The 72,089-nt window shown below is 41.9% G+C and overlaps 1 protein-coding gene across 2 annotated transcripts; it reads right to left on the reverse strand.

The window, feature by feature from the left end:
• Positions 1-3,263: 3,263 nt before the first annotated feature.
• BDNF (brain derived neurotrophic factor) lies at positions 3,264-39,662 on the reverse strand. Of its 2 annotated transcripts, none has more exons than XM_087855360.1 (2): positions 39,373-39,662; positions 3,264-4,532 (listed from the first exon to the last, which is right to left on the reverse strand). In XM_087855360.1, exon 2 carries the CDS (start codon positions 4,509-4,511, stop codon positions 3,768-3,770), a length of 744 nt encoding a protein of 247 aa, XP_087711486.1. In that variant the 5' UTR covers positions 4,512-4,532; positions 39,373-39,662; the 3' UTR covers positions 3,264-3,767. The 2 variants fall into 2 exon arrangements, with proteins under 2 accessions (XP_087711486.1, XP_045664547.2); XM_045808591.2 differs by lacking the exon at positions 39,373-39,662 and adding an exon at positions 38,259-38,560.
• Between the last annotated feature and the right edge of the window lie 32,427 nt (positions 39,663-72,089).

Consider the following 72,089-nt stretch of genomic DNA (forward strand, 5'->3'; position numbering starts at 1 on the left):
TGGGTTGTCAGTGTTCAAATGGGGAGTCTGAAAGAGTAGGAACAGATGCTTTTTTTCCTTAATGGCTCTTTCTCTAATTTAAAATCCTTCCATTTATTTCCCTAAGATTTAGTGATAACTTTAAACACTTTAACTAAATTACCCAGCGGCTTGGCAGCCATCACAGAGGCAAATCTTTTTAGAAATCCTAGCAATCTGTTAGATCATGGGTACTATGATATAAAATCTGCATGCTTCACATACAAAAATTAAATCAGTGCAATGGATACAAATGCATAATGCAAATGGCACCATTTCCAAACTGAGGGTACATGACCTGCTTCTAAATATTGAATTTCTATGTTTTCTTTCAGTCATTGACTTTCTAAATTTGGGCCAATTTATTCTCATTATTCCTAAGTAAACCTACTTTGATTTTTTTTTTTAACAGTTATTTTATAATCAAATAGAGCCAGCCAGCCCTGCTTCATGGATCCTGATGTTGCTAGGATACATGGTTTGTACTTGATGAAAGTATATCACTTCAAAGGAGAAAACTTTCAAGTGTCCTAGAATATGACACTCCCGTCTTCCACTGTGGAAGACAGGCCCAATCCTAGAGCTTCTTGGAAGCTCACAGACTGCAGGATTGGCCTCCCCTGCTTTGAAATAAGCATCCTCTCTGGGGGGGCTGTGCAATTGCTAAAACTAGTCAGGTTGGTCTTAAAGCAAGGAACACACGTATTTATAATAAAACACGTTTTCATGTTTGGTTTTACAGTGAAGAGAAAAAACCCAGAACCCCCAGATTTTATGTACTTTGAAAATATATTTAAAAACATTAAAAATTCTATATTTAAAACATATATTATATGTTAATTAGTACACTTAAATAGAACTTGTATTTACATAGGCTTCTGATGCGGTTAAGTTTTAATGCCAATTTTTTTCAATAACATAATTATATAAATATACTAAAATACAATAAATATTTTTTTTTGTTTTACATGGTGAATAATATCTTTACCATAGAGAAAACAAGGCCACAGACATTTACTTACATTTTCAATGGCAATCACCATAAAAAAGCAACAGGCCTGCTGGCATGCATGAAAACACTTCTGCCACAAAGAGACCACAGCAAGACTTTAAAAAAAAAAACAACAAAACAGAACTGAACAGAACAAAAATGAACAGCAACAGAGAAAGATTTTAACAAAATAAATCTTAGGTCAACATAAGCCACCAAGCATGTGACTGTGATGTATCCTATTGGGTAAGAGAGCCAGTGACCACGCAATTGCTCAGTGTCTCCTGTTCAACCACATAACAGATCTGGCCTTTGCAGGACTTTGAGATTGTGACGGGGACTTCCTGTTTTATAGTTTTGTCCCTCCGAAGCAAGCTGCAAAAAGTTAACATACAGCAGATATTCGTTACATGTCAAAAATAATTACAAAGACAGTATTTTCACACAGCACAAAACAAACCTCTACTAAAGTCTTCCCTTTTTTAAAGATAGGTGTTCAGATGGTATCGAAAAGGATAGGCTCGGCTTGTTCTAAATGAAAGACTGAACAAATAGAAATTATTTGCTGATGGTATCTTCATTCCCTGGGTCATGGTGGACGTCCTCTTTTGCCGACCCCTCGCCCTACTAAGATGCAGAAACTTCTGGAGGCTTTCTGCTATTCAAGGACACTGGTCTAGGGCATTTTCAGATTTGGAGAGTGGGCTGAATGGGTGAGTGGGTTTAGCACTAATTCTCACTGGGATCCATTTCTCCCAGGACCACTAGTCCAGACTCCCAACTTAACTTCTCCAAACCCAAGATGGCAGAGGTGAGGCAGGGACCCTCTCCATGAACAGACAGGATGGGCAGGAGGTTGCTGAGGGCTTCACTGTGGAGAAACACTTTGTCAGCTCTGTCCTGGCCTCTTCCATCGAGCAAGGCATCTTTTCGAGCCTTGGGTGTCCTAGATGTGCAGACACCTTCTCGAAGTCTTGTCTCTGGACAAGATTTTCTGTCAGTAGCCTTGGTCATCTGACCTGAGTTTTGGGGCCTTTTCCTGTCCCTTCCCCCTTACCAAAAGTTCTCAGAAGACAAAACCCTGGTTTCCTCAAGTCTAAGTTCAAAGCAGTAAGTGTTCATGCCGCAAGCATCTTCTCTCTCGTTGCATCAGTCTCAGGATCACAATGCCACATTTGGTTCTGAACCTGCTCCAGGCTAATCCAGCTTTAGGACAAATTACCCAGGGGTGGAGAGCGTAAGTCAGCTTGAGTGGGGTCCTCCAGCGAGAACCTCTTAGCACAGTTAGATAATGTAGGCACTTAAAGCACGAGGTCCAAGCAACTTGATGCAGTCATTCCAGAGCCACCTCTGAAAGGTCCTTCAGAGGCCTCCCTTCTGGAATGTCTCAAGTACCATTCCCCACCCCCACCTAGACCTCAGGATGGCCACTCAGAAATTCCTCCTGCACCACCCGGAAATGACATGTCAGCTCCACACAGCCTCCATATGGCTGCTCAGTCTCATTTCACTGGCGGTGTGGACTCCTACTCTGATCTAGGCATTTCTGGGTCCTACAGAACTCCACCTTTTGCTTGCAAGACAATTTTTAAGCCTTACCATGATTTTGTGAAGCCTTATAATGATTGACCCCATGTTTACCCCTCATAAAAAACACAAAACTTCGTTTTTGTGTTTTGTTTTTCTCTTCTTAAAAAAAAAAAGAAAAAGAAAAAAAAAGAAAAGAAATCACTGTTCTCCATGCTTATATGAGGGCCACAATGACAAAACTGGTTCACTCGTTCACAGCAGTGGTAAATTATTCCAGAGCGCGCAACTGATTTTTCTTCCTTTAAGAGAAAACAAAACAAAGAGGGGACCAAAGGGGGAGGGAGGGAAAGAATGTGTTCTAAGAAAATGTAGGTCTTTCCAACAAAAGGAGCCTCTCCTGACCAAGGCCCAACGGGCGAGTGAAGCCTAGGAGGTGCATCATGGGAAGTGGGGTGACCACTTTGTTCAGTTGCCTTAATTTTTATTCATTTTCCAGTCATCTGATTGATAATGCAAACATCTTTACAACATACAAATAAATCTCTTATCAACCAGAATATATATTGAAGGAATTCTTTCCCCATCCCTACTCCCTATGGGAACTAAAGAAAACAAAACAAAAACAAAACAAAACAACAAAACAAACAAAAAAAAGAACACAAAACAAACAAAAATATACCCCTCCCATCCCCCATTCCCTAAGCCAGTAAAGCGATGACAACAGCACCTTGACATTGTTTTAATTCCAACGCTATCAGAAGTTAAAAGCAGTAAAACAGATAATAGTACTAACAAGAACGAAGATACTTACTGTCTAAAACGTAAACGGAATGTTTTGGTTCAAATTTTTGTTGGTTTTTTTTTTTTTTTTTTTTGTCTGTTTTCTGAAAGAGGACAGTTTATTATCAATTCACAATTAAAGCAGCATGCAATTTATTATTATTATTTTTTTAAACTTTTTTACGTTTTCAATTCTTGGCAACGGCAACAAACCACAACATTATCGAGGAATGTAATGCAGACTTTTTAGAGTTGTGCGCAAGATGACTGTTTCCCTTCTGGTCATGGATAGGTCCAATAAATAGATTGTAGAACCACTGTACTGTATAAACTTCATTTATACATGCAGTTCATAAAATTATTTTTCTTAACTGAATAATTTACCCTGTTATGTATATATACAAATAGATAATTTTTGTCTCAATATAATCTATACAACATAAATCCACTATCTTCCCCTTTTAATGGTCAGTGTACATACACAGGAAGTGTCTATCCTTATGAATCGCCAGCCAATTCTCTTTTTGCTATCCATGGTAAGGGCCCGCACGTACGACTGGGTAGTTCGGCACTGGGAGTTCCAATGCCTTTTGTCTATGCCCCTGCAGCCCTCCTTTGTGTAACCCATGGGATTGCACTTGGTCTCATAGAAGTACTGCTTCAGTTGGCCTTTCGATACAGGGACTTTTTCAAGGACCGTGACCGTCCCGCCCGACATGTCCACTGCAGTCTTTTTATCCGCCGCTGTCACCCACTCGCTAATGCTGTCGCACACGCTCAGCTCCCCACGGCGGGCGGGGTCAGAGTGGCGCCGGACCCTCATAGACATGTTTGCAGCATCCAGGTAATTTTTGTATTCCTCAAGCAGAAAGAGAAGAGGAGGCTCCAAAGGCACTTGACTACTGAGCATCACCCTGGAAGTATACAAGTCCGCGTCCTTATTGTTCTCCTCACTGGGCCGGACTTTCTGGTCCTCGTCCAGCAGCTCTTCTATCACGTGTTCAAAAGTGTCAGCCAAGGAAGTCAGGCCTCTCGAACCTGTCTTGGGCCCATTCACGCTCTCCAGAGTCCCATGGGTCCGCACACCTGGGTAGGCCAAGCTGCCTTGTCCTCGGACGTTTGCTTCCTTCATGGGGGCAGCCTTCATGCAACCGAAGTATGAAATAACCATAGTAAGGAAAAGGATGGTCATCACTCTTCTCACCTGGTGGAACTGTAGGGAGAAAGCAGAAAGAGGACACAGGACTTGTTAGGGCTTTCTTCTGCAGGGATGCAGTGTGGCCATGTGATTGTAATTCCAGGCCATTCTGCAGGGTCAAGGATTTTATGTACTGGTGATAAACTCCAGCTGCAAGCAGACATAAGTTAATGTCAGGAGTGTGCTCTATGTGGTTTAATATAAACCAGAGACGTGCTGTGTTTGCCCCAAGACTTGGCATTGAAACCCGAGGTTACACGGCTTCTAGGCAAGTGAAAAAAATGGTGGCTTCAACTTCTCCTCCTTCCTCCCACTTTAGCAGCTTTGTAAATTTAATTTTTAATGATCTCTGCTCAGGCCGTCACAAGAAACACAAAATCAGAAATGTTACTAAGCAACAACTTCAAGTGTAATAGTAATTTTTTTTTCAAGTTAGCAACATGGTCCTATTGCGGGAACGTGTGACAGGAACACTAGTGGCCTAAGGGGTCTGCGGGGGCCTTTCTGGTGGTGTGATATCTAGGCATGAAGAGCACCATAAAAAAGAAATCAGGGAGCTGTAAAGAGCCTTTACACTGACTTTTGCCCCCCCTCCTGTAGAGAGGATCTATTAGAACGAAGCAGCAAGATAATCCCACCAAGCCATCCTGCTTTACAGGTAAGGAAATCAAAGGCCACTGACGGACTTGCTTCCTGTCCCGAAGAAAGTTTATATTAGAACTCGGGGCTCCCAACTCCAGCTCCAGTGCTTTTCTACTACACCTGGGTGGTCATAACTGAAAATGTTTTGCTTATTTCCAAACACAAATCATTTTCTACGCATTGATTTTAATGGCCTGTCTGTGCCTGGGGCGGCTATCATGAAAACAATGTGTCTGCTTAAGAGAGAACTGGAAAAGTCAGCATTAAAAAGGCACTGAAGTCAATTTCAAATGCCTCCCAGATGCGATCCACGGTTATCTCCACCAACTCTCCAAGCCCCTCACCCACTGGCTTTCCTGGCTCACATGCGGCCCCGTCTAAGAAAGCTCGGCTCTGCTTTTATTGGCCATGTGGTCCAGTGGGTATGTGTATGACAGCGCTCCGAGTTTATCACACCTTTAAAAAACTGAGTGGCATGTTGCGCATTTTGGAATAGGCAGCTAGTGCTTCTTTCTGTGCTTTTGAAGTTTTCTGGGAAGTCCCTTAACAGCACACCACAAAATTAATCTTTTCCTGTTTGCCAGAGGGTTGCTATACTCTAAATTTGGCTCCATGTCTACAAGCAGGCTCTGGGAAGCCAATTAGAATGGGTGAACAAACAACAGTTAAACATACCTACAGACCGACCCAAGGTTACCGGCAGATGGTGAAGGACTTCCGAATCACTTACCTGAGGCACCGGGTCCCTTAGCAAGAGAGAGGAGCAGCCCTCAGCTCCCACACTCCTACCAGTCCTACTTCCCAGTCCTGGAGCAGGGACTTACAAAGAGACACACACGTGCCCTGGCTGTTAGGCTGTGCTAAGCAGCAGGAAAAAGGACGGTTTTTCTGTCCATGAAGTGTCACTAGACGGGAAGGCAACAACCTACCTCCCGTCAATAGGTCATACTGCAGGAATGGCTGAAAATGCTGGTGCGGAGACACTAATGATTCTGTCCTCCGCTTTTATAAGAGATCACGAAGAGACTATTACCATCCCCAAACACCCACAAATCTCCTAGTGGATTCACGCTCACTTTGCACAAATAGCAAGCACGCTCAGGACTGTCTGGAGTACACGAGGGTCTGAGGGTAGGAAGGGCACACTGGTCGGAATGAAACACAGATATCCATTCTGCTTACACCTGAACTTGCTGTGGAAGTTCTGGATTCTGCACCATCAAAGAAATGTATCCTCCAAGGAGCTTTCTGTTCCTGGCAGGTGGTATTTACCACTGAATGAAAATCCTTTCTCCTAATGTTCCTAGTTCAAATTAAAACAACCCAAGGGGCGCCTCCGATGGAGGCTGAGGAAAGAATGCAAATTTAGAATATTTTACTCCAGCCACCTCCATCACTCCGGGAGAGATCTGCTGTGATCAGTTATCTTTTAATACTATGACTTCATCAGATCTAAGATACTGGCACTATAAAACACACCATTTTGTGTACCACTAAGAAATTAAAAATGCAGCCAATTAAACTACCGCTTTCTTTATCACTCAGAACTGTTACTGTATACTTACTGAAGAGCTCTCTTAGACTTTAATATATGATGAAACACATTTGATCGTACAGAATTTTTCTGCATAGGTAACAAAAAAAACTAAGCAAAATAAATTGGTTAAGGTGCTGCGACTTCTTCCTACCTGCCCAAAAATAACAATGAAATGACATCAACTGTAGGACACAACCCATTCCAGAGATGTTAAAAATATGAATCAAGAAAATGCTCATTTAGAATTAATCAAATAGAGTAGGTCTCGTAAATATTTACTAAGTGCCCACGCAAACTACTTAAAATGGCCCAGGGTACTCAGGCATCTTCAACTACAGAGTTGGGCCATTGCTCTATTACCGCTACCAGAGCAATGAGGCTTTTAATGACACCTTTTCTACACTTGGCTTAAAGAAGTTTACTCTGCCTTTCACCGGTCTCATCTTTTTACTAATAACTTTTCAGTTACAAAAGTAGTCAGTTCTCTATATGTTTTTCTTAGCAGTTGTGTTAGTAAAGATTTCAGAGGAACAAATGGTATCTGAGTCAATATAACTTGGCTTTCAGAGTGAAGCCCAAACTGGGGGCACCCCTCAAAGCTGAACATCTGCACAGAGTCACTAATTAACTACCTGGTGCTGGAGTCCAGCTCCCATCGCCAGCCCTGCCCAGAGGGACACTTCTGGGACGCTCACTGCCTACTCACTCACAAGGCCTTGTAATGCCTCCAACGCCAATCTCAGCACTTTTTGTGGGGACCATGTTACTTCCTAACTTTTCTGTTTCTGACAGTGATTTCTTAATACTTTGGACCATCCAGGGTGAAGGCGAGAAATCTTGGAATCAAGTTTGACCATACATTTTAGGTATGGTCTTCAAATTCTATCAGCAAAGAAGTCCTGCCCGTTTTTCCTTTAAGACATTTTTCTTGTCCATTCCCTTTTTCCTCCGTCCCACTGCCACCATCTCGGCTCAGCTATCACCATCTCGTTCTGGGACTACAACGTCCCCCTGACATACCTCACATCCTTTCTGCTCCATTCAGCTATGACGACCACTGCCTGACTAACCACTCTTAGCTCATCATTCTCTTACAAAAACTTGCAATGGCATTTTTGTTCCACTAGATCCCATCTAATCTTTGTAATCTGGTATTCACACCCTTCAAAAGCTGGCCTCACCTTACTCACCTCTGCTCTGATCAGGCCAGAGTCCCTGGAGCCCCATATACATTATTGCCTGGAAGTGACTTGTTCCATTCCTGGCAAACTCTTTTCTCTCTAAGTCTTGTTTATCCTTCACGTCCCAGTTCAAGCATCAAATCATACATGCCACCTTCTCTAATGACTCTGGCACACACTGTCCTCCTTCTCTTCTAAAATTTGCATGTTATATCTCATCTAGCATTTCATTCCCTGCTCGCTTGTTAATTGTGGACAGTGTTTGCTAACCATGGCCAGTCTTCAGTTAGATGATAAGCTCTCTGAGGGAATGAATCATGTCTGACCCAATTAATGCTTAACACAGAGTAATGTAATAGCTCTCAGTAAAAACTGACTGATGAGTTTATTAAACCATGAGAAAAGACAGTTCTGACCTAATTTTCACGGGAAGCCTTTCCATTTGGAAAGCACCAGTGAACCCGCTGGAATTATTTGCTCAAGCACAGGCCATGCTAAACCCAAATTATGAGCTTGAAGGAATCTAATCGATGTCAGAGATCAGTCACGAGGGATCTCTTCGGCTTCTCTGCCAGGGCAAAGCTTTACTTGAATGATTTCTAAAAAGCAAATAACATGACACCATATGAACAGCCCCTATCATTTGCGTAGCTCTGTTTCTAACAGAACACTTTGGAAAAGCAGCCAGTGATAATAATAATTATAGCAAAACTTGGACCTTTTAGTCTTGTAACTGCCTTTTTTGCTGTCAACCTCTTCAGTGAGTGATTTTATATGCTGTCTCAGGAAATCCTAAAAGTAAGTAAAAGCTTCCCTGACAATTCCTAACATTTTAGCCCTTCGGATGAGTCTTTATTACGCCAAAGATGAGAGGCGGTGTAATACTGCTAAGTAGACGGTTGTTCTATGTATCTGTTTATACGTAATAAATTCACTGGTGCTGTCTAATTCTGCTCCAAGGCTTACAACAATCAACTCAACCACATCTATAAAATGCTAGGAAGGATTTCTGTTTTAGCCTCATTCTCAAAAAATTAAATATAGTACACAGGACTAAAAAGAAAATCGACAAAATAGAAGTAAAGTTTAGTTTTAAGCATGACTCACAAGTCTTAAACATTCAACCAGATGAATATCCATGACAGCACACTGTAGTGATAACTTACATTTGTCTAAAAGACTACAGAACATTCACAAGTATGATCTAATTTGATTGTTACAAGGAGATAAGGCAGGAATTATTATCCACAGTATACAGATGAGACAATTATGGTTCAGAGAGGTTCACAGGTTACCTCTTTGTCAGGGTTTTCACCATCGGGACATGCTGCTGGGTTTAGAGTATTTAATTGCACGGAGAAGAGAGGCTCTGCTACAAAGGGTGGTCGGAGAAGGAGCTTCTAAAATGTGGCCACAGTTCTCTGCAGGTGTGTGTATCCTGGAGCCCAACTTTCTGAAGGCAGCACCAATGAGATGCTACTTTGTAGTATTGGAGTAATTGTGACCCAGAAGACCCTTCGACTTTAAGGCTTGCTAATTTCAGTGGATGGAATTTCAGACAACACGGTCTTCCTCTAAAGGAAAGCTTTGCAAAAATTTAGGCATGCTAGAACATTTCTATGGCCAAAGCTAGTAAGGGAAAGCAAACAGTAATATGGGTAGGAGAAAAAACACAAAGTATTCCTTGTTGTCAATCCCTTAGGGTTTTTTTTTTTGTTTTTTGTTTTGTTTTTTTATGATATGTTAGTAGGAATTGTCCACGAGCACGTAATCAAAGAAAACAGTTTAAAGATACAGCTGCTCATCTTAGGCAGTCCTATAAGCAAGAAAGATATTGGTAATGTTGAAAAAATTATCAATTAATATTTAATTCTTCACATATATGATGCAAGCCTATTAAGAGACCACCTTAATGCAATCTTGCAAATCAATGTAAATAATCTTTAATTTGTATTCAGTTTCACTATATGCATATATTAGCCTTTGTTTGTTCCTTCAATGTATAAGGAATCTACCTTCAAATCTTACAGTCTAGGAGGGAAATAGGACATATATTTAAGTAACTGAAACAGAAAGGTAGAAACAACCCAGGAAAAGTAAAGAAAAAATTCTATAAAGACAAAGAGGTTACTTCTAGTTAGAGAATGAAGAATGCTTCGTGAAGAGTAAGGCAAAGGACAGAGAAGATTTAGATGTGTCCAGAAAAGATACCAATGGATGGATGGAGGCTTGGTTAAAGTCATGAGTACATTTCTGGAGAGAAGAGCTCTGGAAGGGAATAGTGAGAAATAACAGTGAGTGACTGTAAGATTCTGGAAGGCTCTCAGGGGGATGCTATTGAGTTTGGACCCTGCCTTACAGGCATGGAAGAGCCACTGAAGAGTTTCTGAGCAGGAAAATGCTTCCAGAAGCCCAGTTTATCACCAGGTATAGGAGGGCCTAAAAGAATGATAGAGTGGGAAAGACCAGTTAATTCACTGATTTTCCTCTTAGTGGCTGTTGAGGTTTAAAAATAAATAGTGAGGGCCATCTGGAGTGGCTCAGTTGGTTAAGCAGCCGACTCTTGCTTGATTTTGGCTCAGGTCATGATCTCAGGTTGTCATGAGATCAAGCCCGGTCCCCGGCTCCATGCTGCATGGACCCTGCTTAAGATTCTCCCTCTTTCTCTCCCTCTCCCTCTGCCCCTCCTCCTTCCCCAGCCCTGTGTGTGTGTGTGTGTGTGTGTGTGTGTGTGTGCACATGCTCTCAATCAATCAATCAATAGTGAGTAGTTACTTAAGTGTGAGACTGGAGTTAAGAGCTTGGGTATATCTTTTAACTTAATTTCTATTTTCTATTTATTTTTAGGCTGAAGTAAGTTGCAAAAGGAGAAGGGGTTAGAGAGAAGGGTGCAGAGATGAGTGTTAACCATGGGTTATGTCTGGGTTGGCTAAAAACACCATGGAGGGAGGTGGAGGGAAGGCGGGAATCAAAACTCTCATTCCAATTATAATTACACTGAACTTGGATTCCACCGCACAGCACTTTTAATTCAAAGATCTCCAAACACTTTGCAAATATTAACTAATTAAGACTCATAGGACCCTAGAGGTGCAGGTACTATAATTATCCCCCTTTCGTACAGGAGGAAAGAGGACCAGAGTTTTTAATCAACTCATCCACTCGCTGTGGTTCCCCTGATAGACCAAGGTCAGAACCTCAGATTCCAAAGGAAAACTAGGCCTGCAACTACAGAGACCAGTTTCTTTCATCCCTCTGCATTATTTTCCCATTAGGTAGATACTGCTTAGGCGAGAATAAAAACAAAAACAATAAAAAACAAAAAACCTGAAAACAAATAACTTCACATTCCTCAAAGAAAATAATTGGCAGTTGGAATCCATAAGTAAAATGGTGGTGGGGGCCTAATGATCGTGACAGATGCGCACCTACTTCCCTGAATGACCAATCAATTGAAATTAATAAATATTTCAGTAAATGAAATCTGATAATGCAGATATTCCAAAGCTTTGAAGGAAGTGCCTTTAAAAATGTCGCTTTTAGTAAAAATGTCATTTTAACCATAATGTATTTTTTGTTCATGGGTATCCAATTATGCTTTCTACACAACACAGCCCTTCACACCAGAGGCTTGGTATGGTACGTACCGTATTGTGACCCTTGCAGACGTTACTTAGACTCACTAAGAGTGCCAGAGAAATTGCTGGTTATTACAGACCAAGAATAATACATACATGCAATTATCATGTAAAAAAGTATATTGCCCTGAATTATTAATTTGATAGCTAAATTTACATACATCTTTGATAGAAAGCACAACAGCTCTGCTCCTTTATTAACACCTTCTACTCCGTACTCCATCCTTGAAAAAAGCAAAAATTTTTCTACTGGTCAGACGCCCAACTTACCCAGGAGTAAAGCTAGACCAGTCTCCATTAGGATGGAGATGGGTATTCTCCTTTGAATTACGATTTGTACAGTACCTTGTACAAAGTAGGTTCCCACATATGCTAAATGACTCTTTTCCCTTTGCAATGGTAATATTTGTATAGTATTTAGGGAGGTGAAATTAAAGTAAGAACAGTAAGTCTTAAAATGAGATGGAATGAATTTTGGATAAGGGATAGAACATGCCTGGCACAAGGACCAGGTCCGGGCAGAGAACACCCCACCTGCCATTCCAATCCCAGGCACAGCTGCCACCATCTGAAGGTCTTTAAGTGCCTCCAACACTACTGCCCCAAGAAACGTACTGTTTCACTGTAACCAAGGAAGAATCCCTGAAAGCCAGAGCCACCCACAGCTGGCAGTCCTATCCATGCCCTGCCCACTTCCTTCACCTCCTCTTCACAGAGTAATACCGCCCAAACAGTGCACATCTCTGTAACAAAGTGGAACATACACAAGTCACTTGCCTGTCGAGTGAATAGACAGCCTAAAAATTTTGCTTTTTAAAATACATTTTTAAACTGCTATTTTTAAAAAATATTTTCTTTATGTATTTATTTATTTTGAGAGAGAGAGTGAGTGAATGCTCATGTGCACAGGGGAAGGGGCAGAGGGGTAGGGAGAGAATCCCAAGCGGACTCGTGCTGAGTGTGGAGCCCAAAGCTGGCTCGATCTCACGACCATGACTGAGATCATGACCCGAGCTAGATGCTTAACCGAGCCACCCAGGAGCCCCTTAAACTACTACTTTTTAGATTACAAGAACAACATGGCAGTTAAAATTCAATTAAAAAGCTTAACCTCTTTAATTAGGATTCTGTTTTCTTTAGAATTTCAGGTGAGATTTGATTATAACAAACTGAAGTTTAGATTTAACAGTATTCTATTACTATTGTTCTTGACTTTTAAAGTTTCTTATTTTAAGTACAGTTAATTAACATACGGTGTTAAGTTAGTTTCAAGTGTGCAACAGAATGATTCAACAATTCCATACATCACCCTGTGCTCATAGTGCACTCCTTAATTCCCATCACCTATTTAACCTATCCCCCCATACCTCTCCCTTCTGGTAACCATCAGTTTGTTCTCTGTAATTAAGAGCCTGTTTCTTGATTTGTCGCTCTTTTTTTCCCCTTTGCTTATTTGTTTTGTTTCTTAAATTCCACATGAATGAAATCATACGGTATTTGTCATTCTCTGAACAACATTCTATTAAATTGCAAAAAACAATGCATTATTAAAGTCCCATACCTGGTAGACAGTAATGTTAATTGATATGATCTACCAGGTTCGATTAAGTTTCAATGACCTACTTTATAAGGACCTGAAAAAATTAAATGAAACCTTGCTTCTCAAAGTGAAATCCATGGGCCAGCAGCATTAGCATCACCTAGAAACTTATAAGAAATGAAGACTCTCGGGGCGCCTGGGTGGCTCACTTGGTTAACCGTCTCCCTTTGGCTCAGGTCACGATATCAGGGTCCTGGGATCAAGTCCCACACTGGGCTCTCTGTTCGGTGGGGAGTTTGCTTCTCCCACTCACTCTCCCTCTGTGCTTCCCACCCCTCTCTCGTGCGCACTCAAATAAATAAATAAAATAAAATTAAATTAAATTAAAAAAGAAGAATCTCACCTTCCCTTCCTCCATCCCATCCACCCTATCCACCAAAACAGAATCTGCACTTCAACAAGATTCATATACTTCAAGGTGATTCATATACTTGTTAAAGTTGAGAAACACTGGACTGTAAATGATAAAGAGAAAGGAAGCTACTTACGATAAGGAAATGAAAGGGTTAAGGTCAACTTAAGTATTGTACATTCTGAGCATGTCATGGGCTTACCTGCCATCTTTCCTCATTGGTTCAACTTGTTTTATTGGGACATTTATTATGTAGGAAAATATTTTTGCTTTTGTAATGTTATTAAATAAATCTGGTTCCCTTTATGTCACCTGGATTTTCCACTATTGTGTTTATACAATAAAGTGCAGGATACCTATAAATGTGATTGATTGAACAAGAATTTATATTGTACTACTGACCTAAATCTGGACTTCCACTCAATCATTAATTTTTATCTCAAAGCAACAAACCACCTGCAAGCGTAACTGGCCTCCCTGATCACTTACAAAGCCTAACATCATTCCCTCAATCAGAATCAGACTGGAAATGACACCAATGGCATTGGCGGGTGATAGACTTCCACACACACGAATATTCCTTTCAGCCAGATGTCTCTGATGGTGAAAAGAGACAGAGGCAGGGAAAACTGACTCACTCACTCAATGAAGATTTCTAAGCCTGCCCTAAAACTAACAGATCTCGCTAACTCCAACCACCTAACTCCTAAATAAAACAGCAGCAGTGGCAGCAACAACAAAACTCTAAAACATATCAGTGTATCAAGCATCCAAATCCCCTATCCGACCCAAATTTGTCTTTATCTCAGTAAAGTACCCAGCAGGCAACCCAGTTTCTCAGCTGGGTTTCAACAACTGGGATCATTTGCTTCAAGTCTGAAGGAGGCAACGTGGTAAAAAAAGTTACCTTTCTAAAGAAAAGTCTAAAAAGTTTTGAGTTACAGGGACATCTTCAGGGAGTTGATAGGGTAGTTTCATCAACAGAACTGGAGATTGCTTCACTGTTTAGGTTTTTTACAAAGAATTGCAAAGACAGCTAGTTCTCAAACACCGAGTCACCAAGTCACCAGTACGTACACAAATGACTCACACTGGGAACCCTGATAGTGTTGCTGTTAGATCACCTGCAAATGGGTGGGGCTGAGATGACACAGAACTGTCTTTTCCCAGGCGGAATCCTAAGAATTACTGGGTTCCACCTTGAGCGCCACGCAGTACAGATGTGAACACAGCTAAGGGGCTGCCTCCTCCAAATTACAAACACGGCGTTCCTACTACCGGAGGATGTTCTGAAAGCACAGCACAACCCTGTCTTCCAGGTTCTGGGATCCAGGAGTAAGCATGCTCTGTACTTTAAAAAAGTGCAAGGGTGATGTAACTGTGCCCCTTGTCCCTAAGGGGAGAACATACAGTAACTCTCTCAGGCCAGGAGATAAAAGGAATCCCCCTTTAAGAAAAGAAGTTTGCCAAATTGTGGAAACTGAGAACAAGCCAGAACCATTACAATTAAAAACAAAAACCAAAAACAAACAAAAGAGACTATTTCAGTCTCTTTGCTCAGAATTGGAAACTTCAAATCAACAGGTTGCTTGTAAGGTGTTGCTGGACACTCTGGAGGTCTTGCCATGAGATGCTTTGGGAATTTTGACAGCTGTGAGCCAACGCCCACGAGACACCGTCCCCACACAAACACACTCTTAATGGACCCCAGAGCTGTGGAACGGCACGCCCTTCCCAGGTTTTCCACAGATGGTGCTCCTGAAATTTTCCACAGCCAATGTATTCCTGTGGTTAATTAATTATCTGAGCAAATTCCATCACAGAATATCTGTTCATAATTAGAGCCATCTTAGGTCCAAACTGGAAGCCTTCAATGTCATCACTGCAGAAGGGATAAAATGAGAATGGGACAGATGATTGTCACCTGATGAAGAGACCTCCATCTAGATTAGACCCTATCCTCTGAACTACAACAGAGAACATTAATTTTTACAAAGCAAGAGGTGAAAAATAGGTGGGGGAAGAAACTGGACAGATACGGGTGCCCCGAGAACAAAAGAACAGCGTTCCTGTTAAAACCAGTATCAGGAAATCCTAAGGGAAAGATGAGATTAGCAAGAGAACGCCATTAGCCCTCTGTTGCTCACCTTTACGAGACCATTTTCAGGGATCAGTTTGTTAAATTCCACATGCTGCAGCCCTTCTTCTGGGATGCACAGTCATACCGTACAGAAGCGTGTGGGCAGATGCCAAGACGTGTGTGGACATGCAGCCCTTTCTGTAGAAACTCAATGTTCCGAGCGTTAACGAGGATTAATCTCCCGCACACGTGGAGAAAACTGGTGGTTCCACACATCCAGTTGTCCTCCGGGTTATTTTTGCATCTAACTCTATAATTTCTTTTAATTACTTATTGGAAAGCACAGGAAAGTGCTCATTATTTGTAGCTTAATGCAGGAGCAGATATAATGGAGTACGTGCCCCTGCCCACTGCCCTACCGCAGCCCCCAACTCTTCCATGTGTCCCTGTTCACATGAGTAGCACAAGCAAGTCAGTTTCTGGGCCCTGCGCATAATGAGCCATGTGGACCCCGTTCCAGAAACTGGCCATGTTCCAGAGCTACTATAAAATACAAGGAAAATATTAACATCTCAGATGACAAAAGATCCATATGGCTGGTCGGAAAATATCCACAGTGCTTAAGCCAATAGAACGTACCTATACAGAAACATTCGACTCTGTTTCACGAGCATCAGGACTGTGAGAACATCTGTTTGTCTCCATCCCTTTTCACTAAACATGGATTCCTACAGAATACAGGCAAACTCAAACACCAACATATTTAAGCAGTGGGATGAGGGATGTGTTTCTATCTACATAGTATTTATAAATAAACACAGTATGGGGGGTAGTGGTGTGTACGGGGGGAGAGGATTTTGGGAGAAGCTGTAGGCAGCTAGATAAATAAGTAATATCAAGCTTCTCTTTGTATTAAAAAATGATTAAAGGGGTGCCTGGGTGGCTCAGTCGTTAAGCATCTGCCTTCGGCTCGGGGTGTGGTCCCGGAGTCCTGGGATCGAGCCCCACATCAGGCTGCTCCGCTGGGAGCCTGCTTCTCCCTCTCCCACTCCCCCTGCTTGTGTTCCCTCTCTCGCTGGCTGTCTCTCTCTCTGTCAAATAAATAAATAAAATCTTAAGAAAAAAATTATTAAAAATAATAGCTAACATTAATGAGCAGCAAGGTAGATAACTGAGTTATCCAGCTAAGAAACTGAGGCTCGGAGAGGTTCAACAAATTGCCATTTCTTACAGCTAAGAAAACTGAGGCTCGGAGAGGTTCAACAAATTGCCTAAAGCCACAGGCCTGGCACATGGTAGAAATGGAATGTGAATCAGAGATGGCTTGCATGCTTCTTTCCACATGGGGTCCGATGTGGATGTGGTCTTATATGTTGAGAGAGGTCCACTTGGCAGACACAACCTGCAAACCCTATGAATCAATTTCTTATTTATTTAAGCAAAGCCCTCTATGATCAATCCCAATAAGCAGTTTATTTACACACTCATTTCACAAACGTTGACATCACTCTAATGTTTCCGCTTTACTATCTCTTCCCCTTATTGTAGCATTCCCTCAAGATACCAACCACACATGCAGACTTAACAAGGTATAGTGTCAACACGAGGCACGGAGGTCATTTGTTTGAAATGTCAGAACGTTTTCCCCTGAGAAGATCTCACTGGGGCTCGAACAGAACCACATGCGTTTTAGATCACTAACCACAACTGCCAAATACTCCTGTGTCAACTCCACTTGAGTAAGAATTATTTCAAACAAGACCCAAGCGCCAATGTGCCTTAAGGAAAAAAACCCCGAAAAACCAAAAACCAACTTGTGACATACAATCTTTCTTAATTCCCTCAAAATCTAGAGGCCTGGTTCCCTAGGCCACCCAACTTGTGACTCATGCCATGGTCCTGTTACTCAAGAACAGAGCTGAGGGGCTGAGATGAGAGTGGGGAAAAGGTATGGCAGGACAATCTCAAATTTATTCTCCAGGAGTCGTTCATACAACTAGTTACGACCCCAAAGACCGCAGAACAGATGATCCAACAGGGACAGAGCAGCAGACTCTCAGAGTGTGCTCCCAAGAGCAATCAAGGTGAAACAGCCAAAGGCACAAAGGTCATGGGATGGAGATCTCACATGGGTTCCCTGCCTCCAAACGGGTTCCCAGAGGCTCTTGGCATGAGCAGCAAAGGCAAAGTGGACCCAACAGGCACGCTGAGTGGATACAGAACACATACCTAAGATGACATCCTGAACGTGTGTGGCAGGTGGGATGCACGATGGCACAAAACACAGAATACCCTGCTTCTGGACACAGTCAGCCCCTGGATGATAGCAGCCTTCTAGAGAAGCAGCTGCAAAGAGCCTGAGAACAGAACTGGAAATGCCTGTTGGGAAAGCCTTCACGGGTATCAACAAAAGAAAATGTGCATTTGTCAGCGGTGTGTCAGCTCGCTTCTGGTAGTCCACCCTTATGCCCAGGAATTATTTTTTGTGTAGCCACACACAGTCATCACTGCAACTCCCCCACTGCAATGAGGCCATATAGAGGAAGAGGAGTGGCTTTCCCTTTTAAAGGGGCCCCCACAAAAATTCGATGAGAAAGAACGTTTGCTTGAATGGAATAACCATTCTGCCAGGCTCTTTTACCACACTTATCTATGCAGTAGAACTAAAGGCGGCCTTTTTTTTTTTTTTTTTTCCTAAACAGAGCACACTCTCTGCAGAGAAAAATAAGACTAAGAATCAAGCTCTCCAATGAGCACGATACAGTTATGTGCACATGACCTGGAATATCTGCTTTTTGAAATGTGGACATGTTAGCTAGGCTATAAATCCTGTGTTTTTACCAGACCCCCTATTTGTAGGATGCAGGAAACGGCCTGGTAACTTTAAGGGAAAAGGGTAACAATACTGTGTCATAGTTCAATGTCTACATTGTACTCCACCAGCTTTAATTTATCTTATAAAGTACTAATTATTCAATTACACATCTTCAGGAAAGTGCAAAATCATTCCTCAAAAGTGCATCCCCTTGGGTGTGAAAGTTCTAAGCTCAGAAAGACTTCATCTGTGCTTTGGGATATATCTTCTGAACTCGGTACTTAGAAATCAGGTTAACAGCTACAAAACGAGCACTGAAAGCCTGGTACGCGGTGCATTGTGGTGGAACAATTTCCTTTTCTGTTGCAATACACCCTGTTGTGGTCTTCAGATCTATTATTGCTAGTTAGGTGAATAATGAGTGCATGCTCAAATTTCCATTGCAGGAGCTCCTGCAAGTGGCAACTGGGTCCATTCCATGTGTGTCACCAGAGCTGGCATAAGCCCATGGCCATGGTGAAGCAGTATTTCCACTGGAATTGGTGTCTGCACCAAGTCTTGGACTGTGGAATATTCCCACTGCAAACTAGGGGCAAAGGGAGAGATGGAGACCTCACTTAGAAGTTCGTTCTCCATTTCTCATCTTTCAGATGGACACACACTCTTGCTGGTGAGGCTATAAAGAAACAGCCATTCTCATATATTGATGGTGGGAACACAAAGGGTTCGAGCCCTTTGTTTTTGTTTTTTAAAGACTTTATTTATTTAGTTGAGAGAGAGAGCGCGCGCACGCGAGCATGAGCAAGGGCAGTGGCTAAGGGAGAGGGAGAAGCAGGCTCCCCACTGAGCAGGGAGCCCAATGCAGGGCTCGATCCCAGGGTCCTAGAATCATGACCTGAGCCAAAGGCAGACACTTAACCGACTGAGCCACCCAGGCGCCCCAGGGTTGAAGACCCTTGCAGCCCTTAGGCAGTATCTATCAAAATTATAAATGAATTTTCCTGCTGACCCAGGAATTCCACTTCTGAGAATGTACCTGTACAGGTAGGTGCACAGGTACAAAATGATGTATACCCAACATTAGTAATTGCAACAGGCACATAGTAGCAAAAATACTAGCGACTGCCCAATTTCCAGTTACAGGAAAACAGATAAACTATACTGCATACATACAATAGAATCCACGCAACTGTAAAGAACAATTAGCTGCCCACATACTGAAATATAAAGCTCTCTGAAATATATTGGCAAGTAATAAAAGCAAGCTGCAGAACAGTATATGTAAGACATATTACCTTTTGTTCAAACAATGGGGGAAAATAGGGGTGCCTGGCTTGCTTAGTCAGAAGAGCATATGATTTGATCTCAGGGTCTTGAGTTTGAGCCCCATGTGGGGTGTAGAGATACTTAAATAAAACTTCTTTTAAAAGATGAGGGAAAATAGGGGCGCCTGGCTGGCTTAGTCGGTAGGGCATCCAACACTTGATCTCGGGGTCATGAGTTTGAGCTCCACGTTGCACGTAGAGGTTACTTAAAAAAAATGGCTTAAACAAATGGAGGGAACCTTAAAATAAATTCTTAAATGGGGGAAAATAATAATACATTCATATTTACTTATGTTTTTATAAAACACACTATGAAGGATTCATATGAAACTAATATTAATGATCAAACACCTATAGATGATATGTGCTGGATGGGGAAACTGAGGCGGGCAAGATGCTTCAATGCAGACTTTTTAATACTTGTTTGATTTTGAATCATGTAAGTAAATTAACTATCAAAAAATTAAATTGGAACTAACCAATTTTTTAAAAAACGTCTAACCTAGTGACCTCACTTTTGACACCAATGACTCTCCCACACTGCTCGGGTGCAATAGACACTCGAGGCATTTACGCCACTTCCTTTGCTATGTCCTAGCAGTGACTAAAATCAAGAAGTCTGTTGGATACCATCTCAATTTCTGGGACATTTCCTGGAAGACACCAGTACAAGGTGGGACAGCTGGGTATAGACAGCAGTCCCTGGGACTGGGGAATGAAGACCTGAGTTCTGGGCCTGCCTTTCCCACTTGTTTTTAAGTTGACCCTATGAAATGGCTGATAATCGGCCATTTTTTAACCAACAAATTGGGCAAATTCATAGGTGAATCTTCATGGATGAGCCAATCGAAGGACCCTGCTGCCTCAGCTCTGTGATAGGAGGATAAGAAATCTCAGCTTTCCTGACTCACAGCATCATGCCAAGGGTCATCAACACACGGAAAGGGGCTTTATAAACTATAAAGGGCAACTGTACAAACAAATGTTGTTAATCACTCCACCAGTCTGAGGGGTGACCATAGCCAAACCTAGAAGGGGAACAAAACCCATTCCCAAAAGTTTCTGAGACACTGGGATGGTGGAGTATATTATCCAAAATAATCTCGATATGTAAACAGAAAATAAGAGTGGACTGACAAAAACAGACTTGAAGAGGAAGACATGTGGTTAAATGACTCCATATGTGGACATCTACAAGTGAATATACTGGATATTCCATAAGCCTAACAGGGAAATTACAGAGACATGACATATATGGGAGCAAACTTTAAGGATACTGACTTAATACACAAATGCAAGATCAATGTCAAATCCCAAAACCAAATCCAATCCAAAATGATGGTCCTTATCTCTTGTGATCAGTAGAGGTGTCGGAGACAGGTGCCTGTCACACACAGGTAAGCCTCCAACTTTCCTCCAAAATCAGATGTAAACTTCAAACACTTCTGAAAATACTCCCTAGGGGACCTTCTACCCCAAATTTAGACACTGAATGAAAAACCATGCTTTAAAAAGGGAAAAAAGACAAAAAAAACAAAAAACAAAAACTTCTCATCTCCATATGTACCGTCATCTGGAAAGCAGATCTCCCATTAAACGGATGGTCAAGGCCGCACCACGATGTTAAACTAATCAGGAAAATCCAAGGGTGGCTTTTCACACCCTCCTGAAATACAACATTCCCAGAGGCAGGAAATAACTAGAGGAGGAAGTTCACTGGAGGTGCTCTACTTGGTACTGCTACCTAGACACCTGCGGAGAAGCCAGAAGGCCGTATGGAACTCAGAAAAAGAAAGCAAAGAATGCCTTTCTATTTTGATTAAAGAAGGCCCTGTGCAAGGTGCCTGGTTCCAGCTGGGTTTTAAGTAGTCTAAACGGTGCGGCGAATTCTGGGATCACCTCCTAATGAAATGAATTTTTACTTTAGGCCATTCTGAGAAGTTCCAATGCCTCTTTGGGTCAAATACAATGTCCTCACCTCCAGCTTCATGTCTCTCAGCAGACCATGTATGCTTACAGAAATTTCTCTAGGGGGCTTACTAAATTACAGTATTTCAAGTCAGAGTCTCTTCTTGCTTATGAGTGGTAAACTATCTCTGATTAAGAAAGCATTACATACATTTTAGTTAATGATTCATTTATTTATTAAAAACTTAAGAGTTTAGATGTACTCTGTTTAAGGAAAATAATTTGCAAGGCTGCTTCATGTAAAGTGGGAATAATCCACTTGATAACTCTTATTTTCTTTTAAGTAAGCTCTACTCCCAACATAGGGCTTGAACTCACGACCCCACGATCAAGAGTCAAAAGCAAATGCTCTACCGACGGAGCAAACCAGGTGCTCTTTGACTGGGTAACTCTTAGTGAAGTCTTCAAGTGACTGAATCCTGAATTTAAATTGTCACTGACTTTTTTTTTTTAAAGGCATCGATATTTATTTTTTCCATTTTTAATTTAAATTCAATTAATTAACATATAATGTATTATTGGTTTCAGAGGTAGAGGTGATTCATCAGTCTTATATAATACCCAGTGCTCATTACATGACGTGCCCTCCTTAATGCCTATCACCCAGTTACCCCATCCCCTCACCTGCCTCCCCTCCAGCAACCCTCAGTTTGTTTCCTATGATTAAGAGTCTCTTATGGTTTGTCTCCCTCTCTAGTTTCGTCTTGTTTTATTTTTTCCTCTCTTCCCTATGATGCTCTGTTTTGTTTCTTAAATTCCACATATCAGTGAGATCATATGATAATTGTCTTTCTCTGATTGACTTATTTCCCCAGGCATAATACCCTCTAGTTCCTTCTACGTCATTGCAAATGGCAAGATTTTTTTGATGGCTGAGTAGTATTCCATTGTATATTTATACCACATCTTCCTTATACATTCATCTGTCGATGAACATCTGGGCTCTTTCTGTAGTTTGACTATTGTGGACATTGCTTCTATAAACATTGGGGTGCAGGTCACTTCACCCCACTTCAGATCACTACATTTCTGTGTTTGGGGTAAATACCCAGTAGTGCAATTGATGGGTCATAGGGTACCTCTATTCTCAACTTTCTGAGGAATTTCCATACTGTTTTCCAGAGTGGCTGCACCAGCTTGCATTCCCACCAACAGTGTAAGAGGGTTCCCCTTTCTCCACATCCTCACCAACATTTGTTGTTTCCTGAAATTGTCACTGACTTTTAAGTATAACAAGAAAATCTGAGACCTACGGAGGTGGGTGCACTCCCAGCTGTTGGTAGCTTTCAAGGAAGTGTTTCAGTGTTACCCCAAATGGTCAATTTTACGCAGTTAGTCAATTAGAGGTTCATAAATCAAAAACAGTTCTTAAAAAAATGTTTATGGGAACACAGGGACAATGAGGTGACACCTCCAAAGTATACATCAGAGTCATGGAATCAAGCTCATGTTTCATCAGCAGAGCTCTGGTCGTATCAGCAAAGTGTAAGGTCATAACCAGCTGTGTTTCTGTCATTCTCTCATGTGAAGAAACTCAGTGGTAGACCATGAGTATTTCGTGAGGAAAAAATCCCACAAATATTTTTAAAGCTCCATTTCTGCCTTTTCTCCTTTCAAAGACACAAAGGTCATCCATCCTTCTGTGGCTGGTTTATCCTTGAAAACCTTTCATTGGGATCAACGTGTCAAACTCACAGCTTAGGAGGACTGACTTAGCCTTCTCCTAACATTTGCTCTTTAACAATCTCTGAGCATAGATGCCAGGGACACCAAGATGAATGAGGCAGAATCCCTGCCTTTGGGAGTTTCGCCGCTAGAGAGCGGGGATGGGGAACAGGTTAGACACAGATTAAATCAACAACTATCGTTCATTGTAGAACATGCTGTCATTGGCATGTGCCCAAGAGCAGTCCCAAAAGAGGGAATGAAAGGGAGGAGGGGTGACAGAGAAGAGGAGGCTGTTGACCTAGGTTTTTGTTCAGTATAAATCATATTCTGTAGAGCAAAAGCTTACATGATCTGATCTGTTTAACCTCTTAGCACCTACAAGCCATAAAGCAAGAAAAGTGCCCGTAAAGAGTTCAATGTCGCTGAGCTTCTCGGGCATGTAAGCTGGAAATCAAGGCTCACTTATGGCCACTTACACAGAAATGATTTCCATTCACAGTGCTTCCCTAGCTGAACATGACAACGCTGAAGTTTCTTCCATGTGGGAAGGAAATGTTGACGTATTGAGCAAGTACTTCTGGGAGCACCTACCATGTGTACACCCACCCATCAGCTATGTGCTATGGGAACTAAGACAATGTATGACACACAGGCTTTGCTTTCAAAGGGCTTACAATTTTAAGTGCAGAATTAAGGCTAAAATACGTGGTTGTTGAATCACTATATTGTACACCTGTAACTGTATATAACACTGTGTGTTAACTAATTGGAATTAAAATAAAAACTTAAAAGGACTAAAATACATGGGGGGAAGTTAACTTATAAGACAGCTGTTTTGGGACAAGGACCCTAACTCACTCAACTTTGAAAAAAATTACCATTTATTCAACTTCCTACTTAATAGTACGTATTTGGGATAACCATACCTCCTCACTTTGGGATTCTGAGTGGAGAACAGAATAGGAACACACTGCCAAGAAGGAATCAAAACACAGAGTCAGCCTCATGTTAGCAAAGCTGGGTTAGAAAACACGGTGGGCACAGGTGTTGGCAGGGCCTGAAGAAGCCAGACCTGCATTTACTACTTATTGCATCATGGCTAGAATGCCAAGAACCTATGCATTTGGACGTGGTGGTTCCACAGAGCAAGAGAGCAGTGAGCTCAACGTCAGCACCAGCAGTCCGTTGCTGTGATTTACATAGTGTACACGCTCCAGGAGAGGACAGGTTTAGTAATGTCCCACCAATCAGATTAATCACCACTTCTCACAGAAAGGAGCAAGTAACGGGGATAGGAAGACCCAGAATGCTCCTCTGATCTGACGTTCTCTTGTGGAATCACAGGATGGGGGGGAAAGTATTTCCCTCAACATTACTCAAGCCATGGAGAATTTAGGCAACTTGCCCAGGATCATAGGTCTAGTAAGTGGCGGACCTGGAATCCAACTCCATCACTCCAGCTGGGTCTTGAAGAATGAGTAGGATTTAGATGGATGAAGGGGGAAGAAAGTCATTAATAAACAAATTAGACTCTAAAGATGACCGCAAAACAGAGTCTCCGTCTCATCGACTTTGGTACAAAGTGAAGCAAATTTAGGCAGGAAGCATGTTAATAAAGTTTTTAATTGTCTCGATAATAAGTCACAGACGGTGCTATTTAAGGCTGGAAAGTGCCAACAGCAACAACAGTGACTGAAATGCATTAAGCCCTGAATACGCCAAGCACTGTTCTAAGCACTTTACTAGTATTAACACATTTAATCCCTACCTCTATCCTGTCAAGAGGCTGAGGCACAGAGAGTTTAAGTGATCTGTACAAGGTCACACTTCTAGTAAGTGGTGGACCTAGAATCCAACTTGATATGTAAGCTGGGGAATAGTGTCCCAGGTCTTCTGTTCTCAAGGAAGTTTCTGAGGAAATATCTTTCGAGTCAGAAAATATCTTCAACAGGACTCCCATCTCAAAGACTCTGAACTTCTGATTATTTACAAGGCCACAAAACCCTTCTAACCATGCATTAATCCACATATTTGAACAATGAAGTAAATGATAAGTCTCTCTAAATCACAGGATATTCAATTTATTTGGCTTTTCATTCAGCAATTCTTAAACTTCCCTGCATTTCTGACCACCTGTTGAAGTTTCTAAACATAAGAGATGTCCAGGTTCTGTCTCAAACCTAATGAACCTCAAGGACTAGCACCTGCAATCTGTATTTTTTTTTTTTTACACTTTCAAAGACAATTTTGATGATCACCATGTTGGGGAACCCCTCTCTATTATGTTCTCCAATGGCTCACTTACCAGGATCCTCAGCTTTAAGCAAAATTTTAACAAAGAAGCTCAAGGAACAAGACATCAAAAAGTCATATATTCTGTTCCTCTCTCTTCAAGAGTTTTTTTCTTACAAAAAGGGGGGGATAAATTTAAAAACTCTTTAAAACAAACATTTGTTTAAGCTTCCCATCATCGTTGGCACATAGAGGGCTGCCAATCTCTGCTCTATAGAGTGGAGAAGGCCAGGGTGACAATATTGGCCTACACCTGTGCCAGATTCATGTTAATGCGCCGAGGGTGAAATGGTTTCTTAGCTGAATACTGTAGGTTATGGTGTAGACAGCCAGCGATGGCAAGAGGACTAGGTTAGAAGTCACGGAGTTGTAATCCTTATTCTGGTTCTACAGCTATGCCTCCTGGATCAAGTTATTTAGCTACTCTGAGCTTCGGTTTCCCCATCTGTTATGTGGGAATAATGTCCGCTCAATCTTTTTCAAAGGGTTATTTGTAGGATCAAATGGAAGGAGACATGAGAATGCATTTTTAAAGAATGAAACAAGATTTTGGACAAGATTATTACTGAAGCGTACAGCCTTGTCTACATATGATGTTAGCCAAGAAAATCGTGTAGGAATGTTAGCGATGACAAACCCACGGACTGGACCCAGGACCAATGCTTACTGCATTAGGGCAAGCTTGGAATAGCGATGGTGAGAGTTCCCCGAGACTTTTACATGAAACTGACTCTGGAGAACAATCAGAGGCTCTGAAATAATAAAGGCTTCCACCTTTTAAGCAAGTCATTCTCAGGAATGTGAAAACCAGAAATGACATTTTAGTAAAAGCCATTTAAAATAAATTTTGTTAATGATGATACATTTTAATGATTAATAAAATCTTTACCTTAAGGCCATCCCTCCTTGCTTCTCAACCGTTCCACACCTATGATTATTCCTAAAAACTACGCAATGGGGAAAATCTCATGTAGGAGTATCTCCTTTATCAAGTTCCATTTGTGAACACTCTGAACAAGCAGAAGAACACAATCTCAGTGCAAGAGAACAGCCAAGGAGTGGGCAGGACGACAGTCATGTTCATGAAAAGGAAGGAAGATTGAGGACTTTGGGATTTCTACGTGTTGACTTTTATCCAGAAAAATAGTTATCCATCTGGGTTTTGCAGAGCAGAGTGTCACGGGACCTCCTGCAAAGGACAAAACTGATCAAGGTCAAAGGGGCAGGACCCTGATGGTCCCACCTGTAGTTCGACTAGAACAGCCCTACTTATTTTTGTTTTACATACTCAGGTGCCATATACGATACGATTTACTTATTTATATTTATACCACTAATTTTGAGGTTAGTGGACACGTGTCTATCTCTCTGAGTATGTCTCAAAACACAAAGCCTGGAGTGTTCTCTGGCACTATTTACTTACTGCTTATTCTAGCTGCCCTGCTCAGAAGTGAAAAAGAAGGCTGGGAGCATGGCTGGGAGTTTGGTGTAGGAGAAGGAAAGTGGGACCTATTACCACTTCTTTTTTTTTTTTAATTTTAATTATTTATTTGAGAGAGAGAGAGAGAGTGCAAGCATGAGTGGGGGTGGGAGGGGGAGAGCAGAGGGAGAAGACGGCCCCCCACCAAGCAGGGAGCCTGCTGCAGGGCTCAATCCCAGGACCCTGGGATCATGACCTGAGCCGAAGGCAGACGCTTAACGACTGAGCCACCCAGGTGCCCCCTATTACCCCTTCTTGATCCACTTTCTGTTTTTTTCTGAAATTTATAGAACTACTGAAAATTTGCTTCCTTGTTATATATCAAGAGGTTAAACATTCCTTTCTGAGTTGACGGTGCCAAACTGCTCTTAGTTATATTGGCATATTTACATGATCCACGAACACCACATATGGACTCTTACTTCTACCACACATTTGAGCAAAAACACCTCCTGACTTCACCATGAAAGGAGATCCTATGGATTGAAAAGCAGTTTTTAGTAAACTCTAAAGACATACATTACTAAATTTAAACATGTTACTGACTAATCTTTAAAGGCAAGATAGTATTCACTAAACTGACTTTTCTGGCTTTTCCTTACTCAGCATAATCATGAAACCAGCTTCCTGGAAATGGAAGCCTTCTCACAATTTAAATTTATATACATACAGCATTTATAAACACTGTCAAATGAAAGACACATTCCTGAATACTAAGAGGCCCAAACATGTCCTTGTACTTAAGAAAAAAAATCCATCATCCAGTCAGTGGAAATGAACCAGCGTCCATGGTTCAGAAGTTCTACTGTGGCTTCTACCAGCATCCAGCACAAAGAGCTCCTCGGGGAACAGCCTCAAGTAGCAAAATGTTTATGACACCGTCTAACAAGCATTTTTGTCTTTATCTGAATAGAAAATGACACCTGAAAATCAAGTCATAAGAAAGATCAGCTCTTAAAAGAGAAACAAGTTATTTTAAAATGTTACACCCCATTGCTGAAAATACAGTATGGACAGGAAATCAGAGAATTTGCTCAACAGATTGTTTCTTTCTAAAGACCAGGCCTCTTTTGAAGTGAGTGTATAATGAGGTAATGGAAGCCTTACATGGAGAAATCAATGGAGTTCCCTTCCCAGGTAGCACTTAAAGATGGATGGATTCGTACAGGGAAAAGAAACCCCAGGTAGCCCAGTGCCTGGCACCCCCTGGGCACTCAATGAATGCTTGGTGAATTAATGAGTAAAGCACTCATCCCTGGTGTATAACACTTTTACTTTTTTTTTTTTTTAAAGATTTTATTTAAATATGTGACAGAAAGACAGCCGGCGAGAGAGGGAACACAAGCAGGGGGAGTGGGAGAGGAAGAAGCAGGCTCCCAGCGGAGGTGCCGGATGTGGGACTCGATCCTGCAACGCCGGGATCACGCCCTGAGCCGAAGGCAGACGCTTAACGACTGCGCTACCCAGGCGCCCCAACACTTTTACTTTTTTAAAAGAAAAGCTTTGAAACAGGAGAAAACATATATGAAGCAACGTAAACCATTAAATATGTGATGTCCTAACAGGGATGTAAATAGTAAACTGTCTGATATGCTGACGATATGAATTCTTGAAAGCAGTCTGAGAGAGCGATCATAAAGAATAAATATTCATGAGTACTGCAGTGGGCTGTGCAGCCCATAGTCTAAACTTGCATTTTAATGACATATCCATGTTGATTAATCTCCAACTATTCTATCCAAGAGCGAAATAAATTATAAAAAAGAAATTTACGTTGAAACCTGATGGGTTGGGGAAAGGGTCCATTTCTTTGACACTTAATATTTAAAAGGAGAAACTCTGGAACTAACTGCCGTATCTGAAGATCTCATGGTTCCCAGAAGGGGAAGGTGAATGTTGAGAAGGTTTTTTTTAGTTCAGCTGCTGAACTCTCTAGAAAATTTAATGTCAAAAGTTAATTTCTTAAGCAATTTGGGCATCTGAATCTCATCATCAGGCCTCTTTTTAGAAACATTCTGCTTAGTCTGATCTAAAGGAAAAAGAACTACTTTTGGGAAACGCTATGAAAGTATGGAAAAAGGAAAAGTGCAACACTTTGCAAAAAAAAAAAAAAGGGAAGCATTTCTGATACTGAATTCATGAAGCTGCAAAGGGAAAGGATTAAAAAACAAAGATATGTAATTGTCATTATTAGGATTGTATGTTAACTAAAAATAGGGAGCCCACTTTATGATATGATTAATGTATATGAAAAACTTAAGAGGACAACTTACTTCAGATCCCATATGCCTAACTCCAAGCTCCCACATTAGCACGCATCCTTTCTAAAAGATTTACAACCTCTGCTTAAACATTTATTAACAGGAATGGACCATATCTTTAATGATGTGGGAAACAAAGGCAGAAGAAAAATTATTAAATTTCCTTACTACCTACAGCCCATTAACAAGTCCTTGAAACAGGCAGAGTGACCCTCCTCTAGGGACTCAACTGCCTCAATGTTAATGCTTTGCTAAGGGCAAAAGGCAATCCTAGCCTGACACAGCCCCCCCCCCCCCAGGATCCCGTAAGTCTACTTTAACATATAAAAATTCCTTTGGAAACTTCCTTTATCTCTAAGCTCCCCAAGATACATGTTGGCAATCATCCCCCAAGGATATAGCCCACTGATACACATCTGAAGGGTCTCATGACTAAGGTTTTATTAGACGGTAATAAATGACCTTTTCCCAACAACAGCTAGCCCCCTCAAGGTCCTGGAACCCTTGCTTCCAAAATTCCTTAGAGACTTACACTATCCCTAGCCCCCTCACAACTTGAGGGTATATAATGGGCCACTCCTCATGACCCTGGTGCAGCTCTTTTTTTTTTTTTTAATTTTTTTTATTATATTATGTTAGTCACCATACAGTACATCCCTGGTTTTTGATGTAAAGTTCAATGATTCATTAGTTGCGTATAACACCCAGTGCACCATGCAATATGTGCCCTCCTTACTACCCATCACCAGCCTATCCCATTCCCCCACCCCCCTCCCCTCTGAAGCCCTCAGTTTGTTTCTCATAGTCCATAGTCTCTCATGCTTCATTCCCCCTTCTGATTACCTCCCCCTTTCTTTATCCCTTTCTTCCCCTACCGATCTTCCTAGTTCTCATATTCCATAGATGAGAGAAATCATATGATAATTGTCTTTCTGTGCTTGACTTATTTCACTTAGCATTATCTCCTCCATGTCCGTCCATGTTGCAGCAAATGTTGAGAACTCGTTCTTTTTGATAGCTGAGTAATATTCCATTGCATATATGGACCACAACTTCTTAATCCAGTCATCTGTCGAAGGGCATCTTGGTTCCTTCCACGATTTAGCTATTGTGGACATTGCTGCTATGAACATTGGGGTGCATATGGCCCTTCTCTTCACTACGTCTGTATCTTTGGGGTAAACACCCAGTAGTGCAATGGCTGGGTCATAGGGTTGGTGCAGCTCTTCCTGCCCACGGGTCCCGTCCCCGTGCTTTAATAAACCACCTTTTTGCACCAAAGACGTCTCAAGAATTCTTTCTTGGTCGTCGGCTCCGGACTCCACCCCACTGAACCTCACGGATATCCCACAACCTCATCATTTAAAAAGCCTCTTTTTTTGTTAGATTATAAATCCCCCCGATGAAGTGCTCTGTATGCAGTAAGCATTCAATATTTGCTGAAATTAAATGGAACTTAAAATAGTTCTAGACACTACATACGGTTACCTACATTTATATCACTGGTCCTAGATCTGCTCTCTGGGGTGACACAAAACAAACTTCCTCCCTTCTCTACATGTGAAGACTGTCCCTATAAATAAGGATGTCAAAAAACATTATCACATATGCTGCCACTAATCCCTCAGCCGTGGCGGGCATTAGCTGTTAGAACATTCTTTCTCTTTGAGGCTGGAAAGCTTCAGAATTCTTCTTAAGCCAGCATTCCAGGTAGCTAGAATCAAGTGATGGGAGTTGCTAAGAGAGACAAAAAATCATTTCCCATTCCGGCCTAAGTTGTTCTGTCCCCAGCCACCCATGCCAAATTCCCTCAACCATTCCTCACATGAATGTTTTCAAATGCCCCGTGCATCTGTGCCACCATGATCTTAATAGATGAAAGCAACTTCAGTTCCTTGAAGATAATAGCCTATATATAGTCTATCTAAAAAGTGGAGGAGAATTATTAGCTTCCCCTTTTGAGTGTTACGGTTCTACTAGGGCAGACCAAAATTGCCGTAGCTATGTTCACTGCCCATAGCCACTCCACTGGCTCACACTGAAACTGATTATTTAAAACATCTAGGTTTCCTTTCTATAGTCATCCCCTCCAAACCTTTTCCCAACTCCCCATTCTATCCTATATGTATACAATTGATTTTAACCAAATCCTACTATTCTACATCTAAGTAAATGTACATGATCCAGATTCTATGATTCAACAGAATGTCTCTGGCTTTATGTTTCAATATGATAAACATATCATCTGTGCCTTTAGGTACATTATCAGCCAACATGTTCATGCTGGATGTACTTTCCCAGTGTTGCGTAAGAGACAGCACCTTTGACAGTTTGGTCTAGGAATGTGGCCTGGGACTCTGCCCAGCATCCCTGCCAGTAGTGTGAAGCAAACTGCTTGACCTTCAGAGTCTGTATGATGTAAAAGAAATTTATCTGTGTTTAAAAACACTCCCCATAATTCAAGAAATAAACAAACATGTGAAAAGATAGAGAAACCTGTTTCAGTTTGGGCGTAGTTTCAGTTTTCAAAAACACAGGAAGACAGAAAGAACATCAGAAAATGCAGCAAATGCTGATGCTAGCAGCTCCAAAACGAAGACTGAGCAAACTCAATCTCATGTAGCAAAAATTGTACTCAGTGGGTTTCCTTTTTCCTCCTTCTCTCTCTCTTTCCTTAATACTTTTTTTCCCCTGAAAACAAAAGTTTTCCGCACCTGGTTGTTCCTACGCATGACACAAAATATAGACAATATCATGACTTTCTTTGGTTTTCTGCTTACCAGAAAAAACTGGCACTAACTTAACATACACTGTTAAAAAAAAAAAATACACACACACAGACACACACAGCACACACACACACACACACACACACACACACACACACTGTTTTCCATTCCCTGAAGCACAATACCTGGCATCCAAAACTTTGAAAACATTTAAACGAAAATCCACCAGTAAGTCTGTAGCTGCTACCACGTAAAATCAACTCCAACATTTCTTATGTTCCAAACATGATTAATTTCATAAAAAAATAAAATTGTGTGTAAGAAATTTCAGAAATAAGCCAACTAAAGGACATCGACAACAGGTACCAGGAAAAAAAAGTAGCACTACACTTCCATCTTCCAGCTTCTGCTTCTCTACCAGCAAAACCAACATTTTTCTGCAATTATGAAGTTTCTTCATTGTCTACGTTGCTAGTCAGACTCTGAAGCAACTATTAATCAATTTGTTCATTCAACAGTATTTGTCGAAGGGCCTCTGCGACCAGCGCTGTTTTGGATGCTATTGTGGGAGCATGCAGAAATGAATTAAACACAGATTTTGTCATCAAAGAATTTTAAGCTAATTTGGAATTATTGGTTCCTGGCTCCACTGCTATCTTTTGGTGCTGGCTCAGATGTCTCTCTTTATCTATTGTAAGGCCGAGGCAGCTCTTACAATTTCCTTCTCCTTGTCTATTTTTCCCCTCTTACTTTTTTGGTGTTTAAAGTCTTGCTACGTACATGACCCTTTATTTTATTCTTAATTCTCCTCGAATCATTAAAGTTAAAATTGGATCTTAGATCAAAGACATTCTTAAGGTCCCTCTAGTCCATTTATTTGGTGTTATTGTATCTCAGAAAGTGCAATGAATTGCCTGTAGCAAGTGAATAAAATCAGAACCTTTGTACTCAATGCTTCAATACCTATTATTGAAAATAATAAATGTTAAAAAAAAAAAAAAAGCCAGCCTCTATTCCTGGCGGGCTGATCTACATTTGGCTACTATATTAAAATGCTAAAATGACTTCGGGTTTGCGTTGGGTTGTGGACCTGCCAGTTTTAAAATCTCATCTACAATCCCAAATGCATAATAAACCTCTCTGCCACCCCCCCCCCAACTCCCCACACTCACCAAATCTGAATAGGGTAGCAAGCAAATCCTAGGAACTGTAGCCTTAACAGTAACTATAGCATGAAAAGAAATGGCTTATATGACAAATGAGCCATTTGACTTGGGAAGGCTGGTGATTTTGTTCTCTAGGTGGCACTATGACTTCAACTTTTGATGAGATGCTTCAATTTCTTGAAAATGCCATTTTTGGTTTGTTTGTTTTTTTTAATTTCCATTGTATAAATCTTAATTTTACGCACACTAGTTGTAATTAAATGACAGGTTGTCTTCTAGTTTTATTTTAACAAGCCAGTTTGAAGGTAAGTGATTTCTTATCATATAATTTACATTTCCGAGTTCTATTGTCTTAGAATTAAGGAATCTTCCTATGCCTGCCCACCTCCCTCTAAATATGCAGAGGCATGTCAAAAACACAGAAGGTGGTCACAAATCTTCAGTCAGACCAAAGGAATCAAGATGAAAGCACGTTTAAAAGCTACTAGGTTCTGTGAGCCTTCAAAATCAGGACATTACTACCATGACAACCAATGAAAAGTTCTTTCAAGTGAACCTTTGGGAAAAACTGCATAATGTTCCTTACTCTCTGGGATCTTTGGAAATACACTTTTGCTGTGTTACGGCTGTCACTGAAGCTTGTAAATTTACTCTGCTTCCCCCTAGTCACTCTCCTGGTCCTGCACCTGGCTCCCCTAACTAATTTAAAGGAACCCATCCTCAAACTTCAGACCATGTACAGATGAGACATCAGGGCAATGAACCAGTTCTTAGCATCCAGCATATTTGGTCAGATTTGTTTCACTAAGAGCCTAAGTGTCCCAGAATCTGGACTTGGATTTGAGGATCTGCATTGAAATGAAAGCTTCCATACTTGTTATCTGACCACTCGACTGTTTTTCTACAGAAACAAGAATACCTTTCTGTTCCACTCAGGGAACACACGCATTTACCACTCCCTTACCCCCAAAAGTTTTTCAAAATCAATATATTAGTGAGCTTCATTGTTTCATGTCTGCCATCAAGAATGATTCCATATATTTAATAACTGGGTCTAAGACTTATTCTAAGGCTTTAGTATAAGTGTTCTGGAAAGCCAGAGATGCATTTAAGTATAAAATTATTTAGGAATAAACAATTCTATGCCTTCAATGGAAGTTTAAGGGGACTTTGAGGACACATATGCCCGGGCTTAAAAATACCAAAGCTTTCTTCTGTTGCCTAGGGTTAAACCCCATATACAAATGACATACGGATTTCATTTGCCAACATCATTTATTGCTTAACATTACTCCATACTGAACAGAGTAAATGGATGCAGAGGGTAACCAATAAGTTTGCTCATTCACTTTTGAAGCCCATCTGGGTATGTTATTCATCCTAGTAAAGAAAATTTATCACAACGCAACTTAATGTAATTCTTGTTCAAATGATTTCTTCCTCCACTGAACAGCCAGCATTTAAACCTAGAATTCCCCTGAATTCTCTCCTCCATGCCTCTTTAAAATGCAATTCACAGCTTGAGATTACAGAGCCTGCCAGTGGCTGAATGGCTGCTCTAGATGGCTGAGAGTCCTTCAATTAAGAGCAATTTTGCAATTAGTGGAAACTGAGTGCTCCATAACAATCGTTTGAAAACAAGTTGAGAAAAGTTAGCAATTACCCTATTAAAGGGACATATTCACTAGCATTTGGCTGAGCTGGCCCCCTCACACAAATTGCAATCTTCCATACAGGAAAATGGCAGTTGAAAATTATGTTTCAACCATTAAAATAAATTTGCTATTATAGACATCAAAATGGGAGTGCCTTTCATTTTAAAAGATCTTCAGAGTTTAGCTATCATACAACTTCCATGCTCTCTGTTTTCATTCATGAAGTCGAGAGTTATTCTCTCTACTCCGGGACTAACTTCCTAGATCTTCAAATGTTAATGAACTGTGTGCATATGACCTTTTCATTGTGTACATCTTCAATATTCTTGAAGCTTAGAAGAGTAAGTCCATGATTGAGACCCAAAGCTGCTGGCTGTTACATTCCCCAAGTTCACTACCTGGATATAGAATATATTGAGCTCTGAGTGCTGTGTGTGTCTGAAGTGGGGGGTAGAGCGGATATTTACAGAACGGTTTAAAGACAAATGTAAAAACATGTAACAGAGCTCTTTGCTATTATCAGGTGGGCGTGCCCAGCTTGCTGTGTGTGCTGAGCTACAAACCAGAGCTATTTATGTTTGAAAGAAATGAGATTATCAATCATCTGCATTTTGACTACTGAAAAGTAAGATTCCAGGAAGAAGGCAATAGCTTACATTCTAATGGTGCCCCTATTAAACAGGAAACCAAAGGACTTTAAGCCAGGATTTTAGAAATTTGCATTTACAGGATTTCCCTCCTCCTGGTAAATCACAATGAACCAGCAATATTCCAAGCCCTCCCCACCCCACTTTGGCCATTATGAGCTTTAGACAATTAATTCACTTAGTATAAATGAATCATTTGCTTTTTAGGCAAATGATTATTTTCTCAGTTCCTCTTGTTCAAAAGTAGAAGTTACACTTATTGAGAAGACATCCTAAAACAGATTTCCTTAATGCTTTATTCTGTGGATACTTTAATGTTGACCTACTTTATATTTTAAATGACCTTAAATATCACCTTAAAATAAACATGACTTCCAGTTACTAATTCAGTTCTGAATGGGCTATGAATGGCTCCAAAGGTATGTGAAAAATTACGCTGTTATTTTGCTTTTAAAAAAACGTGATCTCCAAGTGTGTATGCAATGTTCTAATGCTTCAAAACATGTACGTAAGTCTTGTTTATCTGGAAATAATTTCTTTCTGCTTATATCATTTATAAATAGAATACGTTCTGTAATAACTTAAAATAGCCCTACCTACATAACAATTCTGCTATCAAAATACTTATTACCAGTCTGTATTTACCAATATTTACCACATTCTGCAAAATAACGTAGAAGAAAAAAGACAACGATTTTATGGCCCTGGAATTCCAGTAATGGTGACCAACGTGTTTTAAATTCCAGTAAAAGTTATGGTTACATTTCAACAAGTGTCTCTTTCCTTTCTCTTACCTCTGCCGTTAGTACAGAGGGAAATTCACAAAAGAAAAATCTTAAGCAAGGTGTTTGCAGAATCAGGGAACAGGAGTCAGTGACTGTTTTAAAGGGGTGCTGGCCCCCGGGCCAAGATTTGGCAATCTCTACGTGCAATGTGTGATGTGATCTATTACGTGTAACAACATGGAGCACTACGGGCCATAATCTCAGAAACTTCAACTTAAAAATGATAATGTTTTGCGGGAGGTAAACACTGAGGGTTCCCATGTTTAGACGAAATAAATCTGTAATTATACTTCAATAAATAAAAATGTTTTTTAAAAGTATATAATTTTAAGACTAAAATGGCTTTTGACCTCATAACAAACATATACAAATAAATTTTTGGATAAAAATAGAGAAGGGGTATTTTCCAAGAAGTAGAGCCAGTTTGAAGATCTTATTTAATAGCATAACATGTTTTATATGCAGTTTAAAAACAACAACAACGTTCCCAATTAGACATTGGTTTGCTTTAAAAGATAACTGCACTGGGAGTGGGAGAATTAATAAACATTCAGAAATATGATTTTCTTTGCTTCTGGCCAAGAACATTCCTGCATTCTTGTCAAAAAATGTTCACTGGCTACTACTGACATTGAGAAGTAAGTATAAGATACCTGAAGAACCCAAAAATAGATCCAGGGAGCCCTAACACCACAAACCGCAGTCCGTCATAACTCCCCCAGCGCTAGGAAACCTTTTTGCATTGGAGCCAAAGAGGGGCAACGGGTCAAATACATCCGAGTGGGGAGTCAGAAGCATCATTCAACAAGTCCCTCCTACCAGCTCCCGAAGGGATCCTGAAAAGTCATCCCTTTCCACTTCCCCACCCCCAGCCTCCCGGCCCCCAGCAGCTGCTCTGGGTAGCTTGGCCGGCAGAGGGCACCCTCTACCTTCCCTAGCACCGAGCTCCCTGCCCCCCTCCTCCTCGTCCCCCAACCCCTGTCCCTCCACCCCGCTCCACCCCGCTCCACCCCCAACACACAAACACAGCATCCTCCTACCGCGATTCCAGTTCACTCCAGCAACCCCAAGACTTTTCTCCCCTGGAGGTGCCCCCAGTCTGCAATTTCCCTTTTCAGCCCGTCGGGCATAAACCCCACAACCCTCAGCTCTTTCTTTCCAGGCACAGCTCACCCGTTCCTTCTTCCCGGCTTTGCATCCCCAGAGACCCACCCGAGTCAAGACACCCCATCCTGTTCCCGAAAGTCAAAACTTGTAATTCCCTGGAAGGTGCTTCAAGGGAGGGGCGCGGAATGGGGAGAAGTGTGGGCGCAGCCAGCCCCCAAGACCGGCAGCCCCTTTCACGTCCGAGCTGCAGCGGTGTCTCAAGTTTTCCGAGATACGCTGGCATTGGACCTGTATAAGTCCGCTTTGGTCACAACTCTTGAGGCGCAGGTAACCGTGTGCAGCCCGGCTGGAGCCCCGGAGGCTGAGGGAGCAATGCACCCCCAAAATCTGCGCGGGGACCGCCCAACCGATAGGAAACATTCATATCGCAGCTCCGACACAGTCACCGCAGTCAGGGCCCCCGACAGCTGGCGCCCTAAATCTCTCTCACGACCCCGGCTGTGCTAGGGACGGGTTTCGGGGGATCCCCGGGGCGCCGTCTCCGCTCCCGCTGCGCAGCTCCGCGTCTCCTCCAGGCTATTTGTACCCCACTTCAGGGCTGCCGGGGTCCCTCTCCCTTGGGGGGTCCTGGCTGCCCTGTGGGCCGCGGGATGCCGAGGAGAAAGCTCCGCTGGAGCAATTACAAGTCCCCCTTCTCCTGGATGGGAGGAAAGGAGTTCCAACCTCTTCCCACAACTTCGGGGCCCCCCCAGCCAACTTTCCCCCGCGGACTGGCGGCTCCCGCGCCAAACCCCACGCCTGCTACTCGCCTACCTCGGAGTCCACACAAAGCTCACGGGTCCCCGGCGGAGGAGTCACATCGTTATCTCGCTCCTGGCCCCTGCGCCCAGCCCGGATCCCCGTCGCGGAGCCGCTGGCCGCCGGCCCCACAGCAGCGGTGGCAACTGCAGTTCAAGTGTCTCATCAAAGCTTCCCGAGGAGGAGGAGAGGGGCGCGCCGGGCCGACTCCTCGGCCCCGCCCGGGAGCCCGCGGCGCGACGGGGGGCGCGGGACAGCTAGCGGGCGGGCGCGCCGGGGCGCGGCGGCGGCGGGGACCGGGAGCTCCAGCCTGCGCCTCGAGCTCGGGTCAGACATTATTTAGCTCTTCGGTTGAGCTTCGATTGGTCAAACGGCGCCGCCCCCCGCCCCCCTCCCCCGGCTCGCCCGCGCCACCGATACCCGTGCGGGGCGGCCGCTTAAAGGGAACGCCGCGCCTTTTCCTCGCTCCGGCTCAGCCCCTGGGGCTCCCAGGGCTCCCCGGGTCCCCGCACCCCGCTCCGCCTGTCCCTGGGGCCCCGCGACGTGGCCCCGCTAGCCCCGCGCCCGCCCGGGCAGGACGTACACGCCGCGCCCGCCGCTTCGAGGGGCTACCTACCCCCACCAGGGGGAACCCCGCACCCGCGCCCTTCGCGGAAACCCCGGCTGTGCGCGCTGGGGCGGGAAGGAGCTGGTGCGAATCAGGCGTCCCCCGGGGTCTTGCTCCCCTCCATTGCAACTCCCTCCGCCCCATCCCAGCACCCAAGTTCGCGGGAGAGGGCGTGCGTTTCCCGGGCCACGAGACACACCTTCCCGCACCTTCCCGCACGACGGAGCTGCAAACGCGAGCACACAATGAAATCGCACGGAGCATGGGGGCTATTGGTTTACTCCGCTGCCTTAAACACGCCGGCTTAAACAGAGTTCGTGCACTGACCTCTCCAGAGTTTGCCTAATAGGAATTCAATCAAGATAATAACGGCATTTTTTATTAATGAATGCCCCCAGATAACGTTACACCAAGTTACTTGCTCCAGCCAGGAAGCCGAGGCAATGACAGACCTCACTAAAGCCACACGCTTTCTAGCAGACCAAACAGAGAAAAACGGAAAGAGAAAGAAAAGAAACCCACCTTTTCAGTCACTACTTGTCAAAGTAAACATCAAGGCAGCTGCTCTGGGGAAGACTTCGGCCCCCAAACTCCCAGACTCTATTATTTTTTTGTTCACGTTCCCTTTGGTTAAAAAGAAGTGGGGGGTGCGAGTCTTTGGTGCCCGGTATGTACTCCTTCTGTTCTGCAGCAAAGAAGTTAAATTATTGATAGTGGAAATTGCATGGCGGAGGTAATACTCGCACCCCCTGAGCGAGGAGCTCCATTTGATCTCGGCAGGGGCAGGGAGATTTCATGCTAGCTCGCCAGGGGGAGCGGCAGCGCGAGCAGCCCTCTCCGCGGTGAATGGGAAAGTGGGTGGGAGTCCACGAGAGGGCTCCACGGTGCCTTGACGTGCGGTGTCATATGATACCTCCGCTGCCTCGAAATAGACACTCTAGTGCACGAATTACCAGAATCAAAATTCAGCGCATTTAAAATGATACATCTTTTATTAGAAGAGTTCCGTTCCAGGGTATTGCATGGTTTTGCAGATGTTTTCACTTCCCTCCCTAGCAAACTTACACACATAAACCAACCCTTTTAATAATGAACCTGGGCAGCAAAGATAAATAAAGAGCCTTCTGTTCTTACCTGTGTGTGTGTGTGTGTGTGTGTGTGTGTGTGTGTGTGTGAGGGGGGTGGGGAAACAGTTGGCTCAGTTAATCCTCCCCTCGCGCCCTTCCCCCACTCAGCAAAGAGCAGTCAGTAGGGTACAGGTAGCCAAGACCCTCGGAGAGAATTTAAGTGGCTAGGGTCCAGAGGATTGTCTTCAATTTGCCATTGGACGACCACTGTCAACCGTCTACTTAGGTTCCTGTTTTGAAGCTGAATTTTCTTCCCGTTAGGTCAACGGATTCGTACGCTACTGGGAAAGACCTTAAAATACAGAATAAGGAACAAGACCGCCGTACCTCATTTGTAGTCCCTGGACCTCCCGCGAGCATACAAATCATCTGGGTGCCTGCTAAAACACAGATTTCTCCTCCAGAATTTGTGATTTAGTAGGGGTGGGGCAGGGTCTAGGAATTAACATTTTAACAAGCACCTCAGGCAATTCGGATGCAGAAAATCTGAGGTCACACTCTGAGAAACACTTTCTTAAGGGATGAATAAATGGGTGTCAGAGGAATCTCCCACCCACCCCCAAATCTGATAGGCAGTTTTATGTGTATGTGCATTTTTCTCTAATCTCAAAGGGGTTTGACCTAATAATTGCTAAGACTCATTGCTGTAAGAATTTCCCTAAACACTCCAACATTAATCTGGGGAAAGGGAAAGATTTATAAACAGTTTCCTTTCCGACCCTCTTGTGGTTATCAAGAATGTGCTGTTGAACTGAGTATATAATAATATTATATCTAAGGGTTTACAGTTAACAAAATGAGTTCACTTATATTAGCTGTTTTAGAGCTTCTAAAGACTAGTGACAGAAACTATTATTATTTTATAAATGAAGAACCTGAGGCTTGATGCCATGAAATAATTTGCCCAAATTCACACAGCTAAAATGCCGGAGATAAGACTTTAATGAACTCAGGAACTCCAGCTAGAAATATCCGTGCCTCCCCTCGCCTCAAAATAAACAAAGCTATCTGATCCTTGGAAGTGTTATCAGAAGGATCTCACAAATTGGTGGACGGACGGAATAGTCAAATTGTCCAAAAACATGCATATTCTTAGAGTGTCAGACATGTAGCTTTGCAGCTCTATCAACGTGACAGGACACATGACCAATACAAACTACCCTACAGCACAGATGATGAGGTTTATTGTGGGCTATTTAATGCATGTGAAATCTGCAGGCTAGCCAAAAGCAATAAAGGACAGTGGGCATGAAGCTGGGCTTGCCCACCTCAGAGAACCTCTGTATTGAGTCCCAGGAGTATAGGCTGAATGCAGACACAATTTCTTTTAATACTGCAGAACAATGTAAGAGACTAGATTTGAAAATTAAACATACACACATTCACACGTACAAACCTTGTAATATATAAAGTACTAGAGGAGCCTTACCTAAACTTTTTAAAAATAACTTTATGCTAACTTCAAACCCATGCTTACTTTCCAACTTTAAATCTGCTTGAAAATGAGTTATTTCCTCAAGTTTTTAAGCTCAATTGTAATTTACTTCCTTCAGGAAGAATACCTACCAAGTAAAAGTCAAGAATCTTGGCATTCTCGGTGCTGCTCAGTTAGAAGTTACGATAAATCTTCTACCTGCTAAAGCCACATTGCCACATCAGCATTTTTGCAGAAGGAAACAGTGTTCTCATTTCCGAGACTCTGATTGTGTCTACGGCCAATCTTCTTATTCCTACTTTCCCTTGACTATACAAATAAATGTTTGTATCTCTACTTTCCAGTGTGTGGTGCAGTTTTACTGAGGAAAAGACAGAGGAGTCAGAAATGGCAGGAATATTTAGAAATAAAAGAAGACCAAATGCCAATTCAGATAAACCCTTTGATGAATCAGACCTCTTGACATTTCTGAGCGTTTTGAAACTTTCTGATTTGTGATTACAGTGTTACCAAAGACCAGACTTAAAATACTTTCTTACTTGCCTTAAAAGTACATCTTACATTCAAAAACAATGAAGCTAAGACGAACTAAAGTTGTACTGGTGTGTTGCACGGAATTCTGAATAATTTTTTTATTTGTTTAGTTCAGGTAGCATATGGAGAGAGTGCTAGAAGTCTAAGATTAAACTTTTTACAAAATTATTTTCCTATTATGATCAAGGGGGTTGCTGAGAATATAGAGCAAACATTTCTGATTCTCCTTAAAGATTAGTCTCTCACATGACTGATATGTTAAGAACAAAGATCCCACGTTCATGATGTGAACATTTTCTCAATCACCCAAGGGAGGAAAAACTTGACTGCTTGAAAAGAAAATGTTCCCTGTTTCACTTTTGGGGGACTTAAAAATTAATTTTGAATTAGTTAAAATCTTTATTTATTTTTGGTTATGGGCTAATTCTATTCTAACCCAATGTTCTACAAGGACAAAGGTCAGGAAGAAATGTGAATTCCCATCTATTCTTGTCAGGAAACATAAACTAATCCTCATTACCCAAGTGGGAACAGAGGCAGTAGGCTCAGATTTGACATTGACATATTTTTTTCTATTAATAATTTTAATTGGCTGAGGTCAATTCTACTATCATTATAAGCATTTTATGTTTAATTATGTTTATTTAAGTTTCCTAGTTACTCCTGCCTTCAATCCACCTTGCAAAAAAAAAAATAGCTGTCTAGAATCAAATGAATTGACCTCAAAAACTGCTGAAAATCTTAGTAATTAGCACAGGGAAAATAATAAGTAAACAGAAAACTCTCCTGCTTAGCAGAATGGCAAAGGTATTTTCAAAGTCAGGCTGCATGATTTAAAAGGCCCAATCCAGCACTGAAATATGTCACTTCAGTACTACAAATTATTGAGTAAGGTCTTTCCTGAGAAAAACCTTAAAAGAGAAATAATTTTCCTGTTTATTAGATGGTACTTTAATATGGGGCGTATTTCTTCTCTGTAAGCTTTTTATGAACCATAAGAATAGCTTCTATGCCATAATCGAATGTGTCCAAACTGGCCAACACCTGTTACAGGAATTATGTAACCCAGCATGGCCATTAGTGGCAAAAAAAAAAAAAAAAGAAAAGAAAAAAGAAAAAAGAAAGGAGCCACAGTATGAAAATGTTAGAAGGGCCAAAATTAGGAGAATAGAACAAGGTCAAAAGCCAATCCCATCTGGGAATAATATTTAGTTGGATCAAGAGAAACAGCACTAAAACTGTTATAAAACAACTGAGACTACCCCCCAAACATATGAGAGTCATCAACTTGTAAACCTCTGAGTTACCAGATTTTCCCTGAGAACACTTAAAAACCAATAGTGAAGAATAAATTGGTTTACTCATCGTAATGTTTCTGTAAGCATGGTCAAAAGGGCTGTGATTGTAGACTGAGAACAAAAGTTAGAACTGACAGTGATAGCTGCCTGTGGTATGTTGTAGGTTTTATTGGAAGAAGAGTCATGAGAAGAATTAGCAAGTTTAAACCAGAGGGTTTCAGGACGTTGAATCAAATTGTAAGGAACAGATTACCTTATTTTGAGACTCAGCTATTTAGGCTGTTTGATGATGGGGGTGAGATATTTCTACTGTTACATTTCATATTCTTCATGGAGAAAGTTAGAAACATATGCAAAAAGGGAATTTAGAAAAAACCATTGAACTTCCTAAAGTCATAGTAAAAACAAAATCACACTAGGAATTGGGCCTATTTTTATATGATTCTGAATCTATAAAGTGCCTATCTTGAATGGTCTCTCTGACAAGGACCTGACCAGGACGTGCAGCTGGCTCTCTTGTCTAAGCCCTCCCAATAGCACAGGCATGATAGGAATGAAATCCTCAATGCTACACATGTGGCAACAAGTGTTGGGACTTAGATTTGTCTAGCATACAGAATCATTGGAAACATCTGAAACTCTTAACTTTCTCAACTTCAGTTAATCTTTAGTTTACTATATTCATGTCATGGTTACCTTCATTCAGTTGATGAACACTTGCTGAATACCTACTGCCAAACATTGCTCTATATTTTCTATTAAGACTATTTTTTAAGTAATCTCTTCAGCTTACGTAGGGCTTGAACTTACAACCCTGAATTCAAGAGTCACATGGTCCACCGACTGAGCCAACCAGGCGCCCCAACTCTTTGGACTATGTTAAAGGCAGATGAATAAAACATATTTCAGCTCTTTAGGTACTCAAATTCTAGAACATAAGATTTGTCTTTTAATCCATTGGGTCATTCGTGAATTAGTTAAAGGTAGGAAATTATGTTCCATTTTGTTTTCCCTTGTAATGGGTTTGGTGTACGGGAAGATGACCTTCAACATGCTGGCAGAGGCCAGAAATAGTAGCGATGGACAAGAAACTGTTCCCAAAGCTGGAAGGGCACCTAGCAGCTGGGGAGGGCCCATCATGATTGATCAGTTCCCTAGGTACCCTTGGTTAGCAACGTTTTACAGAAAGTAGACAAAGGAGAAGGGGTCATGATGTAAGTAGTGGTAGGAAGGAATTGGTCAGGCAACTAATTTTTCTAAGTGGTTAGGTAGATTTATAAAAAGAGATCCAGAAAGGATCTTAGGAGATTATTTCATCTTCCTCACCACTTATAGGCTGACCAGCAAAGTAGATTCCATATTCTTCTTCGGAAGACCTTTCTAAGGATCCAGCAATTCTAGTGGTTGGAAGTTCCCACTCACAACACATTTTTGTTCTTGTTGCAATTTATATCTTATTTCATTTCATCCAACCTTAGTGAAGATAGAGAACAGCTGCTTACTAACCTCCTTGTGTTATTAAGTCACCACTCGGACTTTTCTCATAGCAAGAAATCAGATCTCCCAACCTTTCTTCATAAACTCCAACTTCCAATCCATTAATCATTTCCCTCAGTCTACCCTGGACCTCCTCCAAGATCTCCATATTCTTCTGAAAATGTGGAGCCCCATACTAGACATGTGTGTGAAATTATCCAGGGCTCAGGAAACACGGGAGTCATGAATTATCTGAACACAGCTGTTGGGAAAAACTAAAGGAGAGATTCAATCAGATTGACAAATCCTTCCCTTGCAACTTAGAGGCAGAAGTGGTTCATTTCATAAAAAGATGAGCCTTCATGTCAAAGCTGTATCTTCTATCCTTAGTTTTTAGATGAAGCACTTTGTGAAAGAAACAGATCTGAAACAGGACATTTAGCTTTTACTTCTTTTCTTCTCAACAAAATTGTTTAAGAACAAGTGATTTTTCTGTACTCCACTTAATATCCCAAGTTGTGAACCTTTATCTGTTAAAAGTGGGATAGCGCTTACATATTCTCAAGTGTTTATTTTGATGTAATTTCTCTCAGAGGGTAAGGACTACAAAACAGTACACTATTTTTAAAGCTTCTACTTTCTCCTAATTTGAGAAATTTCTCCTATCTTTTCATTTTGTCTGCATATAAAGCCTAATTAGAATAGAGAAAAACTAAATTGAAGTCTATGCAAAAGAATCATATTAACCTACATGATACCTAGAAGCAAGTTTAACTGATGATTTCAGTTGTCATTTATATCTCTGTTATGACCTCACAACCCAGTGTGACCAAATATTTTGGGCCTTCTCATTCTTTATAGCCCAGATGAAGAGCATGGGGTCAGCAGAAATACCATTCCCGCCGCCCACGGTTGTCTCTTTAGGGCATGTTTAGGGCATTCAACGGTGACTACAAACTCAATTCTAATAGTACCACAAAGAAATTAGGCCAGTCATGATATGAAATCAACACTCTAAAAAGAAACTGAATAGATGAGGACATTTATTTCCCCTTCATAATATCATTTTGAGAAGTTGGCAAGAGACTCTGTGACCAAAAGAAGACTACTAGGCTAGGAGTGTCTGCTGTAAGCAGGCACTTCTGAAACCGCGGTCTATCAATGCAGAGCACCAAGAGTGGTAAGTCTAGTTGGATCTAAGAAAGGGTGATGTTGATGCAGATGGATAGGACAAATATAATATGTCATAAAAGTTGAGGACAGAGAGATGGGATAGAATGGGGAATGAATGGGGGAAAGTAGAGCCACACATTTAAATTCCAAGACCCCTTAATTGATTTTTTTTTCTTTTGGTTGGTCATTGCTATATATACACTCAAAGAAACCCATTTTTGTCTGCCTGGACAGTGGTTATGACCCGGGAAAGGTGGGTGATATGTGTGATGTAGTGGGGTATATGGTTAGATATCCAATTTGGAAGTCAGACGTTGATTCCATGATACAAATTAAATATATTTCTGGGATGCATATTCAGACCACAGTCAGCTTTCCTCGAGACAGCCTCTATGCTGAATTAGAAAAATGAAGACCCAACACATTAGTACCAAATTTCATGCCTCCCCCAAATGCAGTACAATGTTTAGCACGGAGGATCTTCTATTTCATAGACATGTTTTCCTGGAGTACTTGGGAAGAATGAGCCAATACTATTATATATTCTGACCTTTTTAATTTAAAAAAAGAAAAAGTTCCCAGGATAAATAACTGAAGTTAGCTTGCATTGCTCATTGCTTTATGTCTATACTGAATGCTAATTTGAATTACCATTCTCACATAATAAACATATTCTTATGGCATTACAACCAGATTGTGGATGTAGATCATCTTAGAACTACTTTGCAAGCCAAATTTCCATTGCCTTCCATTTTATCTGCACACAAAAACTAATTAAAGTGAGTAAAAATAAGTTGAATTCCATAAAAGAGAATCATGCTAACCTACATGATGCCAATTTGTCTCAAAAAAATATATAGAAGTTTGACATATGCTTGACTATTTGCTTGGCTAATTAACATTTTTATTATTACTTTTTTGTTATTGCGTTTTTGATAACTCATAGTGTTGTTATTTATTTATATAATTGCATTCTTCAATTTTAGGAAGAATTTATAAATATCTAATTTACCCATCAGTTAATTGGCTTTTATAAGAGCACAACTTCAGAACAGTGTTTAATAATAGAAATTAATCACAAAAGTGGAATGATGTGTATGGATGTCAAATGAGGAACACTGAAACAGCCTTAAAGAGTATTTCTTGGGGGCGCCTGGCTGGCTTAGTCAGTGGAGCATGCAACTCTTGATCTTGGCATAATGAGTTCAAGCCCAAAGTTGGGTGTAGAGCTTACCAAAAAACAAAAAAAAAAAGAGTATTTCTTTGGAAATGATGTGGGTTAAAAAATGTAAGGTTTAAACCAGCAAACATTCCCTAACATTTTTAAGACTAGGGATTTTAAGAAATATAATTAATATTAGAATTCCCCTATTATTTTTGATCATTTTAAGGGAAATAATCAATTTTTTGTTTTGTTTTGTTTCCTAGGGGGAGTGGGGGAAGCTATAAAAATTGTCACTGAAAACCAAATAAAGCTGTTGTCAAATCTCAGTTAAGAATCGAGAATCAAATGAAGTGACTGAAAACTCAGGGAATAATACAGTAATCAATGAAAACTTGAAGTTTCAATTCATCTTGCCTTAGCTCGTGTCTCAATAATCATAAAGTAATTGTGGAGTGTTGGAGAAATTTAAAATATAATTAGTTTTGTACTGTCAATTTAAAATTAACAAAGTCTTACTGGCATGCTATCACTATTTTGTTAATTATGTTTCTATTTTAGTAATTAATCTAAGTTATATATAAACTTAGGCCATTCATTGTTTTATGTTTTTATTACTGGAAAATAGAAGAACTCTCATTGTCACATGATGCGACTTTAAGGCCCATGCAGTAGTCAAGGGAGTTTAGGTCCTAGGTTAAACTTCACCGCTTTCTGGCCATGTGACCTGGGCAAGTCATTTCACTAGCCCACACGGATACTATAAAGTTCATAGAAATGTTTGTTGAATAGGTTGAGAGATCTTCACTAGTGTGCACTCAGTTGCCTGATCAATAAGACGAGGGCAGGCAGCACATTCAGACCTTAGCTCAGAAAGAACCAATGAGTCAGGGGATTTCAATGCACGAGAGGTACATGTGAACTAGATCATCTTTAAGATACTTTTCTCCTTGTACATTCAGACTCCTCTCAGGAACTGTATGTCTTTTGGTAAACTAAACTTGAAACTCATGTCATTATTTCCCCTAATGTTAGGCCCTGAGACAAGGTAAGAATTCATACTCTCCTATCTTTTAGAGCACACACTTACCTCTGACAAGGCTTTCAGTGGACTTTTTCATACAATAAAATGTCCTTTAAGATCATCCTTTCCTGCCAGGATGGTTTCTGAGCTCCAGGACATAATGAATACATTATGAGTTCAGGCCATCCTTTCTTGCATAAATCAGAGTGGAGGCAGGATGAGGTCTCCCCATCTTTGATTCCTTACATAACTTCGGCTGCTCTGCAAACACCATTGACTCATGCTAGCTAAGACTTACCAGTATGCCTCCAGTCCCTCACTTAGAGCCACATCTTTCCAGGAGGGGCTGTTCAGGAGGACGATGGATGGGTTTTATCAGGAAGACGCCCAAGTACATGTCCCTTACGAGGACTATCTCCCAGCTTATTTCTAGAGCTGGTGTTCTGAGTTGGTACAGAGACACAAAGGACCCAGACACCAAGTTTTGCATTCTCCCAAATGAGATGTGATTTCCAGAGAAATTCCAAGTTTGGAGTGGAGCCTTTGGAGGAAGAACACTGAATTGCACAAGGAAAGCCAATAAACATTTTAGTCCCTACCAGGGGCTGTAAGCCTTGTAATTACATTCAAGATTGTGCTTGTCCATCCTTCTCTTCTCCGTATCTGTAAACAACATGTTAGCTTTGGAGGTCTGTCATCCACTGTGTTTTTGGAGAGGGCGTGCCTCATCACAGCATCTGTAGTGCTAGAGCCTCTAACAGCTCGAAAAGGCAAATTTATGAAATGGCTTCTAAACATACTAAGTCCTAATCTAAACAATTTATAACGTTTCTTACTCAATAACTCTCAGAAGTCAGCTAACTTGGAGCTGGCCTGAACAAGTTAAGAAAGGAATTAGACGTCATCTGTTGGGTTAATAAACGAAAGTAAGTGGAAGGAAAAACAGGCAGGTGAAGAGTTCCAGATACTCATCTTTCTCTGCAGTGGCGGTATACTTATTTCTGGAAATTCTCCTTCTTGCTCGTGTTTTAAACATGACAATTGTAATAACAGCTAAGGGATTTACAGATTAGTTTACTGAGTAAAAGAAAGGGCTTTGGGATGAGACTGACCTGGGTTTGAGTCAAGCTTTGTCACTTATTGGCTCTGCTGATTTAGGGCAGTTAATTAATTAACTGATACCTCAGTTTCCTTATCTTTAAAATGGGAATAATAATATCTCTGCCTAGAAAGATTGTTGTGAGGATTCAGTTAACTGTGGAAATGCAGAACGCTCACCACAGTGAACTCAATAACGTTCGATTTTATGATTACTTTTTTGGATCCTCTCAAAACTCTAAGTATTATCACTGTCTCCATTTGGGGACTGTGAAAACAGAGCTCCAAAGAAGGATAGGTGACAATGAGTGGTTTGAAAGTTTTTCATTAGTTAGCAGAGATTCAATGTAATTCTGGACCAGCCCTTGGGGCTCTTAAGTTTGAGATTCTCAGCCATCTCAAAGAGTGTGGTGAAGATCTCTCAACAAAATATATGTGCAAACCTGAAAATGGGAACCACAAATCAAACCTGGGTGGTAGCTATTAGATAGGGAGACATGATTTTATAATGGGCTTTAGAACCCGAAAGCGTTATAGGTTTGAATTTTAGGTTTTCCACTGAAGATTTGCTGTATAATTTTGGGTAAATCACTTAAACTCTCTGAGCTCCACTTTCCTTATTTGTACCATTAGAATATAATCCACCTCAGAGAGTTGCTTTGAGGGTTAAACAGTATATTCCAATGCAAAGCAAAGAACTTAGCACTGAATAAATGCAACATAAATGTTATCTCATCCCATCGTAATTTGCATATAGTTTCCCATAGTATGGTAGTGACAAAAATGAGGTCTCTACAGTTTGTTGAGGTTAGTGAAGTCACACCAGGTATCCAAGGCAATGCTCATGGAGTTAGTGACCAGAGTCTGAACTTTTTCTCTTTTTCGATACAGTAGTGGATTTCTAGGGCAGAGGGCCAGTGCTGGTGGTACTAGGGATGAACTGTAGAGTAATAGCAAACTCAGTCAGTAGAAACATGTCACTATTCCCTAACCACGTCATCAGTTGGTTCTTTCTCCACTTGGCAACTTGTCTAATGGTAAAAGTATATTTTCCCCAAATGCCAGTTTCCTTCTGCCAGGGAAGAAAACTCAATGGCTAACACTGGAAGACAGCAAGAGATGAGATTAGCATTCTTGAATCTATACTATGTTCATAAGCACCCCCCCAACAAGTGGTGTGTTGTGAACTATGTTTGTGAAATGCTACATAGTAGTATGTGTAGACTTTGTCACCAACAGAAATCACAGACACCTTCATATCACTTGTCAGTTGTTACTGACATCGCAAAATATGTTGATGCTTATCACTACTTCAAAATCTTAGTGTTTACATACTTAGACCTTATTTCGTGCATTAAAAAAGCATGTTACCGTATCACATAATATACTGTTTTTTAATATTTTGTAACTGTATTAAATATAATTGGCTTCCTTTGTGATCTTATAATTTCTTTTATTTTCTTTATTTAGAAACATTATTTTGAGAAGGGTTTACATAGGCTTGACCAGACTGCCAAGAGTGGAGTCCATGGCACAAAGGTGGTTACAAAGTTCATGCTAATCCAACATATTCCAAGGAGAAACAATAACAAACCCATTTTAAAATATTGATTATGGAAGTTGCTGGGGAGAAAGTAGCCCTTAGTGGAGGAGAATGGTAAAAGCAGAATAGTTTCCTACCAAAGTAACCAGAATCAGGAGCATGGATGATGCAGAGCAGTCTCAATGGACAAATGGCCTTAAGGAAAACTCAGAGGGGATACTTCTAGAATTTCTGTTTAAAACTGATCCTATTTTGACTTTTTATTTTCTCTGCTCAATTTTCTTCATCGTCGTATTTCTCTTTTCTATTCACTCACCCTTCAATGTCCTATCCCAAAGGCTTTGGATGTGTATGGAACCTTTCCATAATCACCCAATTTGGGTATTTCTTCCCACAGTCCTCTAGGGAAGTAGGTAATTGATATTTTCCTTGAAGCTGGAGATAAAACAATTCCAATTCCTTCTAGCGCTAAGTATGAGATCTAGCATATTCTGAAGGAATTTCCAGATTCCATAATATTATAACATGTACTCTGAGCAAAAGATCACAGAGTATTTTCTTCTGCTGTTTGAGGCAATTGATTGGATTTCTCTTTCCCAGCGTGAGTTTTTTTTAGTGCATTTAATGTTTACTCAGGGGTTAAAAACATCAGCAGAGTACTTTCAAACTCCTGTGGTGGTCCAGAAAATACTTGCAACTGGTCAAAATGTCTCACATAGGCCACATGTTTCTTCCAACTTCAGACCAAACTGTTAAAGTCAGGTCACATGTTGCTTAACTGCTGGTTTTTAGAAACTAGATTTTAAAGTTTTTGTTTTTGTTTTAAATTTTTAAATTAATACTTTGGAATATATTTTGCCACTTGTCTAAAATAGAATTCAAGAATGATATCTGTCATCCCTAGTGCATCAGAAGTTATTTTAAATATGGCATCTTTATAAAAGTCAATAACTGCCTCATCAAAGGGCAATCATGTCCAGTGTGGGTGGCTGTGCCAATTGTTTTTGAACTACTGCAGCAAGCTAGCCAATCCCAGGGAATGGCTTGCAGCCTTTCTACACCCACATTTTTTCTTAATTATCTCCACCAGGCTGAGTTAGCTAAGGACAGATCTATAGCATTTCCTGGATGTCAAAATGCCCACACACCTTCTGCAATCCTTGAGCTACCAGCTCCCTTTCATGTTTTTCCTGGTTGGTCCATCTAATTATCTATTATCATATGTATATAATGCATTATTCATGAGGCCCAGACAATTTCAGGATGTAATATCTTTGATTTTAAAAGGAAATGACCTAAAAATTAGAACTTACGCTTGCATAAACAAAATGAGCAATTAATCTGATAGTGAGTCAATCTCATCATCCCATACCGTTAAAAGATAATCTGTAGGAGTTTGGGATCATTGTTCAAATTAAAACTCTCCAAGTCATCATTTCTCAGAAAACGATAGGTTCAATATCTAGATTCCTTCTATGCTGGGTTTAAATAAGTTGCCTTGACTTCTCGTAACTTGTTTCTTAACAAATAAGTTAAAAACCCGGCAGCACCCCAAATTGTAAATCATCAAAGGTTAAGGTGACTTAGGCCCCACCTTCCACTAAGAAAGAGTTATCCATTCTATCACTCAAACTTGGAGCCAAAGTGGAATTGAGAGTTTATCCTGAGACATCCTCCTCATCTTATGTGTAAAGAAATAAGAGATTGGAAGGGACTCATTGATTATTTTCAGCTACTGACTAGTTGGGAGCGAAGCTTGAACTCAGGCTTTTATTTGGTTCACTGTATTCTCTTGAAAAAGGTAAGATTCCAGCAATCTGTCCCCTTGCAGGGATTAGAGCAAATTAAAGGACTAGTCATGTCTCTAAACTATAAGCTCCACGAACATAAGAACCATTTAGTCTTCCTTATTGCTGAATCTCCAGGTTGTCGGTTAATACTTATCACATAAAATTATGAATTTTAGTGTATCTATTGAAAGTATACTTTTTGGGCTAAGTAGGAAATGGCCCGTCAAGCTCATGATCCCCATAAGTATCAGAATATCTACCAAGACAAGCAAGACCCCAGGAATCCAAAACTGGGATGAAATTCCAGAGGCTTGGAAGAAAACAAGCCAGCATGAATTCATGCATCAGATATGGGCCGGGCTAAGTGACCTCTGAGAACCTCCCAGCCCTCAGATTCTATGACTCACAAGTAAAAGCAAAATGATTCTTGGCTTTGGCTCTTCCTATTTTCTGTGTTGGTTTTGGGGGACTTAGTGACTATGCCTTACATGGTACATCAGCTACACGAAGATTCTTGCCTTCTTGCCTTCTTGGAGCCTCCAATTGTGAGAGATTGAAATGGCTTGGGAAGGGAAGGTCACAGCAGGATTCTGGGAACTATTTGTTGATAAATTTTTTTTAATCAAAGAAATCAAAAGAGGAGGAAATAACACATACAGTCCCATCAGATGCCTAAGTGGGATTTGAGGCGTCATGGTCTGGAGAGGAACAAGCACAATCCTTAAAATTTGAAGAAATAGACTGAGTCAGTCTTCACCTCTTACTGGCAATGTGGTGTTGGACAGCTCTGAATTTGAATTGCCTCATCTGTAAAAAGGGGACTGTGAATTCCTACCCTACGCAATTGCTGAAGAGAACAAATAAGGAAACCTGTAAAAAGCTATCAAAGCACTACATGCCTACGAAATACTATTAGGAAATACAAATAAAGTCTGCATTACAGTAGAATTATTTGTAGGACTCCTTTAGAATATTAGGAAAAAAGAAAAAAATTAAAAAGTCTGCCTAAATTTTTAAAAACTCAGAATGAACACTCCCAAAATTGCCAAATGAAAATGGAGGAAGGGATAAAGAATTTAACATTGATCTTTGTACCATGCTGTTTTGGGGTATTAGTTTTCATGGAACATGTGTATCTTCAAGACACACTTGTTAAAGCAGTAGCTTTAACTTCCAAAGTAAAAAAAGGAAGATTTCATATTTTTGAAAGTATGATCACTCTTAAGTCAAAGGGGGAGGAAATTTTCTTTTTATTGGTTAAGAATTGTATATTTCTCCCCTTAGAGGCAATCCCCCCCATTTCCATAGGATTCAATAATGGTAAGCTCTCACTAAGTGTTAATATTTATTTTTATTAAGTACCACACTCTGTTCTTTACATGGACTATGGCATGTAAATTTAAGAGATCTCTGCTTGTGACATTCATCAGAAAACACACAGAGACAAACATGCCCATACACACACACACACACACACACACACACACACAGAGCAGTAGCAGACCAGCAGAGAAAGACATGGGCCAAAGAAAGATAATTTGAGTTACTTCTGAGGTAGCAGTTGTAAAATTAAAATAGGCAACTCATTAAATTATCCATAGAGTGAAAAGAATGCTACAAAAATAGATATTTTTCTGGCAAGTCAGTGCTTTTCAGAAAAAAATTTAGTTTAAGCAGAATTTTAAAACCAGATATCAGTTCACATTCATTAGAATCATTTAAATGGCTAGTTTGTCCTAATTAAAAGCAAAGAATAGCTCTACTGGCCTTTGGTAGAAGTATATTTAATAAAAAATATGTTCAGTTAGACATCATTTTAACTGACAGATTGTAAGCAATTTGATCTCGTGAATGTTATTTGAGCAATTTGGAACCTGGTCCCCAAATCATAGCATTAAAAACGAAAATCCTTTTTCAGTCATGTCTCAGTCCTGATTTTTCTTCATTTCTATTTGTTGGTTTTTGTGGCTGATTATCTATTTTGTGGTTGTCCAGGCCTTGCCTCTCACATTGCCTGATTTGGGGATGTTGTTTCTTACTAATGCTTCCCCTAGAGGACAGGCCAGGAAAAGAAAAGAAACTAAATTCACCAGCTTCTCCTTTTATTAAGAATTTAGATTAGAGACTTGTTAGGAAAAGAGCCTGGCAAATAAATGAAGTTTATGCAGGTTGATTTTAGATCTTTTAAAGGACTTCTTTCCAACTTACACTGATATGTAATTAACAAATAATACTTTGTAAGCCAGGAAAAACTTGTTTTTAAAATCCCCACTTTTTTTGCCTTAACCATACAAACTAAATGATTATCTAAACATAATTAGTACCCTTGCTCCACTAAATGAAAATGCTGTATGTAAAAAGAATGTCATAGTGATACGTCCCATTTATGGAGAGTGTCGACTTCCAGTTTGCAAAACCCTTTCAGACATTTTTTTTCAATCCTCAAAAATTGCTGTGTTGTAGCTCTTACTATCAATGACACTGAAAAAGCTACAGGCAGGATGAATATATTTTCATCTGAATCAATACTGATATATTCCATTGGGGGAGCTAGACCAAGCTAAAATCTCACACACAGAAATATTAATATGCAAGACCAGGGGTATAAAAGTAGGTTAGAATACTGTTAATTTTTAGGGTTAAAAATACCCCCTTCCCTTTCTTCCCTCTCTTTATCACCTTCTAATCTTCTGTCTGATTCCAAACAGGACAATTGAAATTTCTTGCCTTCATGCTGAGAAGCTCTATGTAAATACACATCAACAGTGAATATCAGGTGCACCATTCTTAAAGTGACATTCATTTCCACCGCACTTTAGGCGAAACCATTTTATCTCAGAAGTCGAGGATGTGTGTGTGTATGTGAGAGAGGATGACGTGACACTTTGCAGGTTTAAGTGGTTAATGATCTCGAGGTTACAAGAATTAGACTGCCAAGCATTTTCCCTTCTTGTCTCCCAGAGACGAGAAATCTACAATTTTCTCGGTTCGACTGTCAGATAAATTGGCAAGTCGACTAAAAGGATAATATTCCCTTAACGATGCATTCATCTGAAGCCCTAGCAACTGTATTAGGCAGCAGTGAGTATTCGCTAGCAAGACATCTCGCGGAGAGGGAACTCTGCAATTTAGAGTGACAGATGATTTTTTTCTCATCCATCAAGCCGCCTCAGAATGTCACAATATTTACACCTCTTCCTTGGTGAATTAGAATCCAGACAGGCAGACAGGGAAAAAAAAAATTTCCGACCGGTTGCCGCTTGATTGGGGAAAAGCAAGCGTTGCACCTTTAAATTCTGCCCATCCATTCCCCGTTCCCCCCCTCCCTTCTCGGGATTTTGCAATAAATCTCCCAGTTCTGCGTTCAGCCCTGCAGATCCGTATTTAAAACAGCACCATCTGGGAAGGGTGGGTGGCGATGGTGATGCGGACTCCTTGGAGTTCCTTTGCAGCACGCTTGGAATTGCATCAGACTGATCAGAAATCCCCCCGCCCCCAAGACCAGCCCCTCCCGCCTCGCTCCCCTCCCTGCCCCTCCCCTCTCCTCCTTTCGCGTAGATCTGACTGAGAAAACGACTGGATCTCGGAACAATCTGTGCCCCATTCGCCGCTGCAGACTTGCTCCGTAAACCCTGCTCTACGCTCCCTTTGTGTGCGGAGCAGCCTATCACCGTCATCTGATCCTAGTGCCTGTTTTTTTATTTTTTTCTTTCTAAATCTCCACAATACCCTCGCGTTGCCCATGAATCCGTCCCTTCCACCTGAGCAGAGTTGGGATTCTTTCGTTCGCTAGAAAGTCGAGTCTTGAGTTTCGGAAATAGGTTTTCCCCTACGCCACCCCCGCCCCCACCCCAAGCCCTAGACCCTTAATTAAGAAGGGCTGATCCGGGAAGGAGGAGTCCAGAACGCCCAAGCCCTGGGGCGAAAACTGCCACTGGGTTTGGCACCGCGGCCGGAACAAAGGGTCCGGGAAGGGGGTGGGTTGAGGTTCGTAGGAGTGTGGAAAGGGTGGTGGTCCCCGCGCTGGGGCGCGCAACTCCCTGGGCTCCCAGAGGAGAGGCCGGAGGACAGTGCTGCCGCCGGCTCTGGCCGCTCGGGGTCCCCCCCGGGGCGGAGGCGGGGGAGGTGGAACGGAAGGCAGGGAGGCTCTAAGCAGCGTCGATCTTCCCCGCCTCCCGGCCCACCCCGCCCGCGGCCGCGGCCCCGCGGCGAGCCGGCCGCCCTCCACCCGCGCCTCCGGGTGCAACCTCGCGGTGGCTAGGCAGTCTGAGCCCCAGTTGATTGGTGGCTCTGTCCAGCCGCCGAGCGGATCTGCTAGTGCTCTTCTCCACCGCTTCCAGCCGCCCAGACCCCCTCCCCCGGCCCGCTCCCTGGCTCTTCGGCCCGGAAAGGACCTTTTCCTCCCAAACAGAGGCCCCCTTTTCCTTAGTTACCCCGACTGACTCGGACCTGGGCTCAGTGAGGCATCCGGCCCGGCGGGGGAGCGGAGCGCGGTCTCGGCGGCTCCCCTTCCCTTGAGAAAGCGGGAGCCCTCTAAGCCAGCGCCCGAAACTCGTGGGGAGGGAGGGGAAACACACACACACACACACACACACACACACACACACACACACACACACAGAAATAAAGAAACATCCAGCGAGGCGCGAGGGCGACGGAGGGGAAGAGATAGAATGAGGGAGGGATGGAGGCAGGAGGAGGGGGCGGGGTAGAAGGAGGGGGGGGGCGGGAAGGAGGGAGGGAGGGGGAGAGAGAAGAAGGGAGGGGGGAGAGATACATAGAGAATGAATCCTTCTCACTAGAAGAGCTGAAATTACCTTGATTCATTTTGTGTTGTAGATTTAACGTTACCTCCTACCCTCTCCCCAACCTCCACCTCCCCTTTCCTCACCGTACACTACCTCCACCGCCTGATTCTAAATGGTACAAAGTCAAAATTTAGGAAATCGAATGTTGTGTAAAAGCTTCATAATTAGTAATGAATCTACTGTACACACACACACACACACACACACACACCGGCAAAGAGAACGGAAAAGAAGGAGGTGAAGGGAAGAAAAAGAGAAATCTTACATTTGAATCAGACATATGCAGGTCCAAGTTAACTAAACTCATTATATCCGCAGGAAGACTGAGCATTTTTTTCTCTTTATTTCTTCCCCCCGCCCCCCTTCTCGCTTTACCCCAAGGCTCTCACCTAGGGCAATCCAAACTGGGCAAATACCAGGAAACAACCCCCCTCTCATGCTCTCCTTCTACCTCCTCCCCTTCACCACAAGTCCTCTCGGGAAGATCGAGTATCAAAATAGCTCAAGAATTGGGGTTGCAGGGGGTCCCCGCCCCGATGCTTACCTTCTTTGCGGCTTACACCACCCCGGTGGCTAGATCCTGGAGATAAACACTTGCATTTCCCAAAGTTAACCCAGTATACCAACCCGGAGCTTGCCAAGAGTCTATTCCAGCCTACACCGCTAGGAAGCCAACTTCAGCGAGCTCAATGAGGGGACCAAACTGGGGCTCGCTTTCCAAACGCTCCGCTCCAAAATCTGACTCTCTCCAGCCCGATCTCGGTGTGAGCCGAACCTCAGAAAAGACGCTTCTTAAGGGCGACACGGAGCTGGCTTTACTGCGGGGCTAAGACGGCTACCTAGGGTACCACCACCTCGGACAAATCCGTTGGCTCTGTCCAAGGTGCTGAATGGACTCCGCTCGCCCAATTACACACCCGGCGCAGCAGGAGGAAAAGGCTAAAAAATCTCTAATTCGGTGATACTTGATATTGCTCTAGACGGTTTCTTCCACTTCCTTACGTTTTGTCACGTGTGGATGGCTTTGCCAAAGCCATCCTGTTAATAGTTGATCACATGTTGATGAGACCCTTTTCTTCTATGAGAGGATTACCCATTTCATTACCGGTGATATGCACTTCTGACTTATTTCTCCCCCACCAACCCCACCCCCATCCGCACCCAAACTCCCAGTCTCTACCCCATCCTTACCCCCTCCACTCCGTAACCCCAACCTCTAATAGCATTATTGTTTTTAGATGGAAATTAACCCCCCTGTGAATGTCATGCCCACATATAAATCATAGAATATGCTCCTACACCACACACATAGAGGAAAAGAATGGAATGCAAGAAGGCTGGGAGAGAAGCATCAGCCTTGAACAGCCAATATAACACACCCCCCCTCCAGCTCCAAGTTTGTTCCACGCAGTTCCACATTGCTGTGTTAAATCTCAAATGATTCCAATTAAAGTTGCACTATGTAAAAACCCGATTCTCCTGGCCTGAGTAGCTGCTGTTCTTTGGCGTGTGAAGTGCCAGGAAGAGCTGTGATATGCCCGTTGTTAAGCAACATGTCAAGATTTTTCAATTATAATGCAGGGTTTATTGCTACTCACCATTGTGCCTTTGCTGTCCTGGAGACTCAAGTGTCTTAAAATCCCGTCTCCCCAACAGATGCTGGAAGGTAATGTGTCTTGTTTGAAGTCATCATGTGAGAAGTTCGGCTTTGCTCAGTGGATCGCCCACCACTTGGTGTGACTTATGAATCTAATAACCCTTTGCAATATCCGCAAGCTTAAACTCTCAACCACCTTGGCGACTACAGAAGACAAAGCAACTGGCATCGATGTTGAAAAACCTATAGATTTACGCAAACGCCCTCACTCCGAGAGACACGTTTTCTCTTGAGTTCTAACGTAATTCTAATGAATGAGCGAGGTTACCAATGACTGCCCAACTGCCCTGCTAAATAGCGGGTGGTTCCTGGGGCTTCCTCCCAACCTCCCGTCACTGGGTCCTGGCACAGAAAGTTCCCGGGGAAAGTGAGGAGTTTCAGGGTACCCTCATAAAAATAACCCAGCATGCACACCGCTCCCTTTCCCACTGCTCAGGTCACACCTGGGGCTCTGGCAAAGCTGAGCTCTGCTCGGGAGATTTCCCTGTCGCCAGGTAAGAAAACCTTCGCCTTGTCAAGCTAGGGCGGGAAGACCGCTGGGGAACTTGTTGCTTATCAGCGCCCGCAAGCTACCGCTTTAATAATAATACCAGAAGTGCGCAGGGGGAGGGGGCGGGGGGGGGGCGGCAACAACGACTGTTTACGTGACCAACTCACTGTGACTCCCTTGGTAGAAAGGAAACTTCTTAGAAAAGTTCGTGCCCCTCCCCCCTCCCCATCATGACTAAGGGTCTCCAGCTGATGAGGTCGTGAGTGATGATCAAGTGGGGGGTTGGGGGCTAGGCGGCGGGGGCTGTGGGTGAGTGACTTGTCCTTGGGAACAACTGCATGCGTCGAAGCGCGCATCAGCCCGACAACTTTTCCTTTCCCTCTTAGGGACTGATGACTAGGCGAGAGGCACCCGGGCGAGCCACTAGTTGCCCACAGGAACCTCTGTAAACCGAGCTCTCGAGCGGCTGAGTTGAATGAAGTTATAACTGCGTTTGCTCTAATAGGTTATGGCTTCTCAAATGTGAGTTAACAGCCCCGGTGCGCAGCTAGGTCGGCCTGGCGCGCCGCGGAGTGTAGAGCCGCGGGCAAAGGCAGAGAGGGGTGCTACCGCAGCGGCTCCGCGCTCCGCGTCCGCTTGGTGCTTCTTCCCCCGAGTCGCTTCCGCATCGTCCGGGGGGCCCGTTGGCCCGCCGGGTGCTGGGTTGAGCGCGGCAGGGAACCTGAGCCAAGCGCCAGATGAGCCTGGGCTGGGATTGCGAGCGGTGGGAGGGGTCTCTCCCAGGAAGCCCCGCGGTGTAGACCCGCGCGTCCTCACCAGTGGCTGCGCAGGCTGGGAAGTGGGGAGGTCACGTGTCGGCGGAAAGTAACTTAGAAAGGGAAGGATGAACTTCGAGGAGAAGAAGGGAAAAAAGCACAATAAAACAGACAACCTTCCCACTCCTTCACCCCCCTCCCCGGGTGTAAAATAAAGGTAAAGGCGGGAGAGGTGGGAGAGGGCCCCCCCCCCCCCCCGTCCCTGAAGACTGGGGGAGAACTTGGGAAATCTCAGGCGACAAGCTATAACTCGATCTTTGGCGACGTTCCCCCAGCCTAGGGAGGCGCTAACCCAAGGTATCTTTCCACTGAAGCTGCCCTTTGCCTTCCCCTAGCCCGTGCCTGTGAGCAGAGCAGAAGAACAGAGGAGGAATGTAAACCAGTTGTTATGGAGATGCCGGTCGCTCTGAGGAGCGCAAGTGCCCCGGGAAGTCCCCAGAAGGATTTCAGGTTTCGTCGTTTTGGCACCAACACCATGATTTTACTTTCCACCCAGAGTTCCCACAAAGGGGAGCCTCAACGTCGTCACAGGCCCTGGCCGCGGCGCTATTGACTGCAGGGATGAGGCAGAGAGATGCTGCAGAAGATGGTGGATAGCTCTTAAGTTTCAGACCACCCAGCCCTTTCCAATTTGTACTTTCTTTATGCCAGTCAAAAGTACTGTATTTGAATATCATTCGTGCTTCCTTATGTGTAAAAACCTCAGTTACACGATAGGATTAGAGGCAACAGAACATTAGCATTCTGTGGCTGCTTCAAGGTTCTACTCCCCTCCCCCTCCCATCCCAGAAATGCCTTCCTCTTGGAAAACAAGCTTTACTTCCTAATTCTGTATATGAACTTATGTACATTGGAATTCCCATTGGCACCAGGTTATTAGTACCATATGTAAGTCCAGTGTTGAGTTGATACCACTCTAGAGACACTTTCAGAGCCAACCTAGTTTATCCTAGGCTCCAGCCAAGGTACGAATATACAGATGCTTCCTAGACCTCATTAGGGACAGTTCCGGATTTGTCAGGCTCCTGGACACCTGAGGTAGGTCATGATAAAAGGGTGCCAGACACCCTCACAATCATCAATGCAACAGTTCCCTCCAACTAAAAGGGCTGCTCAGATTGTCCACAAACTGCCACTTTTTGTCGATCCATGAATTAGCCAGCAGATGCTGCCCTAAGACTGGGACAGCTGGCACATACCATCCTCAGAGGTCTTGGGGTACAGGTTTTGTGGACAAAACTGGTTTCCTAAGAATGCAATTCATAATGCTATAATTAAGTTTCCCTGCCTATTCAGTGACTCCATTACAGATCAGAAATCTTGAAATAACAGAGGGAGATGATCACTATATGAACATAATTACTCCCATTGTCATCCATGTTAATATATTTATTTGACTTATTTGTCAGCAGTTTGTAGTTTGTATAGAGACTATCAGATATTTCTCTGATGGATCTTTATCCTGAAAACTAATGTCATATTTTATAGTAGGGTACCCTGAATTGTTAGCTTGGATGCCTAGGGATGCAAAACATGAATGATCAATTAGTTTGAAACGATTTAAACAACACATAATTGTGCTGAAAATATTTTTCAAGGAATATTTTTGACCATTGCCTTTCTTTCTTGGAGTCATTACTAAAACCTACAAGTCATGGATCAAGACGAGGGACAAGAGCTGCTATATAATGTGAGTTACTATAGAGAGTTGAAGAGAGGAATGAAGAGATGGTGTTTAATATACGGTATTTTTTTTCTGCTCTTGATTTCTCAGTGATCTGATGGAGAATTCTCTTCTCTTGGTATATGATCAGTTCTCCACCTTTTTATCTCTTTCCACTCACTACATTTTTTCTTTTTTTTTTTCCATCTGCAGAAATCCAGTGTCTAATATAAGCAAAGATTGCAGTCATTTCATTTGTTAAGACATACGCCAAGCACTGTACCTGCCACAGTTTTCATCTCGGGAGTACTTATTCCTGAGGTCATCTCATTTTCTCCACACAGCCCGAGTCAGCTGTGATATGAATATCACACTTCTCGAGGTTCATCTGACCCCGTTCATTTTTAGTAATGGTAAGAACATTTCAAACTGAACAGTAAACAAATCTTGTCCCTTAAAGATCACTACTTAACAATGTAGCCAGATTTAAAGCAAGATGTATTAATATAACCTAGAAGAAAAGATTTTTGCTTTGAGACCATGAATATTGTGTTCCTGATAGGTGAATTCTCTAATGTTCACATTCAGTGTTCTGCCAAAGCCATGGTTGTAAAATTTGTTCTCTGACTGTAACTTTATGAAGATGAGTATAAAAATTAATAAGAAAGGACTTATCTAGACTAGGAGGCACAAGAATATCATTAAGAAGAAGTGTGAAGAGTCTTAGGATTAGTAGCAGAGAGGTAACAAAACAGGAATCTATGCAATCAGAAATGGAAGAGTATTCCTTTTTCTTAAGGAATTAACAGATGCTTGGAATAGCTCTTGAGACAAAGCCTACTCTCTTGACTTCTAAAAGGAAATTCAGTATGTCACATTAAAAAGGATGGTTTGGGTACTCCCTCCCCCCTATTAAGGCAGAAGTGATGAGACAGTACTTCTGTCCTTTCTTTCCAACTTTTCTTTTCAAATCTATTTGATTGTAATTAATTGCTAAATGTTCCATCTCACCTTGTGTTTGATGGATTAGTTCCTTTCTTCTCTCTTACTCCTACTTCTTCCCCTTCAGTACTTATTCTATGCCTGCCACTTCTAGGAGCTGGTGATCCATATATTAATAATTCCTATCCTAACGAATCTCAGAGTCAAATAAACCCAAGATCTAATCCATGAAGAGTTAGGGAGTTAGGTGCAGGTGACACAGTGGAAGAGTGTTTGGCTAATCATTGCCCAGATGTCAGCAGTCATTGCCTAAGGATCACTTGTTATAACCAATGACGAAGAGTATTCATAGAGAAGCTTTAGATGGTGACATAATTGCTGTCTTATAGGCTAAAAAAAACCAAAAAACACCAAAAAAAAAAAAAAAAAAAACAACCAAAAAACCACCCCAGCAAAAGAGTTCTGTTTATGATATAAGAAGTGATTCTGACCAGGTAGGAAGAAAGATTGGCTCCCTTAGTCACTTCCTGATTTTTAATGGTTCTCCACAGGCAATAGAAGGAGAGGCAAAGAATCACGATGCACAATTTGGAAAGCTTTCTGAAAACAAGAATAGGCAATGATTGCCAAGAACCTGATGTTGAGCTCATATTTAAAAAGAACCCAAGGAATCTTCCAGTTACAAACCTAGTTTAGATAGAAAGGAAACAATCAGAGCATCAAAAAGAAGCAAGCAGGAGAAAGCCTTGGAAAAGTTATGGTTTAGTTGCAATAACCCTGGTGCATTCCTGAGCCTGACAAGTAAGCATGAGACAAAAGGTCTGATCATGACCTAACTCAATTTCAGGAAAAACAGACAACTGCATAATGAGGCTGAAGCAAGACCACATGGGATTTTGAGGAAGAACTGAATGACTCTTTCTAAAGCATCTTACAGACAAGAGATGAATAAGAGGAAGTATGGGTGGCAAGTAGGGGAGAAGTGACGTTGTTCATGTGAAAAGCTGATAGAAGATTAAGACAGGTCAAGAACATGTCAGGTCAGGGCTTGGAAAAAAATATGCTTAGCTAAATGTAAGATAATCTTAGAAACTGAATAAAATGAGAAAGCAAATCCCAAGGAGTCACATAACTCAGGATCATGAAAAGGCAAATGAAAACTTGTAAGAGTAATAGAGTCTATATTGTGGTGGGGCCTAATGGTATGTTTGAGATTTAATTTGCCTAAAACATCTGGAGGGAAAATTTCACAAGTGGTAACTCACGCTTTTTCCCAAATAATTTAATGCACACATGAATTTCCTGGGCAGCTTTTTTTTTTTTTAAGTAAACTCTACCCCCATCATGGGACTTGAACTCACAACCCTGAGATTAAGAGTCACATGCACTATTGACTGACCCAGCCAGGCACCTTACCTGGGTAGCTTTTTAAAAAGCGGATTCTGAATCTAGCATGAGGACCAAGATTTGTCATTTTCAACAAATTCCCAGGTTGGACCACACTTTGCACATGCTGCTCCAACCCATGGCACCATTTGGATTATGGTGTTCGTTGAAACCTAGCTAATCACTTTATCAACTGAAGTGAATGCCAAATAATGAAAAATAATTTAAGTAATAGACCTCTTCTTTTAACCCTAATATTACACCAACCACAAACTCTAACTTGCTCTTGAACTCATTAATTCTAGAAAGTTCCTGAACACAATGAACATCAACCTCTCATTATAAATAACATTGGCCATGGTTTAAATGTTTGTCTTTTTATATGTATTGAAATAAAAGGAAAGTGAATTGGCTTAGAATATACTGGGCACATTGCAAAACTGAAAAGAAGTCAGGAAAATTATTCTAGTCATGTAAAGAGGATTGGTTAGGTCATATTATAAGTCCTGAGCTCATTCTGGGTTTCTTTCTATAAATAGGATATTTTGGAACTAGAGAAGGCATAGCAGAAGGCAACCAGAATGACAGAGGGATTTGGGGAATTTGCTTCTGCTGAAAGGTTAAAGAAACTAGGTCTGTTTTCTTTTGTAAGGAGAGAAAAGATGGTACCTCACTGAGGTGATATCATTCTAAAAGTAGTGGAAGTAATAGGATGCGACAAGAGTGCCTTATGGAAACAAGAGTAGAAAGATTCTGGCACAGAATGAAGGCCAGAAGAATGGCACTAGCTTTTCTAAAGGCCCTCAGTTAGCAGTGTTCCTACTGGCAAAATTTCACTAGTCACAAAGGAGGGATAAACAATGGATTTTGACCAGGAAATAAGTGAGAGATAGAAAATGAAGAGACAAAGGGGACCTTATCTATTTCTTCATTGAGAGTGTTTTAAAATAGGCATTTATTAATCCTGTAGAAGTCCTTACTCATAACACACGGTGAACTTTACCAACATTCCCCAGGCTCAAGGACTCTGCTTCTGTAACGTCACATGTCTGCTTGCTCTTCATCCCCAAAATGGTACTTTTTCCATCAGTTCGGCAAAGAAATGTAAATAATCAGTTACAACATGCAGGACTCTTCCTCTAAGTTACTTGCTCCTCTTCATCGATCCTGGAAAATATTCTTTTTTTTTTCTTTAGTTCAAAGAAAAAGCGTTGTCCCTGACTTTGCATATGAGATCCTAATACCTTCATCTGATTCCTGAAGCTCGGAGATGGAAGGACTTGCTGGTCACTCTGGTCAACCCCATCATTTTACAGCAGGAAAACACAGAGCTTTTAGAGTGGATAATCATGCAATTTTGTCTGTTTGGTATTAGAAAATATACACTTTCCAGAAACTTTGAAAATTCCCCAATGAACTATCTGGAAAATAGCAGTCATACCATGAGTTAACGCAGAATTCTAGTTTTCTGTCAAAATTCATTTTCAGCTCTGTGTCTTTTCAATTAGCCAGCCCTGGGCAGGAATTGTTCTAGGTCCACTGCTTTAAGTGGTCTCAGGCTGCTGTGAGTGGTCAATAATTCAGGGAAGCAGGTAAGAGAAGGAGGCATTTCTCTCCAGCTTCTCCTTAGACCTGTACGATGCTCATATGCATGTTATTATCTCTAACTGCCTCTCTCTCCATCAAGACAGCAAGGGGTTGCCTATTTCCACTTTCATACTATCCTGTCCTCCTCTGCATCCCAGTAAGGGTTAGCCTGAGGAACAGAGGAGGAAAGAGTTTTGTAAGAAGAGAAAGTAGCCTCTCTGAATCTCCTGATGTGGTGTTTTAGCTAGTTACTGCGATGTAACAAATCACTCCAAAAACTTAGTAGTTTAACATGAAAATAAACATTTATTACACCCATATTTTTTGTGGGTCAGGAATACTTAGCTGGGAAGTTCTGGCTTGGGGGGCAGGGCAGGGCAGATCTTTTATGATGTTGCAGTCAAGATTTCAGCTAAGGCTGTAATCATCTTAAGATTTGATAGAGAAACTATTCACGTACAATAGAAATTTATTGCTGTCTTTTGGTGAAATTCCTCCCACGTGGCCCTTTCCACAAGCTGCCTGAGTGTCCTTACAATATGGCAGTTGGCTTCCCTTCGAGCAAGCAATCCATGAAATAGAGAGCTAGGCAGAAGCCACCCTTTTTATAACCTAGCCTCAGAAATCATAGAGTTTCACTTCTGCCACATTCTGTGTGTTAGAGGTGAGTCACTAAGTTTGGCCTATGTGCGAGGAGAAGAAAATTAGACTTCACCTATTAAATGGAGGATTGTCAAAGAAATTTATAACATATTTTAAAACCACCAGATGTGGGAAAAATGACAAATTGTATAACTTGGTACCAAGAAGGGCAATGCAACTGGGGCATAGTGAAAGAGGGAGGGAAGAGTGTAAGATGAGATTGGAGAAGTAAGCTGATGGGTTAGACCATGCAGAGCCTGTGGAACACTTTGGATTTTTATCTTCAGGGCTTTGGGAAACCATTAAACTGAAGAAGTTACATAATCAACTTTATATTTTGTTTTATTTTTTAAAAAATCTTTTATTTATTTGACAGAGAGAGAGAGAGAGAGAGAGAGCCAACACAGATGGGGAGAGGGGCAGAAGGAGAGGGAGAAGCAGACTCCCCACTGAGCAAGAAGCCCGATGTGGGGCTCGATCCCAGGACCCTGGGATCATGACTTGAGTCGAAGGCAGATGTTTAAGCAGCTGAGACACCCAGGCATCCCTAGCTTTGTATTTTAAAATGATTAATCTGGATGCCCTGTGAAGACTGGATTAGAAGGGTCTAGGTATAGAGTCCAGATGATAGTCTATTACAGATAGAGGATTACAATTCAAAAAGTGGATAGATATGTGATATATTTGGAAGGTAAATAAAAGGACTTGGTGAAGTGTTCATGTGGAATGAGGATGACGAAGGGTTCTGGCATGAGCAATGGCACATTTGAGGAAATCATTTACTGAGTGGAGAAGATTGAAGGAAAAGCAGATTTACAGTGTAGGGGAGGGGTGGGGAAGATTAAGAGTCTAGGTCATTTACCGAGATGCCCTTCAACAGATGACTGGATTAAGAAGTTGTGGTCCATATATACAATGAAATATTACTCAGCTATCAGAAAGAACGAGTTCTCAACATTTGCTACAACATGGACAGCACTGGAGGAGATAATGCTAAGTGAAATAAGTCAAGCAGAGAAAGACAACTATCATATGATTTCTCTCATCTATGGAACATAAGAACTAGGATGATCGGTAGGGGAAGAAAGGGATAAAGAAAGGGGGGTAATCAGAAGGGGGAATGAAACATGAGAGACTATGGACTATGAGAAACAAACTGAGGACTTCAGAGGGGAGGGGGGTGGGGGAATGGGATAGACCGGTGATGGGTAGTAAGGAGGGCACGTATTGCATGGTGCACTGGGTGTTATACACAACTAATGAATCATCGAGCCTTACATCGGAAACCGGGGATGTACTGTATGGTGACTAACATAATATAATAAAAAATCATTTAAAAAATAAATAAATAAAATAAAATAAAGTTAAAAAAAAAAAAAGAGAGTCTAGGTCATTTAATTCTTACAGCCGCACTGGGAGACAGGTTAAAATGATAGCTACCATCTATTGGGCACTAAATCTGTGCCACGCACTGTGTTCAGGGCATTACCTACATTCTTCTGTTTAATCCTCTCAATGATGTGACTATTATAACAAAGTTATGGAGAGGTGAACTAACTTTCCCAAAGTTAAACAACGTGTAAGTGGTAGGGTAGGGATTAAAACTCAAGATTTTCAGATTCCAAAGCTCATGCTTTTAAGGCTACATTTACCCCTCTTTGCCTTCTCCCTCCCTTAATACATCTGTGATTGATTTTTTGCAGTCTAATGTGTGTTAGAGAATTGCAACAAGCCAATCTCAACTAACTATACTGCTCTACCCCACCCCCACACCATGGCTGGTAGATAATTGAAACTTAATATAATTTTGTTACATGAGTTGGAATTAAACTTCCCCCTTTTATCTCTGGGAACACTTGTTTTCTAACCTCATACAACACAGAAATATAGATTGGAATGCAAGGTGAGGCTGGACGAAGAGCACTGAATGAATATCAACTGTCTTATGTTCTGGGAAGGCTTAAACCACATCTGGAATCTCCCCTTCCTTCACCTCCATCTTAGAAGGTAGCAGATGCATCCTAGAAGAAGCCTAGACAGAACTTAGGCCAACTCCTTTCTAGGATGCAGGTTATTCTTGAAATCCAAGAGCTACAAATCAAAGATGGGGTATACACTGCAAATTAGGGGGCACTAATGCGATTACTCAGAGTCCCAGTATGGGTCTGAGTTTGCAAATCGCTGAGGAGATGTTCCCAAAGTCTTGATAGATCTATGTTAAGGCAGAAACAAGGACATCATATTCTCTAATATTACTGTGATTCAGAATCTAAATAGTGACCTAAACATCAGAAATGTCAGCCAAGAAATGGGAAAAGAAATGAGCAGGCCAGAGATCTAGGTCTGCTGAGAGGCCCATGAACCCAATGACTTGGAATAGAGGCAACTGTGAAAAGCCTGAAATTTCAAGAGAAAAGGAGAAATCTCTGGCCCCCACAGTGGGCCTTTCTTGGTTTCTCTGTTTCTGTTTCCTACCTCCTGTCAGGGAGGATAGAAGTCATGGAATCTGATGTGTTGGGAAAAGGGCTGCACTGGAAAGAACTCTCATTCTGACTCTAGTACTGATTGTATTGTCTGACCTGGTCAGATCAAAATCTGTCTCTGGACCCCAGTTTTTCCACTTATATAATGGCATTAGTTTTGATATTTGTTATGGGCTGAATTGTATTCCCCCCAAATTCATATATTGAAGTCCTAATCTTCAGAATATAACTATATTCAGAGAGAGGGTCTTTAAAGAGTAATTAAGTTAAAATGAGTATGCATGGGTAGGGCTCTAATCCAATATGACTGGTGTCATGATAAGAAGAAAGAGATCACAGGGATGTGTCCGTACAGAGGAAAGACCATGTGAAGACCAGCAAGAGGGTGGCCATCTGCACGGCAAAGAAAGAGGCCTCTGAAGAAACCAGCCTTGCTAGAACCTTGATCTTGGACATCTAGCCTCCAGCACTGTGAGAAAGTAAATTTCCAGGTTTTTTTTGTTTTTGTTTTGTGTTTTTTAAATTTGATTTATTTATTTGAGAGAGAGAGAGAACACAAGCAGGGGGAAGGGCAGAGGGAGAAGCAGACTTCCTGCCGATAAGGGAGCCTGATGCAAGACTCAATCCCAGGACCCTGGGATCATGATCTGAGCTGAAGGCAGACGCTTAACTGACTGAGCCACCCAGGCGCCCCTAAATGTCTGTTAAACCACCCAGTCTGTGGTATTTTGTTACAGCAGCCCTAGCAAACTAATATATATTTCAAAAACCAAATTACCTGCCTTCCTATTTCTGTGAAATTTCCTCCATTAGGTTTAGTATTGGAATCAAACGAAGTTGACGGCAAATTCTTCGATAGTTCTCTCATCAAGAGGTAGGATCTAGGTGCTCCTTTCTCAAATCCTGGGTGGCGGGGGTGGGGGTGTGTGTGTGCTCTCTGACTGCTTTAACCAATAGAATATGGCAAAAAAAAAAAAAAAAAAAAGACACTGTGACTGTTTCCGGGTCCAGGACTTAAGAGATTCTTAGCTTCCTCTTCCTATCTCTTGAAACACTTGCTCTTGGAACCCTGGCCCACGATGTCAGAGGTCCAACTACCCTGCTGGAGAAACCATGTGAAATCCATGAAACTACCTGGAGAGGGAAAGGGGCCCAGCTGAGCCCAGCCTTCCAGTTTGCTCTGCCAAAATGCTGTGCATATGAGTGAGACAGTCCCGGAGCCTCCAGATCAGCCCCTCCCAGCTGAAAGCCATCAAGTGATCAATGCCATGTGGAATGAAAGAATTGCCTAGCCAATTCCTGCTTGAATTCCTATGTCACAAAATCATCAGATATAATATGGTTGCTGACGTAAGTAAGCCACTAAGGTCAGGGGTAGCTTGTTACGATAATAATAAATAATTATTATTTATTATAATAATGAATATAATAATAAATATAATAAATATTTCTGAACTGATTTACTGGATGCTTACTGTTATATGAACTCTGTACAAGCCCATTCTTACCAGGTCTCATTTTGTGGGAAAAAGTAGGTGCAATTTTTAAAGGATTGGGTTTAAAGACTGAGCTTTGGATCTTGAAAACTCTGCCACTGACAGGTCACTCGTTTTGTTTCATCACTTGGCATCTCTGATCTCAGTTTCCTCATCTGTAAAAGAAGGATAATCACCCCTGCTGTGTGGGCTTTTGAGAAAACTTAATGTGTTAATTGGACATCATATTGCTATGCAGATAGGGAGCATACTAAAAATGGTAACCACCATTCCTGCAATAGAAATGCTATGCTGCTGCTGATTAGAATGATAAAACCAGGTCAAGCTACCTATAGCAGTTGGTGGAGTTGGGTGAGATATGCCTTCCAAACAAGCAGCGCTCACTGGTCTGCCACAGGACCCAAATCCCACCACTGACTCCTTCCAGTTGTGGCATATCAGGTTAAGGACTCAATAGCCTGTAAAGTTCTAGTTCTACCTGGCGAGATTAATGTATGCACTCCTCTATGGCTTTAAGGACACTTCCCAGAAGATGGACACTGGTTGTGCTTATATCCCATTGGCCACAACTTAGTCACATGGCCAAATCTATCTGCCACAGGTACAGGCTGGGGAATGTAGACTTGAGTCAGGACATCCACGTGCCCAGCTAAAATCTAGGAATTCTGTTAGCCATGGAATAAGAGAGCATTACCAAGGAAAAGAAGTAGTCTAACAGTTCCCACTTACTGAGCATTGTTTAAAGTCAGGAATGGCGCTAGGCAATTAGAATACTTACCTGTCCTATGTGCTTAATCTTCTTGTTTCCACTTAAGAGAGGGGAAAGGTGAAACTGAGAACTGATTTGCACAAAGGCACACAGCTCGAACCAGGTCTGTGTGACTTCAGAGTCTGTGCTCATTCCACTCAAGCAACCTGGTTCTAGTCCTGGATTGGCCAGTTTCCTTACTGTGTGACCTTGAGGCAGTCATTTCCCCAGGCAAAGTCAGGCTTACTGAGAAGCTAATGAAGCATTTCACTTGCACAGGCTCCTGGAGAGAGACAGGAGTTTCTGGGAGCTGTAGAGGGCTGGAGGTGGAATAGTAGCGGATGGAAGCCAGGTAGCAATTAGGAAGCATTCCTATGTAAGCATTTCTGGCAAACTGACAAAGAGACCTAAGAAGAAAAGGACCCAACCCCCAAGGCTGCCACGATTTGTTTGTGATATTTTTTCTTATTCTAGATAAACATTTCTTTTTTGGACCTGAGGTTGTGTTTGTAACATTGCAGTCTTTCTTTTTTTTTCTCCCCCCCCCTTTTTTTAAGATTCTATTTATTTGAGATAGAGCGAGAGGGAGAGAGAGCATGGGGTAAGGTTGGGGTGGGGGAGCAGCAGAGGGAGAGGGAGAAGCAGGCTCTCCACTGAGCAGGGAGCCCAATGCAGGCTCCATCCCAGGACCTTGAGATCATGACCTGAGCTGAAGGCAGCCACTCAACTGACTGAGCCCCCCAGGGGTCCCACATTATAGTCTTTCTTAAAGAATCCCCCAAGTTGTATATACTTCAGGTCCCACAAAACCTGAATTCATCCCTGTCCCCAATTTAGAAATTTAGAAAAGCCTAAGAGAATG

This window comes from Ursus americanus, chromosome 24 (genome assembly GCF_024610735.1).
Source record: "Ursus americanus isolate L20-20 chromosome 24, mUrsAme1.1.p, whole genome shotgun sequence".
NCBI lineage: Eukaryota > Metazoa > Chordata > Mammalia > Carnivora > Ursidae > Ursus > Ursus americanus.

Excerpts from the sequence above, each read along its gene's own strand:
- BDNF (XM_087855360.1), bottom strand. The coding sequence starts at position 4,511 with ATGACCATCCTTTTCCTTACTATGGTTATTTCATACTTCGGTTGCATG.